We start from the raw sequence: 72089 nt of genomic DNA, 5'->3' as shown, positions 1-72089 counted from the left end.
GTGTGAGTTTGAATGCATTCACATTAGTAAACAACCTATTCTCTTAGTAACTGTCACATAATAGCACCGTCTACACGTCCGCATAATAGTTGTTTATCCACATTATAACCTTGTTATATATATATATATATATATATATATATATATATATATATATATATATATATATATATATATATATATAACATCCCAAAAAGCAGGATATAAATGTTTTTTTTTGTTTTTACATTAATAAATCGTTAATACAGATTGTTTCCATAAAACCAGAGTAACCAATATTTAACAAAACATCATTAAACCAAGGTAATTCATATAATGCGAAAACATGTGGTGTGTGCTCTGCAATCATCCCGAGCTCTTCCATTTGAAAACCGGAGTACCAGAAACATAAACTGAAAATCGTAAGCACAGAGCTTAGCCAGTTCCCCATAATACCATACCACATACAACCACAGATTATCATACACATACATATAGTTGTCATGGGTTCCCCATGGTCTTTACCTGGAATGTCATGGCCTTCCCCCCATGGTCTGACATCCAATTGCCACGGGCTCCCCCCGGGGTCTTCCATGTAAGTATCACAGAGACAACTAGCATACCACGTAACACGTAATGGGCCGACATTGGTACATGCGACCCATGGAGTGAGAATACTCACCTCGTACTGATGAATCATACAGAAACACTCTTGGCTGCTAGCTGGCAGATCCACGAACTATCAATAGCAAAACAATACCAAATTAACAATTGGGTTCTAATCCATAACCATAACTCCATATAGCCCTGTCAAAAATACCTGTTACCCGAATTACCCACCCGATTTTTTCGGGTAACGGGTAAATCGGGTCGGGTAAATCGGGTATCAGGTTAATTTTTTCGGGTAAGTGGGTAACCCGAATTTTTTTTCAGGTTGGGTAAAGGGTAAGTTGTTTGGGTTTCGGGTATACCCGATTACCCGAAATATATATAAGAAATAATGTCCCTTCATGAGTTTATCTAACCCTCCCAATTCCCAAATCCCAATTTCCCTCGTTGAGGCTCGTTCTATTTTCCCCACGTCAAAAACCCCTCGTACCTCGTCTGCTCTTCGTTGGTATTCGTCACCAATGGATGACTATATTGAAGTAGAAGATGAGACGATTGAAGTTGACAACCCAACCAATGATCAAGTTCCACAAGAAAAATAGAAAAAAAAATAAAGAATTCAACCCAAGATCGAAAGTTTGGAAAGAATACTTGATATCTCAAATATTATTGAGTAAAAAATCTAAATGTTCAAAGTTTAGCACGACATACTTATTTCATTACATTTATTTTTAGGTGCCACTAAAAAATTAAAAATCGGGTAATACCCGAATTACCCGAATTTAATTTGGGTAAGGTAACGGATAAATTTTTTTATATGAAAAACACGAATTACCCGACCCGAATTACCCGAAACCCGAAAATTTTACCCGATCAACACCCCTAACTCCATACCTGGGGTAAAAAGACCATTTTACCCCTAACCTAGCCTTGCCCAAATCTAAGACCCAAACTTACAATCTAAAAGGTCCAAAGATCAATAAATCAACTAATGGCCCAATTTTCCAAATTGGGCCCAAACCCTTACATGGGCCTTACCCTAAGGCCCAACCATTCTTTCTAGTCCAATACACTTTGCTTTTCGATAGCCCATTAACCGATAATTATCCAAAGCCCAATTATGGCCAACTTATGGCCTAATTTTCCAAATTGGGTCCACGCCTCTCCAATGGGCCTTATCCTAAAGCCCAATAATTTCCTTAGTCCAAAAGCCTGCTTTCAGATGCCCCACAAAGGCGCACAACAACTAGGTCCAAGAAATGGCCCAAACCGAGGCCAACGATTACGAAGTCCATTCTGATTGAGTACGCAGGGCATACCCAGCTGTAGGATGTGCGTACACGCTTGATGGCTTGTATGTTGCACGTACAGGCTTGTATGTTGCACGTACAGGCTTGTACGCCCAATGTACTCCTCTATTAAGCCCACTTTTGCCATTAATCACTTAATGCCTAGCCTAAAGGTCCAAACCATAGATCTGAGTCCTAAACAATGTCTAAACCCATAAACTTAGTGACTTTGCATGCCCCAAATGAACCCAAACTCAAAATATAACATTCTACTATCATGAAAATGGCCCCAACTCTTGGATGGATGGATTTAAACTCTAAAGGTGCCAACTTTATGGACCTTGAACCTCAGAAACACTAAGAGGGGCGACTCAAAGCTCCTGGAATGCAATCAATACCACTAAATCTCATTCTTAGGACCAAAATGAACCAAAACTCATAAATTGAGATCTAAGACATCAATGATCAAGTTCAAAGCTTTTTACCCCCAACAAGCTAGAACTGAGACACATAAGCAAGATCCATAAGCTCTTCCTTGATTCCCATCCTTGCACCAAGCTCCATCTTTTTAGAAATGGACAAAATACACCAAAAATGGACACCATAAGCTCAAGATGCAACCATGAAGGCTTAATCACGATTTCGAGGGTTTTAGAGGGTGGGAGCTAACTTAGGAAATGAAGAAAGAGGCTAACATTATGCTTATATAGGGTAGAACCCTAAAATTAGGGTTTTTTATTTTCCCCCTCGGACGCCCAGCGTATCACCTCGTATGCCTAGCATACGAGGTCTCGCACCCCGACCCAACCTTGCACCTACGCTATGCATTTCTTCAGCTCCAACTTGCGTAACCCCCTTTGCCTCGGTACGCCATGCGTACCACCTTGGTACACCCCGTGTACTAGGGTTTTCCCCAAACCCTAATTCATGTGAATACCATAATTTTCTCAATATAATTCCGCATCCGACCATCCTTATATCCATGAAAAGGTATCGAGACGCTCAACACTATTATCAATTCATACCCGCCATAAGTTATCCCGAACGAACATCTGCTTTCCATAGAAACCCAAGCTAACAAATTACCAAAATGCCCTTTGATTCCAAAACACAAACCGAATACCCGAACCATCTGAAATACCTTATCTAACCCCCAACTGAGTTCAAAAACCAACTCCTCGAGGATCTAAAGCCTGCTAATACCCAGTCCTTGATCACCAACCCAAAATGGGAACAATTCAAAACAAGATCTTACAACTCTCCCCCACTTGAGTTATGTTTCGTCCTCGAAATCCGTCCTTACCTTTCCCAACACGTCTAACAATATGGACAACACCACCACAACCCGAGAATACTACAGCCATCCCAAGGCAACCGAAACCAACCCTAGCAGAACTTACCAAACCTGAAAAAGGAATGAACCTTAAACCCCTTATAGAAGACCACTTCTATCTTTCCCGAAACTCGAAACCTCAAATTGATCTGAATTCCCGAAAAACCGCCCACACTGAACCACTATCATACCATTTCCTCATGAATACCATACTAAACAAAATTCTCCCAACTCTGATTATCTTGATGCTTCCATTCGAACAAAACCAATAATCATATATAACCGCATAATACTTACACTTGACAGAAGGCTCAAATAATCCTTTTAGTAGAAGATTCCTGCCTGCAATGGTTAAACTCATACGAGAGCTGCGCAACATGGTCCAATCAGCCACTTTGAGATTATTTAATCCAACTACGAGCAACTTAACATACACCCTGAAATACAAGCGACTACTCACACGAAGCTCAGATCACTGAAACCACTCCGACTTGTCTTGCTGCCACCTAGTTGATTCCCAAAAGCAGTCGAGACCGCCCTGGTCCCAACTTGTCTGCCAACTATTTGAATCACTGGACTCCTACCCGATTGCTGAACCAAAAGACACACAAACACACAGTAGCCCCATGAGACTTCCGAGAGCAACCTTATATGGCGATAATACCCCAAACCACATTAACACCAAACCTACTTCTAAAAGAATGCCATGAGACCAACTATAGTCTCATAACATACCCGATCTCCAATGACCTACCTTCTCCTGATTCCAAACACGTTGAGGCCCTCTCGTAGAAAGAACCAACCCAAGACACAACATAACGGCTCAATTTCTATCAGAACTAAACTCATTCATTACCCTTTAACCATGCAATTGATTCCCTTAGCATATAGATACCCCAATTCTTATTCCACTGAAACAAAATCCTATGCAAAACACGTGCGATACCCGACTCTAGTTCTTACCCAAAACCAATTTAATACTCCACTTACAACCCAAGTTTCACAAATCTGCACTTGCATTTCACACCACAACTTTTTGATTCCCGATGAACCCTTACTTGACTGATAAATAATTACCCCCAAACCATTTCTGAGACTACCAGTCTCGCACTTGGTCCAACCACCAGGTTGCCAAGAGTCCAAACAGTCAGGCTACCTAGCCTAAAACTCCTTTGCGTCACACATTGATCCCACACATGATCCCACAGCTCAAGATCTGATACCTTGACCCAACGGTCTCTACCAGGACCCACCTAATCTTTCATAATCACACGGGCCTCGTCCATGGGTCCTACTCATCTAAAGCTATACAGGCCCGATTCTGACCCGGACCCCAACGGTCATCAACCCAAAACAGAGAATACTCCTTGACAACCCTGACCGACATGCCCAAGGCTCGAACTGATTCCCCATCACACTCGACCATTTCTAATAATAGTTTGCCTCAAAGTGGTGATTGTTATGATCCCATTGCAGTCTTACAACACCTCCAACCAACCATGGTTACCACTCATGGTCTTACCATACTGAAACCAACACAGTACCACACATCCTGAGTTGAATCCTACAACCAATCAGGAGTTCGGGTCATACATTCGAATCCCACGACCTAAAATGAATAACAATGGAGATGTCGACCTGTGCTCGGGAGTTTCCTAAACCTCCATCAACACAACCTCAATCTGAACAACCACTTAACTCTCCCCAACTTGGTCTTGACGAAGGTCTCCCACCTTTTAATCCTTATGGATTTCCGATCCATCTTTCTCAAATGGCGTGAACTGTCCCTACGCTAAAAAATACTAGCGTTCCATTGCTAGCCAAATTCATCGATCACCAGATTCTTGAAACCCTGACGGATAACCTTGAAATCTCAATCTACCTAATAATCCAGATCACCTCCCACGATACTATACCAATTCGGTGATCTCTTATGCCGGCGACTAAAACTCTAACCCTTGCCTTGAACTGACAGATCTTATCCCACTTCCAATACCAAAGAATTATTGGATTCTAACTGAATGCAACCCAGATGAATATAAAGCTCCTATAACACTTCTAATGACCAAACAACCCATACAACTAACACTACCATCTTCCCGTCACTGCACCCCTCCTAGAAACAGCAATGCTTGAACCCAAAAGTTCTTCCATAAGCAACTCTGCTCCTACCGAAATAGATACTACAACCACCGAATCTTGATGATTACTATAGAACTAACTCGCCAAATCCTAACCATATACCTTCCACACAATTCCCTTGAACCGATCTTGAACAAACCCAGAATATCAACCCAACACATTAGAACCCGCTACACAAGATACAACCCCCTCGATAGCCCACTAATGATTTATGGCATGCAAAAGATATAAATCAATTCTCGAAGATATACCTGTGGCGATAACAGATCAATAAACTGGAGATAACGCTTACCCAAATCAATATCAAATCCCAAGCAACCTGAAAACTGATAATAACCAAAAAGAACACAAAAGATAACATGCCTACCAAATCACCTGACGGAGTATGGACCTCCCCTGTCTGACACTACAATGACCGAATCTTCTCTACTGGGGCTCCTGCCCTATCCTCACGACTATCAGAGATCCGCAAAATATTCGTAGCAGGAGCACTCACAGCTCCTTCCCTTCTCCTCAGACAGACGACCCTCTTGTGGCCCACTTAGTCATAGAGAAAACATAACGAGCTTGCCCCTGAGGACAATCCCTGTTGACATGATTAATCCTGCTACAAGTACTAGAAATATTCATTAAATATGTAGTTAATTATTCACACATCAAAATACCCCACACTTGGTTTTTGCTTGCCCTTAAGCAAAACTGATTTTATTATCATCATATCTAGACTTTAGCTACCAACATCGTACAAGACCATCCATTTTGATCCTCTCAATTACTCCAAGAACACAATGCATGTATTTGTGTCTATATGTTTCCTAAGAACTTCCCCAATCCTAAATACTCACAATCTTCATAAACACTTGCCCACTTCTTTTGAACAACACTCATTTTATGCATCCCTCCAAATCTATCCCATGAAACTTTCTTAACCTCAAGGTATTTTTGGTTAAACCCCAAGCATATATATGGAAGAATAATGTAGAATATAAAAATACAATAAATAACTTGGAAAATTTCGCCTTATTCTTGAGTCTTCGATAATTTTTGAACTTTTCTTCGCATTTCTTGATCTTCATTGCTTTAGAAACTCTTATTTCTCAAAATTTTGCAATTTTTTTCTTTTTCTATTTTTTTCTTTCTCTATTTTTTTTTCTTTTTTTTCCACTCAAAACTAAAAATCCTAAAAAAACATATGCTTAAAGAAAAGGAACTTAACTTCAACACTTATTGGTTAGAGGTATTAGTCTTAGTTGCAATGACTATATAAGCTCTCCTGGATACATTTTTGGTACACGATGCTAAACATATTGCGGTCCTCAAACTAAGTAAGGTTGTGTGTTCATTCCATGATTTCACTAGGATAGGGAAGCCACAAATACACTATAACATATATTGGATCAAATAAACATTGAAACTCGTATTTGATCATCCCACATAACACTAGCAACCTAGATCTCAACATAACAATTTGTTAACTAGATTTAGTTTTTAGATTATTATTTCAAATCTTTCTAATAAAGTTTTTTAAAATCCTAGTCATTTTTTTTCAACTTTTAATCAGAATGCTTGTTTTCCTAGATTCAACCCCCCACCATACACTTAAATGATGCATTTTCCCCATTGCATGCTTAAGAAATTATAGAACATAAATTAAAAAGGAAGAATTAGAACAAACTCCTCTGGGGTAGTAGTGGCGAGATCACATTTTGAAAGTGTGTGGAAATCTTGGACTTATCGTATTAAGGTTGTAAAGAGTACTTCTGTACCTTCTTCTTGTCAATGTGAATGTGCCGGATCGGATTAAATCAAATAATAATTCTTCAAAAGTGGGATGAACCGCTCCCACGTCATGGGAAAGCACCTCCACGACGTGGTGAAAAGTTGGAAGTCGTAATGGTCGAGCAAAATAGCGTCGTGGTGTAGTCAGATGCAGTCGCGATAAAATAAATTACCATGACATGGGGATGATGGCCACGTCATGGTTCTGTCTCAGATTGTCTTGTAAGATCGAAGTAATGCACCGACTCTTCGTAATGTTAGGACCATTCTCATATTTTCTTTCAATAAATATTCTTCAAAATGTTCTTTTCTTCATCATTTGGAAACCCCACACTTATCTAGAAACATGGTCTTCAATTATGATCTTCAAAAGTTTCACGACTTGTTCATTCGGTAAGCTCTTCACCGCTTCACGTAGGTTGATACGAATGAAAAGAGGAAAAAATTTCATCTTCTCAATTCACTTGTTGATCTTTTGGCTCTGGGATTCTCTTCTTCCAAACACAACTTGGGATGAATTGTAGCAGCTTCATGGGTCATTATTAGCTCAGAATGAACATCTTCTTTGGTGTAGATCACCATGACATTAGGTTGTGACTTTGGGGCTTGATTATTAGGTGGTAATCTCTCAATGACAAGTGTGCTCAATTGTCCAAGTTAAGTCTCTATGTTTTTAATGGAAGATTGATGATACCTCACATTGGCATTCGTAGTATCATATCTCTTTTTAGATGATTCTATAAATCTATGAAATACCGACTCAAAATCCATCTTCTTTTCGGGTGGTGGTTGCTCTTTTTGATAGAAACCTCTATAGGTTTGTCTATACTTCTAATCCTTTTGCTTCTTGTACTCTTCATATGGCAACCACTCCATCTTGGGCTTCCTCCAATATTCATCATATTTGTCACCACTTGAATAGAACACTTGTGCCTTCTTGTTCCCATTTTCATCCAAGTCACAATCTTTAGTCAAATGTGGACCACTACAATTATCATACCCAACTCTTGTTACATGAATGGATTGATCCAATTTTGTCATTCGCCTATCCATAGAATCTAATTTAGCTATGATTTCAGCCAAGTTCTCATTCCATCCATCTCCTTTTCCCTCTTGTCACACCGTCTCGTGGGTTATGGTATTCATGTGAGCGCTTAACAAACTCTTCAAGTAATTCTTTTATAGTTTCTGGATCCTTCTTCGTCATTGACCCTTGTGAGTCAAGAAGTTTTCTAGTAGTTACATTCACTCCATCATAGAAAATGGAAACTTCTTGTTGAACATTAAGGTCATGTTGAGGGAAACTTCTAATCAAGCCCTTATATCTCTCTAAAGCTTTATACAATGACTCCCCAACCTCTTGTTGAAAGTTAACTATCTTCTTTTTGAGCTTTGAAATCTTCGAATGTGGACTAAATTGCTCAATGAAATCATCACGAAGTTTTTCCCATGTGGTAATGGATCCGGGTGAAGAGATTCCAACCAAACCTTGGCTTCACCGGTAAAAGTCACCGGAAGCATCCCTAGTAACATGGATTCTCTTGGCACATTAGGGACATGAAAGTAGGTTGCAGTGTCTTTGACCTCATCAATGTGCTTGAAAGCATCTTCACACTCTTTCCCGACGAAAGGTATATCCTTGAGCATGGATAAAATGTGCCCTTTGAGCTTAAAACTTCTCTTGGCTGGTATCTCAGGTGGAACTAGACCTGTTCCATGTTCTTCACGTATCCTCTTCTTCTAATTGCCCATCATAATTCTCGTAATATCCGTCATCTCATCTTCTATGATCTTTAACTTAGAATCATTTGAACATCCTTTAGTAGAGGATTCTGGCTGGTACCCTACTTCCTTCTTGAGAACCAAATGCAAAACCATATTTTATTTGGGTTTTTGTTTCAGATTCTGAGATAATCTCCAAACCATATTACATATTTCCTTTCACCAATTCAAAACCCCAACCTTTTCTCTTCGTCTCCTTCTTCTTTAGAATCAAGATATGTGGAGATTTGTGGCTTTAGTTATAGATACCGGTTAACTAACAGACAAATAAACATGCATACACACATGTGTTATCAGAAACGTGATGGTGTTGTGACAGTCGTCAGAGAAATAAATATGATGGTGGTTATCGGAGGTACGAAGGAGAAACATAGAACGGGGACGCCTACAATGGATATGGATATCAATGAATGTGGTAGAGAACACTAACCTAGTATGTGACGGTTATGAACTACAACATCTAGAGTGTTAAAGGATGTTCGGAGGTGGATGATGGTGTCGGTGGAGCATTATGAGCAAGAAGGAGTTGGGGTTCTTTTTGATCTGCATCGTACGAAGAGTGTGGGTGTGTGTGTATGTGTGTGTGTGTTAGAGAGAGAGAGAGAGTCTTTGTGTGTGAGCCTATATTTGTAACAACACTTTAAATTAAATACAAAAAAACACTAAAAAATCAGAAGGGTAATTTAGTCTTTTCAATTTTACGAGGGATCTTATAGGCAATGAAAGATACTCAAAAGACCACCGGTCCAAAATTTAAAGAGTTTAAATGTTTTTCCTAAAAAAATATATACTATATGGACTATTTTTGCAGTTTTGTTTGTAAATAATAATAATAATAATAATAATAATAATAATAGCAACAACAACTTACTTTTATTTGTATCTACTACAATATATTATATTTTGTGAAATACAATTTTGTAATATGAATAATTGAGGTAAACTGTTAGAAATATATGACAAAACGTGTGTTGCCATTTACGGCATACAATCATTTTTTTTTTCACTCTTTCAAGATTTGTTGGGCCTTAAACAAGAATATGCTTTCATTTATTTGTATGACATCATACTTTTGTCATAGAAAATTTTCCAAATACAATGTTAACAATAGACGTTACATTTTACCACAAATAGAAAACATGGTCCAAGTCTAAAAAACTCGTAGGGCCTACAAAAACCTTACATAAACGAAAAAGGCAAATAACTAAATAACTTTTTAATAAATATAAGTCAAAATATGAGAATTTTTACAATAACTTGAATAAGTGAGATAAAATGGAATTAATCAAAATAATAATATGGACAATAAAAAAATATTTAATATTAAAAGTAATATTACTAGACATATTGGTAATCCTAGCAATAATATAAAAATATAACAATATCAGTCATTGTTAAGTTTGACAATAAGAAAATATAATATTAATAAAATAATTAAAAATATAAGATATATTCAATATTTTTTTTCAGTTAAATGGTTGACACTGATAATGTTGATAGAAAGGGTTCAGTTAAATGTATTTATATCTAATCTCATGTATAAAGAAAGATCTGTATAGGGATCGTTTAAGACCTGGGACACCACCCTATTTAAATCTTGCCGACAGAATCAATATATTTTTTTTTCTTTACTCTTAAAAGCCACGAAACTTAAAAGCGAAATATGTAATTTAATCCCACGTGATCATGTGGTCACCACTCACGTGACGCTGTCTTAATATCAAATGTTGAGACTACCTTTATTGCTAGCCTTCCCACTTTTGGTCCTTTGGGTAAACGTCGTTCTACAACCAAACCAACTGGATCAAATAGAAAATTTGTGAAATGGTAACGTTGGTCCTTTAAGTTTGAAAAATTGTGCAAGAACAGTTCTTATGTCTAACTCCGCTTGTTAAGTGTCAGGGGCGGACCTAGGGGTGGTCCACGGTGGCACCGGCAACCCCTAAAATTTCCTACCGCAGTGAAAAAAATTTCAAAAATTTTCAAAATTTTCATTTTTTTTACTACCGTGCAACCCCTAAAATAAAATCTTGCGTCCGTCCCTGTTAAGTGTTGTTAAGTGTAAACCTTTGTTACTGAAATGACAATATAGCCCTCTAAATCTTCGAGACTCAATCTCGCAACCAAGGGTGGTGATTATTCATCTCTGTTAAATCAATACCACATCCATGTTCCTCATCAAATCATCTTAACCCCAGTCAAAATTTAACCACTCTATTACCCATCGAAAAACCCTAACCCCTCCGGGAACCTCATCGTCGTTATCGGTGTAGGAAACCTTATCGACAAAAACATGAAGTTTAAAGAAGGTGATAGGGTGAAAATTTTGGGCAAAGAAGCTAGTTTTGAAGAATCTCTCTACATGGCAAATTAACATCATATCCATTATATTGAATACATAGTACATTATTCAGTATTAGACCCTTATCAAGTTGTGTAGTTGATGTGTTCCAATGTAAAATATAATATGGCAGACGATAGTAATGGTTTTCATTTCCTTTGTTGGATTCAATTCCTTAAGTGATTTTCATTCTAAGAAATTTGGTCATTGATGTGGTTGATGTGTTATAATGTAAAATGTAAAATGGTATCAAATGCTTATTGGTCATTAACGTGCTTCATGTGTTTTGATGTAAGTATAGCATGTCATGATGTGCTTCATGTGTTTTAATGTAAGTATAACATGTCATGATGTGCTTCATGTGTTCTAATATAAGTGTAATATAAGTGTTTTTTAATTATTGATAGTTGGCATAAATCAAGATTATGAATGGTTCGAAAATGTTGGTTTTTTGGAATTATTTTGAAAATGATGGTGGTAGTGGCATAAGGATCGAGGAGTCTTTCCCTCCTAACTTACTCAACTCATTGTCACATCAGTTTTCTTTCTTATATCTTTTTTAACCCACAACACATGAAAACTCTATCATTCTCAACTCACTCAACCTACCTGTCACATCACTATATTTTATTTAATTAAATTAGAAAATATAAAATAAAATAAAATATAACAATTTTTCTTTAAAATAAACTTTTGTTAATTTAAAACAAAAAAGAAATTCTAAAATAATATTAAAAATAACATTTAATTAAAAACTCACACTACAAATAAAAAATACACGATAATTAAAAAAACACACTTAAAAAAGATAACATAATTAAAATCCTAAAACGACAATTAAAATTAACTAGTTATCTAGAGTTTGACCGGAAGCACGTTCAATGTGATTAGTAAGATCAGATCAAGCTGGTGGTGGGTTTCAGTATTTTTCACTTCATGTAGTTTTAATGGGTCATCTACTTCGTCATTAGGGGGGGGGGGGGGGTGGGTCGGGCTGATGCACAAAATATATCACATCACCCTCTTCTTTCAGTATCATAGTGTGTAGTATAATATAAGTGTACATTATATCTTTTATTCTCTTCGCCGACATAGCCCATGTAGACATTTTAATATGTCTTAACATCCTTTAAGGACCCCAAAGCACGTTCTACGTCCTTTCTTGTTGATTCTCGTGCCTCCTTCAACCGTTTCTTTTTGTTGGTTACTGGATGAGGATATGCCTTCACAAATACAACCCATGTTATATATATATATATATATATATATATATATATATATATATATATATATATATATATATATATATATACCATTTGGAAGATAGTAATCATGCTTGTAGTGTTCACCATTCAGATAAAATGAACAATCGGGTCATGTTTCATGATATATCTCATCAAACACCAGTGATTAGTAGAGGACATTCAGATCATTGTTCGAAGTTAGGGATCATCTTTATAAGAAATTCTTTGTAAGAACCAAACTTGATATATTTTGCCAAACAAAAGGAACATTTACCTAATTTTGTCAAACTATAGCAAATGAGAAATTCGTTGGACAAAATAACAAATAAAAAAGTAACAAATAATAATGAAAAACAAAATGAGCTGTCGGGCTTTTAGTCTCTTCGGACTTTCACAGTTCACTGTTTCACGTATTCAGATAAGTAGATGACCACTAGTGAGAGAAACAAAGAGAAAGAGAGAGCGTACCAAATCCGGTGGAGAGCAGAGAGAGAGTGAACGGAGGTGGTGGTGTGGTGTGGTGCACAAAGGTCCCCGGTCGGAGGAGGTGAGCCGTGATCGGTCCGGCGAACGGCAGAGAAGATAGGGCGAGCGTACGCAGGTGAGCAGAAGGGGGAGATGAGAGAGAGAGAGAGAGAGAGCAGGGAGGTTGTCGGTATTTCGGCGGATACTTACTTAGATCTGGCATCTGAACCTTTAATTTGGCATCTTTGATAATCTGATAATCGAAATGCAAAACCATTGAATGTTAGAGATGAGTTTGTAATCAAGATAATCCATGGCTCAAAACTAATAATCCTCCATTTGTGCAGATCATGAGGTGAAAGAAACCCCTAAATCATGGACGCAAGACGGAATGTCACCAAACGAGGGTTTATTAGGTACACATTTCTTCTACTTCTGATACTCGTGACCCTTTCTTTTATCGCCATCTTCAACCACACCCAATTCCAAAACATAACTTCATTCTTACGACCACTTTGGGACACACCGCCACCTCCATTTCAGTACATACCCCATTACTACGCAGAAAACGCCTCCATCAACAACCTCTGCAACCTCCATGGATGGACCTTAAGCTCTGAACCACGCAACGTCTTCGATGCTATCCTATTCAGCAACGAACTCGACTTGCTTGAACTCAGATGGCGTGAACTTTACCCTTATGTCACCAAATTCATCATCCTCGAATCAAACATGACCTTCACCGGAATCCCCAAACCTCTCACCTTTGCTTTAAATCGCCACCGTTTTGCTTTCGCTGAAGAAAAAATAATTTACGGTTTCCTCCCCGGAGAAGTCCCACCTTCCGATGTCCATATCGACCCCTTTTTGATCGAGTCACATCACCGGAGCATCATGAACGAGTTAATCCGACGGTCTGGAATCTCCGACGGCGATCTTCTGATTGTATCAGACACCGACGAGATTCCGAGTTCACACACTGTTAATCTTCTCCGGTTGTGCGACGGGTTGCCGTCGGTTTTGCATCTCGAAATGAGAAATTACCTTTACTCGTTTGAGTTTCCAGTTGATTACAATAGCTGGCGGGCCACCGCTCATATATACAGCCGGTGGAGTCGTTACCGCCACTCCCGCCAGACGGATCTGATACTCTCCGACGCCGGATGGCACTGCAGCTTCTGTTTCCGGCACCTGAGTGATTTCGTTACAAAGATGACGGGGTATAGCCACGCGGATCGAGTGAAGAGAAAAGAGTATTTGGATTACTCGAGGATTCAGCGTAAGATTTGTGGTGGAGATGATTTGTATGATATGTTGCCGGAGGAGTTTAGTTTTAAGAAGTTGATCGGAAAAATGGGGTCGGTGCCTCGTTCGTCGTCGGCGGTTCATCTTCCGGGATATTTAATAGAAAACGCCGAGAAGTTTAAGTTTCTTCTTCCCGGTGGTTGTCAGCGTTCACCTGAGTGAGTTTTATTTGTCGTATTTTGAGAAGTAATGAAGCAAATTCAGTTTATTGTTTATAGATCCTTTAAAGATTTGGTAATTTTAAGGAATAACAATGTTAACATTCTGGTAAATTATATACTCTACTTATTACTAAATGTCAAACAAATGATGATATATAAAGTAAGATACCTTCGACCAAATAGACCAATTTCTACTTTCATAAAGTAGTAGATATCTACATCAATTAAGTACGGATATTGAAAAATATGGAAAATGAATAATAAAATCCGAACCGACTTGGATTATTTAGTTTTTTCTTAATTTGGTTAGGTAACCAAATAAGGATCACTTTGTTTGGTTAGGTTTTTGGTCAATTTTCATGTTAGAAAAAATGGGAAGTGATTTTTCCACAGTAACTTTTAATCCATCCACATAAATTTATGTGTATTGCCATTTTTGTCCTTATTTGAATCTATAATATTAACATGCCTAAACTGTTGTAAAATGTAGACTACATTTTTCTTCCTAGACTTATGCCTTCCATTCTTCCATTTAAATCAGGTAAGCTAAATATTCTTTTTCCTCTTGTTTGTCCACCCTCATTTTAACAATTTATAATCTTCTTCTTTAATCATTTTTAATAAACATAGATAAAACTATTACATAACAAAATAATACAATTTCAAATTAATGCATATCGAATTATAAAATTTGAAGCTGTATTTATTTTGTAAAGTGATTGAATATGTAATAATTCCGTCTAATTAATATTTTTATAAAAAAACATTAAAGAAGAAAAACTTAATTATTAAAATTTGGGTGAATCTTTCATTTCATGAAAGGAATTTGAGTACTAAAAATGTTAAATATAAAATGAGAATGATGTAACAAATAATAATATAGAAAAACATGAAATAAATTTAGTTTAGGTGACTTAAATGGCATACCGCATATGAGCATTTAGTACCAAATCTCGATTCCGTATTGATATTGAATTGGAACCGGTACTGAATTTAAACATATGAAACGGTAGTATTTCAAAAACACAAAATTCAACAATCGATACCGATGCTAGTACCGAAAATTGGTAATGTTAGTTTGATTCGGTAATCAGTATTGTTTTTTTCGTTCATTATGATATTCGAAATTCTCAGGTTTGTAATGGTTCAATATCAGTTCCGTTAGATGTTCAATCCTAATCAAATATTCAAACTACCAACATGACATATCAGAGATCTCTTATAGTTGGAGAGCGGGTTGAAGTTGTATTCTTTTATAAATTGATATGCATTAGTTTGAAATTTTAATATTGTTTTAAATAGTTGATTATGTAATAGATTCTCTAAATAATAGGGACGTAACTACTTTGAAGGTAGGTATGTCCTAGGACCTCCCTATTTTGTTTAATATTAGTAATATTAATATAAGATATATATGAAAAAATCGGTGAACTATTTATAGGACCTAACTTGTAATTTTTTGAAAAAATATAAACTAAATACTTCAACCTAAATTTTATGTATTATAATCCACTTAAAATAGTTCACTACCTCAATGAGACCTACCTATTTTGCTTAATATTAGTAATATTAATATAAGATATATATTAATATAAGATATATATGAAAAAATGTTGGATTAGTGTCTAAGTCCATAACTATTTTGGTATGTACTTGACCCGATGGTGCATGGTCCTTTTGGGTTGCCTTCACCAAAGCAACTTGATATGATGAATTATGGAGAGAAAGGATTAAATATGATTTATTAATATATTATGGAAATAATATATTAAAGGAGAAATCATATTGTTTAATTAATATTAGTCAATAATTAATTGGTAATTAGTTTTGTGACTAAAAGAGATTAATTAAACTTAAGGGACTGAAATTGTAATTATAAGATAATTATAATTTGGGCCATGGATTGCCTTTTATTATAAGGTGGACGAATTCTATGGGGGAAGCCCATATGAAATCGTCCAAGGCCTTAAGGAAAGGGCTCCATGGGTTGCTTAGGGCTTAAGCATCCAAATTAGGGTTTCCTTGTTAGATAACCCTAATTGCCTCCTATATAAAGAGATCCCTTATGACCAAAAACATGGCTAAGACTTCTCTAGGGTTTGTACACGTTTTTGGGCAACCTCCATCCTCTTTCATCTTCATCCTCTTGCTTATGGTGTTTGTGAACCATTAGAGGAGTGACACTTGTGACTCTAAGCCTTCCAAAGTCAATACAAGGAGATTTGGGATTGTTATTTCTACATAACAATCAAGGTAACATCTTAAACCTATTCTCATGTTAATATGATTACTTGAATGCTAGAATTAGGGTTTATAGTCTTGGATAACTTGCATGTACAATAGAGAAACCTAGATCCAAGCATTAGGGTTTGTATGAGCACATATGATGTTCTTAGGACCAAAACCCATCAGTGGTATCAGAGCCTAGATTGGTTTCTATTGTATTGATGCTTTGTATGTTGAAAAAATTTGATTTTTGTGCTTCTAGGGTCAGAACTCGTCGAGTTTTTAGATGAACTCGCCGAGTTCATGATGAACTCGACGAGTCCATGTCTGACTCGACGAGTCGGCTAGTCAGTGAGAGGGAAAACCAGGATTTCTTGCTGTTTTTGCTTAAGGATAGTTGCCTTATCATATTAGATCAATATAAATCCAATTTTATGATATATTTGACTATATTCTTGATCTAATTGAAGATATTTATCAATTAATAAAATATTTGTTTCTTTATGTGATAATTGATTAATTATTTTAATTAAATTGGTAAATTGTTTTGCAAGAAATCATTAAATAAATCAAATATGGATAATTATGTGATTAATTGTTAATTTAGATTATTTGATATTTGATCCTTGTGTTATGAAATGTTTCATATTTCCCCCTTTAGGTTTTATAGTTTAAATTTGAACCCAAAAGTTTTGTTGTTTTGAAATTTAAATAGTTGAAACCCTATTGTTTTGAAAAAGGTTTCAAAACTTGTCCTCAAGTTTTGGAATTTAAATTTTGATTAATAGTTTAATTTTGATGTATATTTGAATTCTAAACCCTAATGTTTTGAAATGTTTCAAAACTTGCCCTCAAGTTTTGGAATTTAAAAGTTGATTAAAAGTTTAATTTAGGAATGTTAAATTCTAACACCCTAGTATTGTTTTGAAAAGTTCAAATCATACCCTTATGGTTTTATTAATTAATTAAGGAGTATAATTAAAAGATGTTTAATAAATCCATAAAAGTTTAGGTTTACAATTTAATTGAATTAAAAGTATAATTGTTAAATTTAACCACCTAATATTTTAAAAGTGTAAAATACACCCTATACTATATATAACATTAAAAGTCTAACATTATATATATATATATATATATATATATATATATATATATATATATATATATATATATATATATATATATATAAGTAAAAGTCAGTCTTACCGTTAGTAGGCCTCATTCACGAAGCTGGTCTATAAGGGGTGTTTAAGGAAATTGCCTATAAAATGGCGATTGAATGGGTATCCACTCTTACCCACCGCACTCTTGACTAGTGGATGGTCGTTAGCCGAACGGGTAGGATAGGACGAAACCTTCCATTATAAGTATAATGAATTACTAAAGTAACTAAATGTTTTTAAAATTACACTTTGTGCCCTTGCGAAGACGTTAGTGGAGCGTGTGTGGTTTACCGGCACACTAAATGGTTCTAAGCAAAGGTAGCAAAGGGTGACTCAATGTTTGTCATAGTTCGGTGGAGCGTATGTGGTTTACCGGCACATCGAATAGGTGACTGTAACATGTGAGGGCACCATGTAAGTTTGCATGGTTATTCACACCCGCTTTGTGATCCTCGGCATCCCAGTCACAAACAAGAGGGGCATATCGAGATTTAAACATGCCATTGAAATGTTCAATGAATCTCATAGGATCTAGGAGTTTTCATAGATTTAAAACTTAAAATTTCTTTTTCGTTTTTCATGGTGGAAATTAATGAATCGTCATTCACTTACCTTCAAATGTTCTGCAATTTGGGTTACGGCATCCCTCTCCCGAGTTGTAGAATATTGTGTTGGGTCCTAGCATTAGTATTTCATTTGGGTGATTTACTAAGGACTCAATCAATCAACTAACTTGAATTTGTTTTCTCCCGTTTTGTAGATGTCAAGGTTCGACAACTATGGTCTTCCCAAATCCCGTGGAACAAGCTTTCCACATGAAGATGATATTCCACGATTCGATCGAGGAACAAGAGATCATACTTCACTTCCTCCTCCTCCTCCAATTATTCTCCCTAACCCACAAGTTCGAAGGCTTGAAAAATTCAAGCTCACTCAAGCCCTTTTGGCAAGTAAACATAGAGAAGGAAAGTCGGTGTGTGCACACGTCCTAGGGATGAAGTCACACATTGATAGGTTAAGAATGTTGGGATTCGTCGTCTGTGAGGAAATAGCTGTTGATTGGATTCTTCAGTCACTTTCTAACTCATATAGTGAGTTCGTAAGAGAGTACTATATGATGAAGCGCGACGTGACCCTTATAGATCTCACCTATATGCTTATTGTTGCTGAATCAGCAATGGTTTGACGCAATTGAAAAGCAAAGTTGATTGGTGAATCTGCCTTCAAGACCTCCATGGATATAGACAATGGCAACGAAAGACTTTCTATGATCAAAAGGTTTGATCATAAGAGAAAAGCAATGTCTGAAGTAGTTCCATGTCCTGTTTCAAGAGAGTCAATCTGCTTTTATTGCAAAGAGAAAGGGTATTGGAGACGAAGCTGCCCCATTTACCTAAGAGATCTAAGAGATGGGAGAGTCGAACCGTATGGCTCTAATATAGGTAAAATCCATTAACTAACTCTTTTAAGCTTCTATTCTAGATTCTTAATACATAATGTGATAAGATTGCAATTGATGTTTTGTAGGATCAAAGAAAAGAAAGGAAGCTTAAGGGAAGAAGTGAGCAGAATCTAACCATGGAGGAATGGATTTCGATCGCATTACTTGAAGATTAGATTCTTGAGCTACTACTTAGAGTTAGAATTAGATTGCTAAGAAAGATGTATTAGCATAGTTTTTCGATGAATTGCATTGTAAGGACAAATTTTCCCGCAATAAAATAAATTTTGATTTTATTTAATTATTTATTCTTGCAATGGCATGTATGAAAAATTGATGTTTGAATGTTTCTAATATTAGCAATAATGGATTTGATTCCTATTTATGATGTTTATGGAAAGTCGAGAATTTACCAAATAGGGAGAGTTTCTCATCACCCAAGTTTCAATTGGACAGAAACATGGAATCATGCAACTTGGTTGCACGATGAATGAGAAATTTCATATTTGGAAATTAGACAAATTCATTAACAGAGTGTCAAGTGAAGGACTTGGAGATTGAATACACAAAGTTGCGTGTTGATCAAGTCCACCATAAGAGTAACAAAGATATTTGTCATGATTTACTAAAGGTGTAGTAAATATGATTATACTTACAAGATTAAGTGTAATTCTGAATTGATTGAAAAGGTTTAAATCAATAACAGAACAAATAAGAAGAATCAAGTAGGCAGAAAGATAAAAGTTTCTCCATTCTAGGAAGAAGGGAGAGTAGCTTTTATACTTTATGATAGGTCTTAATGATTAAGAACCATATCTCAATTGATCCTCTAAGTGAGTCTTAGTACAATTGTATGTCTAAGAAGAGGAATCAAGAATTAAAGAAATGGTTAAATCAAGAAGTCAATCATACTTCGTTCCAATAACTAGTCTTAAAGTTAAGATTGTGACATTGAGTGAAAAGTATTAAAAAGGTTTGTAACATTCATCAAATGTGGAAAGTTGTGATGTCTCGGATAAGACAAAGACCAACTAGGACCAATTTATGAAGAGTTTTGATAAAAGCTACACTAACTCTTGAATATTTGTTTGTCAAGAAATGTTTTGACAAGAGAATCTTATATGTCAAGGAGTCAGTGGGAGTCTTAATTGTCTTGAAAGGTTTCAAGAACAAATCAAATAAACCTTATCAATCATCACTAGCACACGAGTTGAGGTTTACAACCTATCGTGTTGACATTATTTTGTTTCTATGCCGTTCCAATTGAGTTAATTATGCATATGAGTTCTATGAATTCTCGTTCGAATGCATAAAAGGCAAGGACCTTGATCAATGAAGAGTACATTGATAGGAAAGGGTGAGCTGCTTAACTACTTGGAAGACGTGGTGGGCAGCTGTGCTACCATAAGGCAATAAATCGAGATTAAGAAAGTTCGATCCATATGAGTAACAAATTCACATGGATAGGAACACATACACCGTTTAAATCTAAGTGTCATAAGATTTCCTCCTTCATGAAAATGATTGTGAGGAAATGTTTTCACTAAGAAAGATTTTAAGAAGATAGTGATTGTAAAATTGCATTCTCGAATTCGATTATGGTTACGGTATCCCTTTCCATGATTTGAATTGTGAGGTTTTGCAATTAGTCTTAATTGTTTAGACACACATATGAACTATCTAAGGCAAAAGTGTATAAGTTTAAGAGGCCTTGATAAAAGATTATCAAAGCATTAAGTATTAGAAACATGGACTTAAGAAATTCAATATGTATTGTCTTTCTGGAAGTTAAGATGTTTATGAATACATGTCGAAGCTAGTGGGAGCATAAGTGTTATGTTTTATAATAATCATCATGATAGTGGGAGCATAAATGTTATGATTGTATGATTATTAAGGCACGTATTGCAAGTTGGCAATATTAATTATAGAAAACAAGAGTTATACCTTGCAAAGTCATAAGGATTGTAAAGTTGTTTTGCTATAATTAAGGGAGAAAATATTATGCTTCATTTCAAATCTAAAGGATTAGGTTGAGAAATGTTAATAAATTTAGTCAAGGGTACATAGTGTGTTCTTAAAATTTCGATTATGATTACGACATTCCTCTTCACAATTCGAATTTTGAGAACATAGCAAATAAAACATTATGCGTCGTGTCCCATACGCTTCGGGTATAGGATCGATTGCAAATGCTTTAATGTTTGAACATTCTAAAATTTTCCAAATGTCTAGCGCATTTAGAGGGAAAAGGGACTAGAATCGGTTTTGACTAAAATAATTAAACAACTATTAAAGGACAATCCAAAGTTCGACGAAGATTGGTCGCTTGTGAGTAGTTGGAAGCATGGTATTGGATGGACCATATCGACATTATTATGAATAGAAAAGATTCTATTAAGAATAAGTTGTCATATGGAAATTATGGAAATGTTTCCATATTGGATGGACCATATCAACATCATTATGAATAGACAAGATTCTATTAAGAATGAGTTGTCATATGGAAAATATGGAAGCGTGTCCATATTGGTAATTGAATATTGAAAATCTATGTCTAGATTAGAAACTTTTATGCAAAAGGATATTCAAGGAATGTACTTTGAGTGAGAGACATCATATCTAAGGAATTGTCTTGTAACAATCTCCGTTTAGAGGACTTTCTAATATCATTGGCAATAGTCTTCGTGACTTTGGTGCAGTGACATTACGAAAGAATCATTGCATAAAGTGTTAGAACCTAGCATATTCTATAAGTAGCAAGAATTTGATATTCTTTCACTTATGAAAAGGGATTAGGAGTTGTGAAATGAGAGTGATTGGAAATGTGTTCAATTTGATCTATTTCACAAAGTAAGAACCATAGGTAAACATTGTGTGCATTTTAGGAGCATGAGACAAGTGGAATAATTCAAGTAAGAAGTTGATTACCCGAAACGACAAATAATGAGTAATCGATATGGTGATAAATAAAATGAGTTTTATTTATACTCAAAGGTTTGAGGCCATACGGGATTAGTATTATTCTTGTGTTTCACATTTGCATGTTTTGACTTCCAGAATAATTGAATTTATTAAGAATAATCGAATTATTCGAACGGGGCACAGTCGTTCATATGTTGGAAGTAGATATTAAAGAAGACTGTCGTGAATTGGTGTGTGGATTGTCTAAAGTGTATTAGACATAAGCAAATGTTTGCTGCAACGTTCATGAGCGCTTATGAATATGATTTGAGCATTGGATTAAACCCACGCTCACTTGGATCACTCCATGAATTGTATCACGAGTGATTGGTGAGACGATAACATCTTATATTCTTGAAACCGAGATGTGTGAGTTGTATCTTGCAAATCGGTTGCACATTGATAATATGTAAACTCACTAGTAACTTGGTGTTATAAAACATATTGTTGTGTGTGATTTGGTGAGTAAGTGCAAGCAAGCATTGAATCAAAGTTTATCCGTTCCTTTTATCCAAAGTAGGATAAAAACGATATCTTTGGGCCCCTCGATGATTTTGTGATGACAAACGTAAATGCTCGGCTGGGCTAGGGCTAATTTGATTTGTTCAATTAGTCAGTCGTCATAAATTGGGAATCGAGATATAGTACAAAGAGAATGATTTGAAATCATATCTTATACGATATCTAGAATGGAGGAATATATGGTCCCTTATCTAAGGACACGCGTATCTGATAGGATCAGAGTTGACAGCGGCTTTGGAAAGTTACGATTGCAGATCAGGATCTGAAGTCATACGCATAATAGTTATTAGACTTATCCAAGTGGGAGACTGTTGGATTAGTGTCTAAGTCCATAACTAATTTGGGTATGTACTTGACCCGATAGTGCATGGTCCTTTTGGGTTGCCTTCACCAAAGCAACTTGATATGATGAATTATGGAGAGAAAGGATTAAATATGATTTATTAATATATTATGGAAATAATATATTAAAGGAGAAATCATATTTTTTAATTAATATTAGTCAATAATTAATTGGTAATTAGTTTTGTGACTAAAAGAGATTAATTAAACTTAAGGGACTGAAATTGTAATTATAAGATAATTACAATTTGGGCCATGGATTGCCTTTTATTATAAGGTGGACGAATTCTATGGGGGAAGCCCATTTGAAATCGTCCAAGGCCTTAAGGAAAGGGCTCCATGGGTTGCTTAAGGCTTAAGCATCCAAATTAGGGTTTCCTTGTTAGATAACCCTAATTGCCTCCTATATAAAGAGATCCCTTATGACCAAAAACGTGGCTAAGACTTCTCTAGGGTTTGTACACGTTTTTGGGCAGCCTCCACCCTCTCTCCTCTTCATCCTCTTGCTTATGGTGTTTGTGAACCATTAGAGGAGTGACACTTGTGACTCTAAGCCTTCCAAAGTCAATACAAGGAGATTTGGGATTGTTATTGCTACATAACAATCAAGGTAACATCTTAAACCTATTCTCATGTTAATATGATTACTTGAATGCTAGAATTAGGGTTTATAGTCTTGGATAACTTGCATGTACAATAGAGAAACCTAGATCCAAGCATTAGGGTTTGTATGGGCACATATGATCTTCTTAGGACCAAAACCCATCAAAAAATTGGTGAACTTTTTTATTAGTGTTATAGGATCTATCATGTAATTTTTGGAAAAAATATAAAATAAATACATCAACCTTAAAGTTCATATATTATAATCCACTACTTGAATCCATTTAAAATTTATTAATTAATCAATAGCACAGTCCATTAAAAAAACCCTTCACGAAATGTGATTATTTATCGACATCTCCTAACGTTTGACGCCTCATAACGTTTTTGTCTGTCTGACACCTCATAACGTTTATGCATGCCCTATCGATAGATTCCACAGTCCGTCATCCGGCCAGGCCACCAACAACCGTTGTCTCTCCACCAGGCACCACCTCTTTTTGCCCATATTTTATATATTTCAATTTTTGAATGATAGTTTAATGTCGTATATTGAAAAAAAGTATTTTAGAAAGTATCGATAATGATATAATTATAAATATATTTCAAGATATAAGAAGACCTAGTGGAGATCAAATGTAAAACTATTATAAATATTGAAGTTATATTTAACTATTTTAAGACATACAACCCGACCAGACACCATTAGTAATTTTTACTCTTTTATTTTTTTATTTTCATTTGCATAAGAAACTACATGATATTTGGTTCTTGATTCACCACTGTTTATAACCTCTTAAAACAAAGATGATGTGTATAAAAAAAGATCAAAGAAACAAAAGAAAATTAAGTATTAAAATAATGATAGATCCTTTAGTTCATAAAAAAAATTAAATATTAAGAAATTTAATTATTATATAGTTGTGGTGTAAAAAAAGGAAAAAAAATAAAATAGTACTCTTCAAGGTCCGGTTGTGGGTAAAAAAAAAAGTAAGAAACATATCTTGTCTTTGTAATATCTAAAAATTTAAATGATGGGCAAAATTGACAATTTATATAAAATTAAGTGGATGAAGAAAAACTGTCGTGGAAAAATCAATTCCTAGAAAAAATACCCGTTATCCTACCCAAACTAAATTCGGGTAATTCAGGTATTACCCGAAATTTATAATTTTTTTTTTAATTTCACATGAAAATAAATTTAATGAAATAAATACGTCGTGTTTTATTAGTCTTGTTTATATAAACAAACAAGACATAAACGAAGTTCCTCAAGCTTTGAACATTGAGATTTTTTAGTCAATAATACCTGCGATATTAAGTAATTTTTTATAAACTTAATCTAATTTAATAAGATGTTAAAAAAAATAAATACTTAAAGATTTTAATTTAAAAGTTTAAAATGTTTAAGATAATTGTAGCCATAAGTTTTGCCATGTTCTGAAATTTCGTCAAAATAATGAGTTTCTTAGTTGCAATAAAACTATAATCTAGAAAACAGTTAAGTTTTAAAAAACATGATGATATAAAACAATTACTTTTGATATTGTTAGTGTTATATTGTCATAATAAATAGATTCATGTTTTACAATAATGATAGTTAGTTTATGCGTGATCAAATATCTGCTATATAGTACAAGTTCTAAAAAAATGAATTTTTAAAATAATTCGGGTAATTTGGGTATATCTGAAACCCAAAAAATGTACCCTTTACCCGAACCGAAAAAAATCGGGTTACCCAATTACCCGAAAAAATTTACCCGATACCCGATTTACCTGATACCCGAAAAAATCGGGCGGGTAATTCGGATATCGGGTATTTTTGACGGGGCTAATTTTTGGGTATGCCAAAGTTCTTTATGTGTGGTTTCTGGTGAGGAATAGTCTAATTAAAATGAAAAGCTAGTTGCTTACTCTTAATCTAGTTCATAAAACATGGTGTTTGTTAATAACTAGTTGATAAACTAGATAAAAGATATTAAATGACATGGAGAGAAATTATTCACTATATAATTATAAGGCGATGAATCTTCTCTATTTGATGGAATATGATGCTTAGTTATATATTAGACACAATTAGGTTTATGGGTAAAATTTCCTTCGACTTTACGGATTTAATGGTCGACATAAAGTGTGATTTTATGAAAAATACATCACGCACGGATGTACTTAGGATCATATGAGAAAAAAACAAGTATGGCGAGATCGTGAAAAACTAGTTTGGAGCAAGGGATTGAAAAAAAAATCAACCATTCTTGTGAGTATAGTTGTTAAACTCGTACAAGTCAAGTCATTTAACACCCCAAAAGAGTTGACTCGTTAGGCTGACTCGATTTTCTTTGACTAGGTCAACATTATCGAGTTACTGTTTGACTCGTCGTGATGAGGCGACTCGTTGGACTTGTGTTTCCTTATATGGACTTGTATTTTTTAAGAATAAAATAAAACTGATAAGTATGCAAAAAAAGTTATGTGAAATAATCATAGGATGATCATTTCACATAGCTTCTTCTGGGAACTAACAAATTTTTTTATTTTTTTTCACATATCCATAATAATTTTCCTACCTAGAAACTCAATCAACCATCTATTTAAGCACAATAATACATAAGATTTTTCACTAAAAATATTCGGTTCCTCTTCACTACTGAAAAAATGTCATATGACTCATCAAAATTCATAATGCAATATTGCAATCTGATGAGGCTTCAAGCTATCATTTAGCTCATGCCACAAAAGATGCATGAAAGTAAAAGGATTATGATCAACCCCAACATAATGGAGTGAAAGAATCGATTCACAAAAAGAACTAAAATTTCCATACAAATTTCCAGACTTCCGGTCCATAAAAAATGATCTGTCTTAGTATATCAGTTTATTTATCATATTTGATTAAATTAATGTCAGGATTTGTCTTGTAAGATATATGTAATTAATGTTATTGTAAATTTTAATGTTATTGTGATGACAATCTATTGCATGTTCTATTTTATAAGATAAACTAAAATGTAAAGATATAAATTTCAAGAATAACAAAAAAAAAAAAAAAACAAATAGTAAAAGTTAATTAACATCTAAAATGGGTTAGCGTTACAATATTTATCTTGATCCCAAAAAATGTTAAACATCCAATGCCGGAAACTAATAGTGGCATCTTTAACTAGTTGTTATAACTGTAAAATAATGTCGGATGCTAGTTTTTCTATAAAATGCTAGTTTTTATATAAACATGAAAACAAGTACTTCAATATCCTAAAGTCCCCCCTTAGTGACACATGTTTAGCCTTAACAACGTGCAACTTATCATCCATTCGCCCCTATAATCCCAGTAGAAAAATTCATCTACAACAATGACTGAATGTGCTTTGGTCTTTGAGCTTGATGAAGTAATTGTCCGACGTATAATTGTTGTATGTAGTTACAGTCCATGTCCTAATACCTAGCTTGCCCAAAAACCAGAAAAAAAATGTTTATCTTAGTCGTTGATAGGAAAATAATCTACAAAACAAATAAAGTAGCACTTCTTAAATATTACTAAAAGAGAAACCTTATGACATCATCTTAAATAATCTGGACCATTAATTGTATTTCAATCTTATTTTTTCCACCCTTAGATCAAATTGCTGACATCATCTTCCCCATATGGAATGTATTTAATTCCAATAAATGTTTTCCAATCATCAATCAATAAATTACATTCATTGAAATGAAATGTATTTAATTCCAATAAAAGCTTTCCATATACTTGAATTGCAAGTTAAATATAAATCAAAATTTTAATTAAAAGATGATAAATTATAGTAAAGAGCAATATACTTTTTTCACTAAGATGGATAGTATTCAAATTTTATTACAATATTATAAATTTATGTGGATTATGACATTTTATTTTATTTTCGTAGGAATTGAGTAAACTAACCACATTTTAGTTTATTTTAAAAAACAAGGTTATAATCCGTGAAAACCACGGTCGATATATTTAAAAATTTTATATAGATAAAAAAAATAATAAATGTAAAAAAACTAAGATATTGTCGATTGTAAGTAATTATGAATTAATTTGTTAAACAAAATAAACATTATAATGTTATTAGGATATGATTTTGTATTTTCAAATTTTGAATTGAATTTGGTTTGTTACAAAAAAAAGGAAATAATAAAAATCATAAAAAAAATGTCACGTGTCAAAGAGACATTCTAAAAAACTGATACGTGTCATTTTTAGGTTTCATTTATTAAAAGAGGTAGATAATACCCACCATTTTCTTGACAAAAAAAAAATAACCCAAGCCTAATGCTATATATATGGGGCCACTCAAAAACTGGAATAAGCATTTCGGAAAGTCAAATTCGGAAGCTTTAGCTACCAGCATTTTGGACATAGATTTTTAAGCTTATCTACCATGGATTCAACAAAACAGTCGAGTTCTACTTGTTAATGTACTTGCATTTTACTTTTGAAACATTTTTATGTATTTTGGAATGTGTAGATCAAGTTCGGAATACGAGGAATCGAATATCTAAATTTTGTATGTTTTTTAGTTTTAGCTATATAAGAACGATATAACTACTTGAAAATGTGTTAGTGCACTTCTTTAAGAGGAAATAAGTGTTTATCTTAAATATTACTAAAAGAGAAACTAGGGATGAGCGTTGGAACCGGACCGGAACCGGTATTACGATAGTATAAGAACCGGTAACCGGACCGCAGGTTCCAATACCGGCTCCGGTCCGGTTCCGGTTTTCCGGTTATTTTTCCAAACAAGAACTGGTTAAAATTTAGGTGAAACTAATGACTTTTTCGGTTAAAAAATAGGTACAACTAGTTTAGATGCAATTCATAATACTTACATGTTGTTAAGTTGGCTTCTAAAAGAACATAATATTCAATAATCAAGTTTCAAAAAAACATAACATTCAAAAATCAAGTTTCAAAAAAACATAGTGGTGTTCAAAAAACAAACTCGTCCCCACATATCAATTTTAATACAATTCAACTAATCAAGTTTAAACCAAAATAATTCTCTCTAACTATCATCTACGTCTCCATTGGTCTTTTTCCCATTGCTTTGTCATTGTGTAAAGCTTCCTCAATCTCTATATAAAACACAAAACAAAAATGTTGTTAGCTTTTACTAAAATGTAAAGGTCGTATAAAAATATAACAATGATTGAAAGTACAAAATACCCATAGCTACTTCATCATCATTTAAAATGTCGTCCACGTTGTCTATTATAGGTTTTCTACTCTTTCTAACCCAATCTTGGGTACACAACAAAGCTTCAACTATCACGTTAGACAAGTTAGCACGATAGTCGGTTAAAACTCTACGACTTGTGTTAAAGGCAGACTCCGATGCTACAGTTGAGATTTGTATCCCCAAAATATCTATTAAAAAATAAATTATTGTTAAATGTAACATCATTAATTATTAAAAGAAATGTGACATATTAAAAAAAAAAGTCAATACCTTTTGCCATTCGAGCAACTATCGGGAATCTTAACCCGTTAAGTTTCCACCAACTTAGGATATCAAAACTTTTGTTGTACGTAACCCGGGGCTCTTTCAAATATATAATTAATTCATTTTCCAATGCATCCGAGTTGTCACCTCCACTATTAAGGAAGTTGCCAAAAAAGTCGTTATCATCATCACAATCAACGACTTGTTGAGAACTTTGTTGTTGAGAAGACCCGCCCATGTCGTATTTTTCCACGTAGGTCTTAAAAAATTTCTCAATCTTCCTCTCGACCTCATAAAGCATTTCATATGCTTTCAATTCTATCTCCGACTTTGATAACTTTTCATTCTTGGAACCAATCATTTCTTTAAAAGTATACAACAATAATTGAGACTTCATTGTAGGATCTAGCAAAATCGCAAAGTAAACATAATCACTCATCTTTGCATAGTCGCCCCAATATTTGTCATATTTGTCCTTCATGTCGAGTATCAAATGAACAAAGTTGACTTTGGTTGACCATTTTTTAAGATGTAGATTCACATCTAAGATTTCCCGGATTAATCGATGGACTAAAGGTTTTGTTGAAGCCGAAACGTTCTCCGTTTTCGTCTTAAACTTTTCAAGGAAATCCACCATCTCTTTTATCGCCTCGAAATCCAAACGATCTATTAATCTTTGTAGATCCTTCTCATACGATTTTTCTATCAAAATCCAAAAATAAAAACCAATTAAATTTTCATATATAAATAAATGAAAAAAATGCTGCATTGATATGTTGTCTTTCCAGGCTTGTATCTAATTCAATATTTAACCAAAATATGATTTGTAAAAGTCTAAACTGAAGTATAAAGACTAAGCTACATGTTGAAAAAAAATCAAGTGATTCCGACTTCATATGAGTGAGTTATGCAATTTTAAAAACCGGGACACAATAATAAAATGTGCTGAAACAGAAAAAATGCTGCATTGATATGTTGTCTTTCCAGGCTTGTATCTAATTCAATATTTAACCAAAATATGATTTGTAAAAGTCTAAACTGAAGTATAAAGACTAAACTACATGTTGAAAAAAAATCAAGTGATTCCGACTTCATATGAGTGAGTTATGCAATTTTAAAAACCGGGACACAATAATAAAATGTGCTGAAACAAAAAAAATGCTGCATTGATATGTTGTCTTTCCAGGCTTGTATCTAATTCAATATTTAACCAAAATATGATTTGTAAAAGTCTAAACTGAAGTATAAAGACTAAGCTACATGTTGAAAAAAAAATCAAGTGATTCCGACTTCATATGAGTGAGTTATGCAATTTTAAAAACCGGAACACAATAATAAAATGTGCTGAAACAAAATAAGAAAAGTAATACCTTTGATGCCAAATTCCACAAAAGCTTCCCATAACTCGTAGGCGGTTTTCAACAACTCGAATGTCGAGTTCCATCGGGTTGGAGAGTCGCCACACAAAAATTTCTTTGTTTCCAACCCCACGTCTTTGATGGCTTTTTTAAACTTCTTAATGTTTTGTGTTGAACCTCTAATATACTTCACCGCCTTTTGTACACATTCCACATGATAGTTATGGTATTTTAACCCAACCTTCACAATAAGGTTTAGGATGTGAGCCATACACCGTATGTGGAAATGTTTTCCACCGTCGTAAATCGTGGGAAACATTTTAACCAAAAATTCGATTGCTATGTCGTTACTCGTGGCATTATCGACGGTCATTGACATAACATTTTTCATACCCCACCCATGTATGCACGCTAGTAACTCTCGTCCAATTTCTTCACCTTTATGTGTATCTATCTGCCTAAAATTGATGACTCTCTTGTGCATGACCCACTCGTCATCAATAAAATGGGTCGTGACAACCATGTAATTGACCTTTTTACAAGAGGATGTCCAAGTGTCGGTTGTCAAGTGTACAACGGTGTTTACATTACTGAAATACTTGAGCAATTTATTCCTCTCATCTAAGTAAAACTTGCCTACGTCTCGGGAAATTTTATGTCTAGAAGGTAAGATCACCCTACCATTAAGCGCGTTAGTATATTCAATAAATGCTTCATTTTCAACATACTTGAATGGTAGTTCACCAACGGTAAAAAGGCCTAGTAATGCTCGTTTGATCCTAGTGTCATCATGTTTCCATGTTTGTACACTAGTCTCACCATTTGGCTCCTTCTTAAAATTCAATTTGGCTTGCTTTTTATCATTTTTTTCTTTGTTGTCCGGGTTTAACTTGCAATTCCTCTAATGTTTGTTCATATTAGAAGTCCGGTTTCGGTCCGTATCGGCTTTAAGTATTGTATGACAATGAATACATTCCACACTCATCATCCTCTACAATCCACACTGGCTCGAACGCTACCCAACAAGGAGCCGTTCCTTTACCATTATTCCTTGCTCTATCTCGTTTGCTAGTAATTGGTTTTGGCACGCCTCCATTCCTTTTTCGTTTCTTAGGACTTGGCTTTGGCATGTCTTCTTTTCCGGATTCGTCACTAATATTATTAATTACCGGTGGTGTCTCACCAATAAAATCATCTTCATAATCCTACATTTGGAAAATGAGTTCAAAAAATATTATATATCATAAAGCAAAATGAGTTCAAAAGATGTTTAATTCAATTTGGATCAGTGACATTATTTTACACCATACTAAGTTCTAAGATTTTATTTGTATATTATTAGAGTTTTCTCAAACATGAATTGAATATTGAGATTGAGCCTTTAGGAGGAAAACAATTAACATAATCAGGAAAGAAACTGGAAAGAAACCTAAAGAATAAGTCTCAACATCCAAGGTAGCATTACATAATTCATTTATTTTATTAAGGCTTAAAAGCACATTTTATGCAACAACATTTTACCTTTTTCACAAATTATTAGACAAAATCTGCAACATTGTAGCCACAAGTCATTCCCATAAATGCTAATCATTGCAACAATGTTTCACTTATTTTACCAATTTATGCAACAATGTTTCATTTTTTTTTATCAATTTATGCAACAATGTTTCAGTACTTTTCCAATTTATGCAACAATTTTTCATTTTATTGTCAATTTATGCAACAATCACACAAAAAGTGAAATGTTGCTGCATAAAATACACATTTAACCTTTTTATTACGACATTATGAATTTAGAAAACTTTTTTCAGGTCCCGAAAAGCTTTCTATTGTCAATTATTGGTGAAGATCGTATTACAAAATTTGTTATTCAAGAAATAGTTACTTCCACTGTGGCTGAAGGGTAATTAAGTAATTTAGTAATGGAGTTGTTTTCAGTAATTTAGTAATGCAGCAAGCCAGCAATAATCGACAAGTGCAATCAGCAAAAAACAGCAACAATGACTTGTTGATTAGTAATTTAGTAATGCAGCAACAATCAATTGGAGATTGCACTTGTTGATTAAAAGATCTTAGCAAAAAACAGTTGGTAGTTCTGTACTTCTGTTTCTAAAGAATAAGTCTCAACTCTCAAATGGGTTGAAGGGTAATTAAGTAATTTAGTAATGGAGTTGTTTTCAGTAATTTAGTAATGCAGCAAGCCATCAATAATCGACAAGTGCAATCAGCAAAAAACAGCAACAATGACTTATTGATTAGTAATTTAGTAATGCAACAACAATCAATTGGAGATTGCACTTGTTGATTAAAAGATCTTAGCAAAAAACAGTTGGTAGTTCTGTACTTCTGTTACATCAAAAAAGCAAGAACGAACCAGTATACAATAAGCAACAATAGCAACAATGACTTACTTGAGTTTCATCTTCTGTATTAATCCAATTACTTGAGTTTGGCTTCTCCATTGTTACACAAAATCGATTTTTGTTTGTCAGGATCGGTTTTTTTTCACAATGTCGACTATTGATCGTGATTTCCTAAGCCCCAAGCAAAACCGATCGTCCCTATTTTCCTCTGTGTGGTGATCGACTTTTTTTTTTTTTTTTTTTTTTTTAACTCTTGGACTTGCCGTTTTGTGTTTAGGTTAATTAAGGAATAGATTAGGATATATGATATATCGATATTGCATCAATTAGATAATATTTTGAAAATAGATTTGCATGGATTCCGACTCTTACACTTCCAAGCCGGTTCCGGTTTTTTAACCGGTTTTTGTTAGAACCGAACCGGTGGTAGAACCGGAACCGGTTTTGCCATAAGTCAAGAACCGATAACCGAACCGCTCTACTAATTTGTGTCCGGTTTCGGTCCGGTTCCGGTTCAAAAGCTCATCCTTAAGAGAAACCTTATGACATCATCTTAATAATCTGGACCATTAATTGTATTTCAATCTTATTTTTTCCACCCTTAGATCAAATTGCTGACATCATCTTTCCCATATGGAATGTATTTAATTCCAATAAATGTTTTCCAATCATCAATCAATAAATTACATTCATTGAAATGGAATGTATTTAATTCCAATAAAAGTTTTCCATATTTTACATCTTGAAATTTCAGTTATGAAGATTTTAATATGGTCAATTTTAAAAAACGTATTACTAACAAATCATTTCTATCAAGGCCTTAATATCAACCATTAATATAAATCCGTTTATATTAGTAAACCATTAATATAATTTTTTTTATTAGGAAATCATTAATACCGAAAAATCATATTCAAATTATCACATACATATACGATTCATCATTGAATCCGCGACTCACATTTATTTTCAATCGTTTCTTTTCTTCAAACATTCTCCTACAACATCGTTAATATTGCTTATAACTTCCATCATCATTCTCTGCTATAAACATTCGCTCTTGTGTGCTAGAAGGTCAGTACCTTTTTTTGCTTTTTATATTTTTTTGATTATTTTTTGTTCCTATATCAAATGTATGTATTCATATATTTTGATTTTTTTTGTCACAAATTACATGAAATCAGTTAACTACTTTTCTGAAACTTTTCAAATAAACATGAAAAGATATTAGGTACCTTTAACAAAACAAAAATTAACTAACTTGGGAACTGACATTAATTACGAAAATGTTACTTTTATATATTAGAGATGATTATGATTTTTTTTTTTAATTTTTATGTCATAAGAATGCGGTTAATTTTTTCATGATTTTAAAATATCATTGAAATTATTATGTTTTTGTATATCATATCAACCTACATTTTTATCTTTGTATAGTAACAATAAAATTTATTCATTTACACAACAAATATAAATATTTCAAATTTTGTAATATTATTATACCTTACAAAATACAACTCCCTCCAAAATAAATTTTCGCCAGTAATTTCATCCATAATTTCAACAAATTTAAATTTGTATTTTCTTTATATAAATTTTTTTTAATGATCCTGATTTTTTTTCTCCAAAAGTATATCAAACATTTACATCTTAGATAATGTTGCCCTATTATAATTATTATTTTCCAAAAGTATATCCGTTTAATGAGGAATTTGATATAATAAAGGAAGTGAATGTTAATTAAAATGAGATATATATTCCATAATTATTACATGAGTTTTTTAAAAAAATTAATATCAAGGTGTAAACATTAAGCCTTTTTAAAGTGAAATTTCAGAATACATACAAACGATGATGTTGTACAATGAAATATAAAATTGAATAGACTGAAAAAAAAACACTATTAAAACAGTCAATCTTGAAAATAACATAGTTATGAAAAATTATAAAGTAAAATAAAAATTATAAGATATTAGGAGATTTGTAAAAAGTACATTTAGTAAAAGCGTTACAGTTATTAGAAAAAATAAGACCGTTAAGATTAGTGAAAATACAATATATAGACTAAATTATCACAATAGTAATGAAGTGTCATTATTTGATATTTCATATAATTGATATATCAAATTACATTGATGATATACTAAAATTATCAAAGTTGCACCAAAACTAATGCAAAGTTCTTGCGAACACTAAATAAATAAGAATAAACATAAAAGCTAGCATTTATATTTATAATAAATTTAAAATAAACCAATCATGATTTAGAAAAGAATCTCCATTGATGATATACTAAAATTAAATCTATATAACATTTAACATTTTATAAATTATATTACATAACTTTATTTGAATAAATGAAATAGTTGTCAATATTTAATGCAATAGAAAAAACGGTATATTGGTTGTCAATATATGTTTAAATTAGGTAACATTATTATGCAATGAACATCTAATTAAAATGCTTATAAATATATAAATATCATAACTATATGAGACGAGGAAAGTCGTTCAACTAATAAAACAAAAAATGATGTCTACAAAGAGATCTTTCAATGATTATATATATTTATCGTTTTCAATGTATTTTCTACACATTTCAATAATACCAATAACCATATATTTTTTTTATAATCAATATACAATATCTATAAACGATTATATGTTTTTTTATGCGTTTCCCGCGTTTAACGCGGGCTATAATCTAGTTTAACTAATAAACCAAAAAAAATTATTAAAATTTAAAAAAATTAAGACATTGTCTTAAAAAACAAGGAGGTGCAATATGAACCGTTGGATCAAAGTTGGATGGTGTAGATTATCTTGTTGGTGATCCATGTGAATAGCTTACAACCATCAAAATTAAGCATGTAAAGTTTACAACTGATAATACAGAATGTACAAATATTAAAGCTTATAGAAACACTCTTGCTCTTGAAAGCTTTCACACACGTCGGCATAACACTCCCGTGCGCCCTAATTTATTATATACCCTAAATTCCTTTCCATTACCGTCATTATCTACCTCAAAACAATAAATACGCCCATTCCTCAACATCACCACGACACACCAAATCTATAACAGTTCGATTACATTTTTTTGTCAATATTCCCATTACTAACTGTTATTCATATTGTGCAACATATGTTATAGATTAATGGAACCATCTTTAAGATACACATACATGTTTCGTTATTATTTGGTTATTCATTTTCTGATTTTTGGTTTTAGATCTATGTGGTATATATGTGGAGCTATTAAAAGATAAACAAATTTATCACATTTTGGATAGATGGAATAAGAAGTATTTATGTTGTGGTTAGTAAATTTTGATCTTGGGGTTGTGATTAATTATTGGATTTTTTAATGTAATTTCATGTGTTGTTTTAGTTTCCATTATACTTTTACACCAATCTGTATGATATTTTTTTTGTTTCTGCTTAGTTCTCTTAATTTGAATTTAAACACCTAGCATCCTTTTGTATGATTATGTAATTGTTTTTACTAAGCTCCATAGTTTGTAGCATTTTTAATTTTTGAAGCTATAGTTTTTCATTATTAATTGAGAGTTATGACATAAAATATTAACAAAAAGATAATAATATTTTTTAATTATTGTTTTTGAGATACTAATGTGTTTATTATAAAACGAATAGTCATGTTATCAGATTTTTATTTTAGATGAGTCAAATCTAACTTCCTAGGGTAAATGTGTATAAGATTACTTTATTGAAAATATGTCAGATTAAATAGTCTTTCCAAAAAAATCTTTTTGATGGGTTTTGTTAAAAATTATAACACGGCCTTTAACTTTCTTTAATATAAAAAACATCAGTAATTGACATTCTTTGGCATCAGTGAGACGTCAAATTTTCTATCAATTCTTTGGTAGTCAAAATTTCTATTTGATTATTTGAGACGTCAAAATTTCTATTGATTATTTGGCATCAGTGAGACGTCAACTTTTCTATTGAATTCTTTGGCATCAGTAAAACCTTAAATTTTCTATTCAATAATCTTTTAAATATATTATCTATTCAATCATCTCATGAAATATTAAATAACTAAGATAACAATTTGAATTAATTTCAGAGGGTCTAGATATTAATTTTAGTTTATTTATTTAAGTTTTAGACCTCATATTTTCATTAACGTCAAATTTGAAATTATGTCTTACTTTTCTATACTAAAGTTGGATGGTAAATCATTTCTTATAATAAACATGGTGATGGGAGGCCACCAAACCCGCCTCACAAGAGTATATATATATATATATATATATATATATATATATATATATATATATATATATATATATATATATATATATATATATATATATATATATATATATATATATATATATATATATTTGGTTCTAAATTAATTAAAAGAAAAAGAAAAGTGCAATTAATTTCTTAAACTTTTTAAACTTTATTTCATCTCTAAAAATCTAAATAGATGATGGGCTTTTAACATGATATTTTTTAATATAAGTTAATCGCTTATTTGTAAGTATTTTATAGATGATAGTTTTTGAACTTTTATGCTAACGCATAAATCCAAAAAACTAGAAATATTATTTGTAGTTGACTTAGAAATATATTAAAAAATATGTTTTCTAAAAAATATATTATAATCTTTATGATGTAGTTTTGTAAATATCATAATTATACGATCAATGTAGAAATATATTAAAAATAGACATTTTCACGTATATCAAAAGTGGTTTTTGTAAACATACGTAATTTGGGTGTTTCTAATGACTATAGTTATAAAAGAAACAATGTAAATGTTTACTTTAAGTTTTTCTTTAAATTTACCTAAGTCATAGATGTTTTTATAAGCTTTTTTCAATATATTTATGAACATATAGAGAATTTTAAAAACTTCTTGGGATCTCTACGGGAATAAGGGATAGACAATAGTAAATTAAAGCGAAGTACAACAATTTTTTTTAAGATCCGGAGAAAAGATAAGAATAGACAAATAATAAAATAAAGAGTAAATTACACGATGGTTCTTGTAGTATGTGTTAGTTTGCACGTTTGGTCTCTAAATTATTTTTTTAACTTGAAAAGTCATTACAATTCGATTTCGTTGCGCCTTTGGTCTCTAACTTAATCCTCCACCGGATAACCATGATGTAAATACATTAGTCTCAAATAACGGACAACTTATATATAATATCTAACAATATTATTGTTATCTTAAAACTAATAAAAGAAATAGTATACAAACTAACATAAGCCAATAACACTTTCATATGATGCATTTCGTTGATGACTTTCATATTAAAACTAAGGAAAAAAGATCATCACTGAAAGCAAATTATTCACCAAATGAAAACATTTGACGCCCGTGGAAAGGAAAACTAATCGCCTCTCGAAAATTAACCAGTGATAGAGAAAACATATATTCAAATTATCGCCAATAGAAAATGAATCGCTGCTCGGAACTGTTCACTATAAAAAGAGTATTCGTCGACGCTGCATCGCGCGGGTACACTACTAGTATATATATATATATATATATATATATATATATATATATATATATATATATATATATATATATATATATATAAGTCAACAGAGCAATCAGTGGATTTCTTTCCACAAGTAAAACGCTGTATATTTCTTTCTACCGGGTGATTGATTCAGGAAAGGAGGTTGATGTTTCGATCAAGGTTCCTCATGGAAACAAAATACCCAAACTAAGTTAACAGAGCAGAGCAGTCAGTGGACTTCTTTCCACAAGTAAAACGCTATATATTTCTTTCGACCAGGTGATTGATGATTGATTCAAGAAAGGAGGTTGATGTTTCGATCAAGGTTCCTCGTGGAAACAAAATACCCAAACACATCACATGTATTTTAGAATTTTTTTCATGCCCTAAATCAATGAAATCTCGAACATAAGTTGCAATCTTGTTAAAAATATTTCCCGTCTTGTCGTAGATATATGTACAAAAATAGGTACCCCATGCGAACATCTTGTATTCGTTTAAAAGAATTTAAAATATTATTTAATGATAAACAATAAATAAATATATTAACAAATTGATGAATCTCGGCCCAACAACCCTTTCAATAAAAATATATTAAATCACACCTTTAACAATATATAAAAAGCTTTGAGTAAAAATATGTTCTTCCACAGGCAAAAGTCGTATGGATGTATTAGACTTTGTCTAAAGTGGGAAGAATCGAACCATTAAAATAGAGTAGAAGCAAATTTATTTATTTATTTTTTATTTTTTTAATTTTATTATCAAGGATATCAATGTATGGGCCAAAACAGAATCCATTGATGGTATGTCCAAATGATAGCTCCTAACCTTACACAGTTACACACTAAACCGTAACCATTTTTGTTCGAATAATCGGCTAGCTTCAAACCCATTAAAAAATATACAAGCCCAAAAAGATTGAAGCCCATGTAGCTACCAAATAAACTCTTGCTATTTATTTGGAAAAACCCAAGTGGATACTTTTAGTTTTAGAATTCATCCGTTGGTGTGCCATTGGCTATGGTATTGATTTTTCCACTTAAAGTTTTTACTCATCCACAGAAAAAATTGTGAATAGACATAAATACCACTAATTTAATTACAAGTAATTATTGAAGAACTAGATACCAAGAACTTAATCCATCCCTGCTGAACTTCCAACTTTCGTACACTTAATTTACTTTTCTTCTTGCGTCCCTCTCATTGCAGATGTACCCCGTAGCTTGTTTCTCAGGTTGCTAAAGGAAGAAGTTCACATATCTATTGCCTCTAATTCCTTGTATTTTCTCAATCCTATTATTAGTTTTCTCTGTATTTTATAGGGTTTTATTCCTAGTGTTTTGCCTTGTATTCTTTGAGTATTCATGTTCAAGATGATTATCCAGTGGAGATTAAAATTGGTGTAACAACAATAACTTATACAATAAAAGACTAAAAGTTATAAGTTTCTTGGAATAAAATTAGGTAAATGTTGATGGTTAATTTCCCTTTGGAAAATCTGCATTGGGGCTATTGGAAAAGTTTAGTCATCATTATTGATTAGATATCAAGGTTTGTCCATATATCTTGATCATGATGAGCATAAATTTAACAAACCAAAGAGAAAAACTTATATTAAAATGTCTGATTACTCAAATATATTAGAAAAGAATATACATAAGAGAGAGCAGAGTGATTATAAGGCATGGAAGAAAGTAAAAGTGAAAGAAGGTGGCAGGCATTGGTGGCTGGGTAATTAAAGGTGAGATCTTTGCGTTGAAAGAGCACTTATTGTTAAATTTAGCGCACCTAATCAAAACAAACATATCACAAGAAACCTTCAATTCTAACAGAAAACCTACAATTCTAATAGAATTTGGGATTATGCTGCTGTTGAGGTCTAAGTGATGGAGATGGAGCATTTTTAGGATTCAACGGAGCCCTCGCTAGAGATAGATTCAAGTTCTTTTGGTCTTTCTTTCTCTTCAGTAAATGATAATTAAATGGAGGGGTATAAATGTCCATACACACTTTTTTCAGTATATGAATAAAAAATCTTAGTGGAAAAATCACAACCCATTGACTATAACCGACACCATCGAGGATACAAGACATCCATAAATCCACATTCTCTATTTGATACCATATCCCATATGCCAAAGGATCTAATCAAAGTACTCCCACCAAATAATAGAATAGCACGAAACAGATTTCGTCTAGAATGTTACTCCCAGCAAATAATAGAATAGCACGAAACAAATAATAGAATAGCACACAAAGTAACAAATAAAAAATTGACCTCATTATTAGAAATCAAGTTATTGAAGATTTGGAATAAATCACGAAATTCGAAACTCCCCGTTATCCAATAAAACCCTAAAATGCCTAATAATAAACCAACATCGCCAACACGGAGTCAAAAGCCTTGTCAAAGTCAACTTTGAATAATAACACCTTTTCTTTATCTTTTTTTGCCCACGAAACAGATTTCGTCTAGAATGTTTCTCCCTTCAACATATGTCGATTTTACTCTATCAATGTTTTTTCCAACAACTGTTTTTAATCTCGTGGCTAGGAGCTTCGTGATGATCTTATAAATACAAGCGATCAAACTGATAGGACGAAAATTGCTCAACTTAAGTGGATCTTTGATTTTTTGGGGCTAGAGTAATGAATGATGAGTTGCATCCTCTATCGAATCTCCCATGGTTTTCGAAGTTCTTAACGCGAGACAATACATCTTCCTAAACCATTCCCCAATATTCTTTTAGGAATTTAAATCTGATTTGATCTCCTCACGTGAAAAAGAAATCTCCAATTTTGAGTTGTCATGTGAGTCAAGCATTTGAACTTATAGTTGATTATCTTGGGACGTGAGGACCACCGTTATTTAAACATGTTTTCAAAAAGTTCAAACGCCTCCTTTTAAATTAGTTTAGCATCGGTGTTCTAGTTTCCATCTATTATAAGACCCTTGATTAGAGATCCATGTTTCAAATCTAAAACAACCATTTTTCCATCTTAACTATTTGTTTAATTCCATCTCTCTGTTCTTGTATTTACATCTCAGTTAGAGCTCTAGATTCAACCAGTGTGTCGATGTCATCTACCCTAGTTTTGAGTTTTTTAAGATCGCCCATTTCTTTAGGATAGTCTAATGCCCTCCACTTCTTGATAAGAATTTCAACTTGGCTAAGAGATACGCATAAGTACCATACCCCTTAAACCTCGTCCATGTGTTTTATCCATTATCTCGAAACTGTCTCTGAGCATCTAATTGTTGAAGAAACGAAAGGCACCCGGGCCAAAGTCTATTACAATGGTGGACAACAAAATAGGGCAGTGATCCAACACTTCACGAGGTAGCATCGTAACAGATATTGATGGAAAGGTGTTCGTGAAGTTTGAACAGACAAGGAATTTGTCCGGCTTACTTAACTTCAAATCATCATGACAAAAGAACGTGTATTTGTGTCCACCCATTCGAAGGTCAACAAGACCAGCCTCCGGTATGAATTGATTAAAACCATTGGCACTAGCATGACAAAATTAGGAATTGAATCGTTCTTTGGTTCGCCTGAAAACATTAAAGTCTCCAAATACAATCCATGTGCCAAAAACTATGTTCTTCATCACCATTAGATCGCCCTAAAGTTTGATTTTTTCTAGATGGTGGTTGAGGCTCATACATATTTTCAAAGATGGTCAGTTCTTGAATTCCATCCCAGTGACCCACATTGATCCAAAACCATCTAGATTTGATTGCTTCAGTGACTTGAAATAACCGAGGATCCCGAATATTTATCAATCCCCCTGATCGACCGCAAGAATTGACCATGTCACTGTCAAACAAGTCCGAATCCCAACAGCCTCTAGTGTCTATGTTCTCTGAATTCTCCGTGTGGGTTTCTTGAATCCCAATGAACGAAGTTTTATGCTGATTCCTTAGTCTTCTCACCTATGCAACCTTATGGTCCTTACAGAGGCCCCTGATATTAATAGATAGCCAATTTATTGAACACATTGGGCTCCACTATTCTCACCCATGACTTCCAATAAAATCGAGTTATCTGCATCAATTTGGAAGCCAAGTTCTTGACCCATTGTTTTTTTTCTCCAATTATAGGGAAGAAGATGTTCATTCGTTGTTCAAGGGTGAATATACATCCCCATCGGTATTTTGGTTTCGATTTAGATCGATTGGTTGAGTTGCAGTGTTAATGATCATTGCGACCGACACGTTGGGAAGGATAATGAGAAGAAAGGGGATTGCTTAGGGCACCGATCTCGTTATCCATCTGAACTAGATCAGGGAATGGGAATCTTTGGTGAGAAAGGAAGGTATCAGAAATTGGATCAACTCTTTTTCTTTTTAACGAAGATCTGCCCACCATATATGTTGGAGTTTCTAACGGGCCCATGAAATTGTTGGAAGGGAATGGGCAGAAATACCCAGACGACACAAGCATGTTTAACAGACCACCACTATTAATAGTCTGGGCTGGGGAAAGGAAGGGCCCACCAATGTTTTCACCGTTATTATCCATAGGGAATGGGTCGTAATCACTGGATTTTTCAGGTTGCGTACCGGCGGAGGCATTATTCCTATCATCGACATTTTTGTCGTTATTGTTTGGTTTGATCTCACCATCTTCTAGCATATCATCTTCTTCCACCATCCATGTATCTGATACGGCCTCATCCTCATCTTCATCGTCGTATTCCTCCTCCTTTTCAGTCAGACAAACTGGAATGGAACCCAATAGTCCTCATTGAACTCAATGGTACCAATTCTAAGCTCTTTTCCATTAATTGTTACCAATATTTCATCATTAATCCTCTTTCTATGATCCGTTAATATACTAATTTTTGCACAATACAAATCAACACGACTGGGTAGTTCTTCAAACGGGCGAATCGTCTTCCCATATTGTAACGTCTATGTATTTAACTTATAATTTATTCCATTTTATAGAGCAACACGACGAGTTGGGAGCCCCAAACTCGTCGAGTAGAGATCATAAGGGTCGTGTATTTTAAGTAACCTACTCGACAAGTTGGGAGGCCTCAACTCGACAAGTAGGCTGGCAGATATGAAACCCTAATTTTCGGTGTTGGCACCCTATTTAAACACCTTAATCCCAAGGTGTTGGCCTCATTTCCAGCCTCCAAGTCCCTAACCCTAGATCTCGAAACCCTAATGCTATTGTGAGAGTTTGTGATCCATTTTGAGTGTTTTTAGTGTGTGCTTGAAGCCATTGGAAGAAGGAAAAGATTAAGGACACAAGAAGGAGTTTATAGATCTAGAATCTTTGCCTCATCCACGACATTTTGCTGGTATAAAGCTTGAACATTGCTTTGTAGTTGTTTAGATCTTATTTTAGGGTTATTTTGATTGGTTTTAGTCCACAAATCATGGTCCTTGGGAGTTGGGTTTACACTTCAGATCTAAGGTCTTGAGGGGTTTTCATGGCATAAAGGTGCCAACTTTATGGCCATGGAAGTCCCATGCAACCTTTAGACCATCATTTTTGTCTTTGGTAACTTCTAATGGCCATGCATGTAGAGAAAGCTGGGACTTTACGTGATCTTATTGTCCCTAGAGTCTAGATCTATGACCTCATGGTTTATCTTGTAGTTTTGGTGGTGTTTGGATTAATTATTTGGCCTTTTGGGTTAGGATTTGAGCTTAATCCATTTAGGAAAGGTATTAATGGGTAAAGTTGGAAACTTTACTCTTCTAGAGGCATTTCCATTCTAGATCTGGAGTTTAGAGTGTAGATCTGAAGAATAAGGGCTTAATGCATTAAGAGGGGTTAAAAGACTGAAGAACTCGACGAGTTGGGTTGAAGTGTCCCGATTCTGTTTAAAAGGAAGAGTTGGATCGCAATTTCACGATTATGTGATTTATGGAAACCCGGCGAGTTGAAGAGTAAACTCGACGAGTTAAGTTAACTCTAGACGGAGAAAGAAGGGACGAGTGTATCCGGGCCATGATCCGATCCATATTTTATCTGCGACCATAAGGTGAATCAATGACCTGATTGAAGCCATTCTAGCCACCATTACTTTCGAAAAAGTCTGTCTTTACTTTACCAGCTTCTCTAAGATATCAATCACTAAACTAAACAAAGTAGCAAAAATCCGGAGCGTTGACTTTACCCTAGACTTGACTCTGACCATGGTTGACCCTAAAGAGTTATGAGTATGAAATGGCAGCTAAGGGATTATTTTGGTTTAGGGATTGAGTAGAGCCGATTTTGGGGCAGAGACGTTTCACCTATCATCCGACATTTGAGGTGATTTTCCTCTTGGTTTGAACGGGTCGAAGGCACCAATTTCGGCATGTGTATAGTTTGTGTTTTGATTAGTAGCTAAGTGTGGGCAGGGCTCGTATCTTACCATTACTTGAGTATATGGATATGGAATGGTAGGTTTTGGTTATACTTGTTGTCTGTGTGATACTTGTTTGTATCTCTTAGTTAGTTGAGTGTGGGCGGGGCCCGAATCTCACTATTAGTTGAGCGTGGGCGGGGCCCGTATCTCCTAGTTAGCTGAGTGTGGGCGGGGCCCATATCTCACTAAGTGTGGGCGGGGCCCGTATATCATAGGGTGGGGCCCATTATCTGAGTGTGGGCGGGGCCGAATCTCCTTGAGTATGGTCGGGGCTCGTATCTCCTAGATGCATGTTATGTGTATGGTATGTGATAGTTTGGGGAAAATTCACTAAGCTTCGTGCTTACAGTTTTCAGTTCTGGTTTCAGGTACTTCTGGTAGCAAATGGAAGAGCTCGGGATGACTGAATTGCACACACCATGATGTTTATCTGGAATGTTTACTCTGATATATTTGACATTTGTTTAGATATGGATATACCGTTTATGATGTTTTGAGATACTATGACTTATGTTCTGATGAGATGACTTTAATAACTATGGTTTATTTATGATTTAAAAATGAAATTTTTGGGATCGTATTTTATGAGTGTTACAAGTTGGTATCAGAGCCTTGGTTTGAGGGATTTGGGCACACTCTCGAGTGTGTCTGAACTCAAACTAAGGAATTAGTATGAAAGTTTTCAAAAGAAAATTATTTTTATATAAAGAAATTTTTTTAAAGAGAAAAGAGTGTGGTGCATGCAATCAGTGGAGCTCAAGTAGGTTTTCCCAAGTTACCCATACACGTTTATTTTATGATATGAATTGTGAATATGTGAATTGCATGCCAGATTAGGGATAAGGATCTAGGAAGGATGCCTTGTATGCCTACTGTCTGAGCTTATTGAACTGCATGCTAGTACTGATTAATTAGTGATATGATGGCCTGATTAGGATATGATTGGTTTTGTTTACTCGATGCCTGAATGCTGCTTGTTATGTGCTTTTAGGAGTTCTAGTTATCTTTAACTAACTAGTAAACGAATACACTAAGTTACATATTATGAGGACTAAATAATTTCAAAAGGTTAGGTTTAGCATTATTTCGCAACTCTCGTTTGAGTCTAACCGTTGTAAGGAGAGACCTCTTATTCGAAGAATTATCTGGTCTTAGTAATATGTAATGGTATTCGTGAGCTACTTAGGGAAAGGTAGCATGGACTTCTTATGTAGCTGATGGCGGAGAGTGGGTCAGAGATTACCCTAGGGTAAGCCTAGGATGAGATTAGCACTAAGAGCAACGATAGTGAAAGGGACTTAGTGGAGTCAAGGCAATTCCCGAGGAAAGTACAGATAGATCTGGAAGGTGGTATGTGCCCGTACTACTGAAAGCAGAGGATCCGTACTCGAGTCAATGAGGATTGAGATAAACCCAGGGAACTTGTAGTGTGTGTGATCCCTCGAGTTATGATGAGTATTATGATGATTGTTATGGTGTATTTTCGGTATGGTGATGCTACGCAATAGACCAGTTGGCAGTTTTGGCACCGACGAGGGATCAGGCTCAGGCTCTGGAGCCGACAGCTCGATGATCAGATGAGGGAGTTCATTTCATCTGAGATCACGCAAAGTATCATGGACCAGACTCCTGTGATCTTCGGTACGATCAAGGAGGGCATTTTGGATGAGAGGCTGGGTGCAGTCCGCACTGAGATGGCGGCCATGATGGGGGAACACACGATGACATTCATGGAGTTTCGAGCTTATGGAGCTCCATACTACCATGGGGCTAGGGACCCCATTGCTAGCAGCAGGTGGTTAGCAGATGTCACAAACACCTTTCGCACCAGCCGTTGTCCCGAGGGTGACAAGGTCCCACTTGCTTCCTGCCTTCTGAAGGACACGACGCGGGATTGGTGGGAGGAGGTTGGACGGGCTATTAGAGATGATGCCACTATTAACGTGATAAATTGTAGTGATTTCTCGACCAGGTTTAGGCCCGAGATCGCACCTGTGATCGAGGTGTAGCAGCTTGCGCAAGAGTTTTAGGATCTCCAACAGACGACTGAGACGATGATTGAGATCACCGCCAAGTTCGGGGAGAGGGCCATTCTTGTACTGCAGTATGTGGCAAACGACGAGATGAAAAAGGCCCGGTACCATGAGATGTTGAGGAGCAATATTCGGCAGTTTGTGAGCCGATCCTGCTGCAAGACATTGGAGGATATGATAGCGATGGCTCGGGAGAGGGAGATTGATTTAGAGATGGAGTGGAAGAGGAAACCAGATGCGGCGTCTGGCGTGGAGGGTTCGGGCAAGAAGCCCAAGGTGGATTCCCGAGGGAAGAGCCAGCAAGGTCGAGGCTGCTATGACAAGTGTGGTAGGACGCACGAGGGGACGTGCATGGCGGGTAGTTCGGGCTGCTTTAAGTGCGGCCGAACTGGTCTTGTCAGCAGGGATTGTACTACTACCACCACCACCACAATATCTGGTCCGATTTGCTTCCAGTGCAATCAAAGGGGCCACAAGAGGTCCCAGTGCCCGAGTTTAGCAGCAGCAAGACAGGTGGCGGTTCCCGCTCCTGCTACATTGAGGATTACCGATGGCCGTCAGGGCCGGACTGAGGTGCCTGTGGCGAAGAGTAGAGCCTTCCAGCTGACCGCAGAGGAGGCACATGCAGCTCCCGATGTTGTGATGGGTATGTATCTTCTCCTTATCTCTTTATTTATGTTGATTGTTGCTTATGGTTATGTGCTTCGTTTTAGGATCGTTCTTAGTGAACGACATATCTGCTCTGGTATTATTCGTTTCGGGGGCTACCTGATCTTTTGTATGGCTCGCGCTTAGCAAGCGATTTGTTGGAGCTCCAGGGGAGTTGGACTACCCCCTTGACGTAGATATTGCGGATAATAGGACCGTTCGGTTCGCGAGGGTTCACTGGGGATGTACATTGCAGTTGTTCAATGAGCAGTATTCTATGGATTTAGTCGCTATTCCCCTGCGAGGGAATAAGGTTATTGTGGGTATGGATTGGTTGAGCCCCAATAGGATAGTGATTGACCGGGAGCAGCAGCTAGTGTGAGTTCGAACCCCAAGTGGGGGAGGCTTGGTGATTCAGGACAAGTTGAGCCCCATATATATATATATATATATATATATATATATATATATATATATATAATTTGAATATTTAATGCACTAGTTTTTTATTTATAAGTCCTAATTTATCGCATCTAAACCACACCTTACAAGCAGTGAACCCGATCGAGTATAGTATAGCTTTGATAAGCAAGGGTGTCGAACACAAGGGGAACGGTAGTGAATTAATTTAAAATATTTGATTATAGGTTACAAAACACACGAAAGGAATAAAGAAATGTTTATTAATTCTCAAACGAATAACTAATAACAATTCTCGATAAACTGACAAGAAGACAATTCTCTTTAGGTACTTTGGTTTAGATAAATTACTTCTTAAATTAATGGCTAACTACTGATACAATGGATAATTATTCATTATTTACCGATTCCTAATATGACTAGTGTCATGGTCATGACTGCTAATCCTTTGATTTCAACACAATTATTAACTCATTGATCAAGTGAACAAACAATCATGCAAATCAGTATTTGGTTCGTATTAAGCAAGATTTGATCTTATTTAACTCTAATAGTCTTAAAAGTTAAATCATGCAGCGAATGGTCATTCAACTCATGCATACAAATTAAAGTTCATTACTTTATTTCCTAACCCTAGGTTTTGGTCAAAACTCTAGTCATAATCACCAATGGTCGTTGGACAACTATGATTCAAACTAACATAGCTAGATGGTCATATAAACTTTATTAATTCAACAATAGGAAACAAAACATCAATCTTTAACACATATGGATCTTCAATCAAATTTGACAAAATAAATTAAATAAGAATAAATAATCCAAATAGCAATTACACCAATAATTTGAAGATTCATTCAGTCATAAGCACAAAGTAAAAGGTTTTAACACCTAAATCAGAAAATAAACACATAATGACATCACAATGGAATGCAAACATGGTCACAATAACAAAACCACATGATTACCGACATGAATCCGCTCTCCAATCCCATAGATCTTCACTCTTGTCAACTTAACGGCCTTCCGGCCACCTTCTAGACCCTCAAAACGGTCAAATATATGTTACTTGTCGACTAAGGATCGATGGTAGTCGGATGCTCTCTTCTGGTTGGCCGATATCCTCTATTTATAGCTTTTAGAACCGACCTACGTATGTTGGGCATAGGTCGAATTACACTGGGCGTAGCTTGAATCCCTTTGCGATTAGAAGTCTGGATATCTGCCCAATAAGTTGGGCGTAAGTAAATCTACGTTGGGCGTAGTCTTTGTATCACAAGTACGCTTAGCGTACGTAGCATTACGTTGGCCAAAATTGCATCCTTCAACATTTTTCTTTCTTTTTGCTTCTAAGCCCGATTTCCGCTCTATTGACAACTAATAGCTGTAAATCATAATTCAAAGCACTATAAGTACCTTTTAGTTCTTAATAAGAATAATAAAGGCTAAAATAATAAGATATAATGTTTAAAAGTACACATATCAATATATATATATATATATATATATATATATTATTTTTATGAATAAGCAAATTTTATAATAAAAGAATATGATATAAATAATGGATGTCTTAGGCTGGTGGGTATTGTGTCACACTTTTCACGGTTCACATCAGCACCACGTCATATTTGCCACACTACTTGCCACACTTGTCATTTTCATGGCGTGGGTTGCCACACTAGCTACCTTTTTTTATATTTGTTTATATTAAAAATAATTAATTTAACTAACTTAATTTAAAACAACAATTTCATTAAAATTAAAAAAAAATACAACAAACACACCCAAAAAAAAACAAACAAAAAAACTTAGAGTTTAAAATAAAAAAACATAAAACTAAAATTACCAAACCTAGATAGACCTAAAGGAGATCTTCATTGAAAAATTTACCTTCCAAATCGTCGATCGATTCTGCGTTAGGATCGATGTGGTCGACATTCCAAATATGGTCCATCGAGTCCCTACGAAGAACATGATACGTCTCAACATCATGAATTATTTGTTGGATTAGGTGTCTAAGTTCATAACTATTTCTGGGATGTACTTGACCCGGTCGGCATGGTCCATTTGGGTTGCATGGCATTACAACACTTGGATAGACTAAATGAGAAAAAGGACACTTAAGGATTATTAATATATTATAAGTTATAATATATTAATAATATTATTCAATTAGTATTGATCAAAGAATTAATTTGGAATTAGTTAAGTGATAAAAAAGAGACTAATTAAATATATGGGGTTGATTGTGTAAATAACCTATTGTTATATAGTGGGCTAATGATCCATGGTTTGTATGGATTGGGCTAAAACCCATAAGATGCTCCATGGATAATCCATGGAGGTTACAAACCCATGGATTATGGAATATGAAAAGCCTTGACAATTAGGGTTTACATGGTGTAACCCTACTTGTGCCACAACTATATAAAGACCCCTAGTCTAGCGAAATCGGCACTACTTGTACAAGATAGAGGGCTAGCCGATTTTGAGGTGTAAGTGAACTTCTCTCAAGTCTATTCCAAGAGTTGTAGTGGTGTGTGAGACATTTGAGGCATCACACTTGAGGTGCTAGGCTCACAAGGTTCTCAAGGAATCCAAACTACAAAAGGTATGTTCTTTTCTAGCATTTATGTTTAAAAGTTCCCCATGGTATGCTAGATAGGTTAAAACCTTGGAAAATCAATTTTGCATGTATCATAGTAAAACATAGATCCAAGGTTTCTAGGGTTGCATGTACACCTTAGGAGTGTTAGAATGCTCAAAACGCTTCAGTGGTATCAGAGCCAAGGCTTGTTTATTTGATACTTGATGCTACATGTTTTTCCAAAAGTTGAAATTCTGCATTTTTTGCATCTGATTGCTCACCACGACATGGCAGTCTTTACCACGGCGTGGTGATGCGCCTGTATGCAAAATTTCGTGGTTTTGCTTGGTATTGGATGAGGATCATTACCCTAAACTGTTTTTTGAACCTTAAAACCTGTTTTTTGATGTGGTAATGATTATGCTAATCCAATTTCAAAAGTTATTATCAAAATTTCAAGTTTTATATGGCTTATTTATGATTCTTGAAAATTGTTGATTTGCATGTTCATGAACTTATGAGTTTAGAAGATCATAGGAATTATTTGTAACTTGCTTGTTAGTTCAATTCTTGATCATTATGTGTTTTAATGGAATCCATAATTTGTCCTCAAGTTATAGATTACCAAAAGTCACTCTTTTAAAGTCCATTATGAAACACATAGGTTACATAAAATGAAAAGTCTTTCATTTTAATAAACCATTAACTCATAAGTTATGAAAGATGAAAAGTTTTAAAAGTTACAAAACTTGCCCTCAAGTTTTGGAACATGTAAAGTCACTCTAAAAACTTTAGTTCCAATCCCTAGAATTTTAAAAGTTAAAATTCAACCCTTATACTTTATAATATTATAAGTTAATAATATATATATATATATATATATATATATATATATATATATATGTATGTATATATATATATATATATATATATATATATATATATATATGTAGGTTCAAATGTTTTTCACATCTATCGTGTGCTAGAATTCACCAATAGGAATTTATTATTAATTATATGTATATTAAATGTGATCCATACTTATAACTCATTTTTTTGGAAACTAATTAAATTCGTCATTAATGTTAACAATAATATTCTTTCATAATGAATTAATATCTAGAAGAATGAGAGTGTATTCCAGCAGTATGAGAGTATATTCTAGTAGAATATAATCTCGTTCTTCATATTCTATGCAACTTTATTGTAGTTTAAGCAAGTGAGTTCTGAAACAAAATACGAACTCATATATAAACACCTAGATGCGAATTCATTCTGAAAGAATGTTATTGCTGAGATTAATGACAGATTTAATTAGTTTCCATAAAAAGAAAATTATAATTATGGATATCATTTAATATACATATAATTATGGAAATCATTTAATATCTATATTTATTTAATTAAATAATTATTTAATTTACTAAATTCCTATTGGTGCATTCTAGCACACAATAAATGCAAGAAACAAAATAACCTAGCCCTATATATATATATATATATATATATATATATATATATATATATATATATATATATATATATAAGAACAATTCGTTTTACCGTTAGTAGGCCTCTTTCACGAAGTCGTTCTATAAGGGGGTATAAGGTTGTTGCCTATAAAATGGAAGCTTAATGGGTGTCCACTCTCACCCACCGCTTCCTTGACCGATGGGGGGTCGTTAGCCTTACGGGTAAGACAAGGACTTTAAATTCTCATTAAAATTATGATGAATGTAAAGTAACTAAATGTTTTTATAAATTCCCAATCTTAGTTACTTTAGGAAAATGTGAATTTGGTGCTAACCCATGAAATTACACTTTACACTTTGCTTAAGTCGGTTAGTGGAGCACGTGTGGTTAACCGGCACACTAGCTTGATTTCACAAGGTTGGCAAAGGGTAACTTAATGTTTATCATAGTATCGGTGAAGCGTGTGTGGTTAACCGACACATCGATTGGGGGGTAAACATTAAGGGTACCAAGTAATTTGCATGGTTACTTCACACCTTGTTTTGTGATCCTCGGCATCCCAGTCACAAAACCTGAAAGGCACACTCGAGATTGAAACATGCCATTGAAACATTCAATGAATCTCAAAAGAATCTAGGAGTTTCAAAACCAATTAAAACCTAATAATTTATTTCGTTTTTCATGGTGGAAATTGGTGAATCTTCATTCACCTACCTTCAAATATTTTATAGCTTGGATTACGACATCCCTTTTCTGAGTTATAAAATATTGTGTTGGGTCATTGCCTTAATATTTCATATTGGGTGTTATATTAAGGACTTAAATTAACTAACTTGAATATCTCCAATTGTAGATGTCTGGTTTAGACAACTATGATCTTCCCAAATCTCATGGAAATCATACTTCTCTACCTCCACTTCCTCCATTTATTCTACCTGACCTACAAGCTCGAAGACTGGAAAAATTCAAGGTCACTCAAGCCCTACTAGCAATGAAACATAAAGATGGAAGACATGTGTGCACTCATTTCTTAGGAATGAAGTCACACATTGACAGGTTGAGAATGTTGGGTGTCGTTGTCCCAAGGAAGTTGCCAATTGACTGGATTCTTCAGTTACTTCCTGAGTCATATAGTGAGATCATTAAGAACTATTATGTGTCAGATCACGACATGACCCTAATAGATCTATCTTATTTGCTTGTTGATGTTGAGTCAGAAACGATGTGGCGCAATGGTCAAGCAAATATGGGTGGAAGATCTATTTCTCAAACTTCCATGGACATTGACAATGGTAACATTGGAAGTCCAGAAAAGCTTTCTCTTCCCAATGGAAAGGGATCGGCCTTGGTCAACCCGGTTGACCAAAAGGTAAAGGGAAAAGCTAAGTCTGTGATAGTCCCGTGTACCATTCCCAAAGAGTCTATATGTTTTCATTACTACTAGAAAAACAGCCTTTTACGACGCTCATTGCGCGTCGTAAAAGGCTCAGACGACGCGCAAATGCGCGTCAAGGAAGGCCCTGTCATAAAGAGAGACGACGCGCATTTACGACGCTCATTTACGACGCGCATTTACGACACGCATTGCGTATCAAGGAAGGCCCTGTCATAAAGGAAGATGACACGCATTCGCATGTCGTAACCTTACGACGCGCGTGTTAATGACACGCAATGCGTATCAAGAAAGCCCCCGTCAAGAAAGGTCATGTCGTAAATGAAGACGACACACATTTTTGCGTATCGTAATTTTAAAAGTTAAAAAAAATATTATTTATAGATTTTCTAATTTTCAAATTAGATTTTCATTTAACTTCTCATATTATAAAATAAAATACCATATACAAAAAATATAATCCATTGCATAAAATTTAATGTCATACAAATAATCGATCCTTAGAAAGATAAAACATATCAATAGAAGTTGTTTTCTGCCTATACATGATTATCACATACTAAATAAAAAGCTTTATTTCATATTCATACATATGATTACATTATTCATTAAACAAATATATACTTACATCTTCGCCTAAAATGTTATTACATGATGCAAGTTGGCCACTTCATTGATGGACCACCAAGAGGAAGACCAACAACTGCCCTAAATTTTTCCAAGATGTGCCCTTACTCATGTCCTGTAACTTTAAACATTTAATAAAGTCAAATATCTCCTAAAATAAAATTGCACAAGAAACCAAGACTGAAATTGGAAGAAGTACATTATAAGTTTGTTTTACCAAAGAGTGGCATGAATGATCGGGTGCTACAAGTTTGTCCAAGCTGCCAAACAAAGACTGCATGTGTAATATTAGTTATACACTTGTCTTCTTAGTTTCATTCACTTGTCTCTTTAAGTGAATGAAACAATATATCTGCAAGAAATGACAGGCTTGAAGAAATGTATAATATTAGTTATACTCATGGTAAAATGTCATAGAATGTAATTGGAGTTCCACAAAATTACATCTATGTATAAGTGGAGTTTGTATCTAAAATGCACATGTTGCTTTCAAATGTAACACAAAACCAAAATAAATAAATAAAGTATTACCTGGACTAGTGTATAAGTGGAGTTAGTATCTTCTTTAGCAACAAAGGAATAAACATCTATGCTATTTTTTGCAACTCTACCACTGCTACTAAAGTCCCAATTAACAACTTGAAGCATGAAATGGAGTGCAGTTGTACAAACTCTTGCTTCTGAGACAGAAGCATCAGAATTTTTAGTTTCAGTAGTAACACTTTGTGCAGCCCCCAGTGCCCAACAATAAAAATTATGTGGAATTAATAGAGAAAAAGAAGAAAATATGAGAAATTGGTTAGCAAAAAGATAATTTTTCTAGGGTCCAATCATGTACAACTTTCAAAATCCTTTACATTTGAGTTTCTTTTGTCCTTTATACACTTGTATGAACTTCATACAAGTGGGATATATAATCATTTTAGTGCAATGCCATGCAGTTCATCTGCTTTATATACTCAAAGCAGAAAACCTCATTCAAAAAAAAAAAAAACCTAGGGGGTGTTTCTTTTTTACTTAATGAGCTTAATTGGTTAAGCACTTAAACTAGACAGATGACTTATTAGGTAAAGCAAAAAAATCTATTTGTCTTTTGGAATGTAAGGGTAAAATGGTCATTTACTCTTGGAACTTACGGTTTATTTGGTTTGGAAACAGACATCATGTATACAATACTTTATCTAGAGAGACATCATTACCCATACAGGACATATTGAGAAAAGAAAATAAACAGCTCCTGAAAATATGTTGTTATAGGAAATGGTTGAGATGATGATAAACAAAATGAAAAACCTTAAGATAATCAATAACATGATGGAGAAAATTCAGACACCTGCAACATTATTTTTTAGCATGAGAACTTTGTATAAATGAAAATTGGTACTCAATAACATGATGAAACATATACCAGTGACTCAAGGAAACTGAGTCCAATGAACTGCACTTCTAGTCCATGGTTCCCAGCAATAGCCATATTTTTCTCAAGCCAACAAATTACAATTAATTTCAGGCACAAAAAAAATGAAGTTTCCAGCTATGAATTAAAAATTATAATAATTAGTTTTAACAAGGATGAATTTACTTCAGGGACTTACCTTAGAGAAAAATCCATCCTTTTCTGCAGCAGTTAGTTCCAACCTACACTAGGGCCAGACAATCTGAAACAGTTAGCAATATTCTTTATTTTTTTAATGGCTAGTTAAGTTACAGATTGTCAACATCAAATAATTAACAGGAAGATATGTTGATGTTGTCTTATAAGCGAACCAAGTTTGTATGTTGATGGTGTAGTTTGAATTGACATGAGTGACCAATAGTATAAGGTCTAGACACCTGAGATGTTCTAAGGATGCTGTTTAGTTTTTGTAAATTATGGTAAAAGCAACCGCTAACAGGTAATAAGCCTGAAAACAAAATAAAAAAGAAGAAAGAAAAAAAAGTTAGCACAAACAGTAGTCCTAGAAACAGAAGCAGAAGGAGAAGTATGGGGAAAGGGTAAAATTCACAAACCTATAAACAGTTCACTAATACACTGAGACCAAAGCAATCCTTCTAGGCTCTAGACCTATAAATATTTGGATAAAAAATTTAGTCAAACTGATGCACTGAAATGCAAATAGAATGGAAACAAAATAAACACAATATTAACCTGCAAGGCTGGAAGCTGCTTTCATAGCCCTCTGTTTTTCTTTATCGTTGTGTACACCCAATTTCACAACTACTTTCTGCAATTGGATACAAAGTAACCAACAAACAAATGTTAATCTCAATAATGAAAATAATGACGCTAAAAAGCATAAGTTTGATAACGGTTTTGAAGCATAGTAGTAGGATTTCTTCTGTGTATGCTCTTTATCTGTAATCACAAGGTTCAGAAGCAATTTTATTTTATTTTTCCTATTTTTGACTACAATTTTTGTACCATAGGTATGATATCAAGATAGAAACAATTTTTTCGTGGAATATCCCTTCAAATGTTGGAATGGTAAATTTAAAAAACCAATTAACAAAACTATTATTTGCTGGAATGGTATATGTAAAGAATCAAATTTTGTAAGTATTTAATTAACATGCTCTTTTTATTAAAAAAATAAAAAAAATCAATTAACAAAAAAGTAAACCATATTTACAAAAAAAAAAGACGGATTGTAATCCCATTCTAAAACTTGATGGTGTGAAAAAACAGGACACCGATAACAAACATAACCACGAACGTTTTGAAAAACTGACTGTTGGCAAATTCCCTAACAGATTTCAACCCCCACAAAAACAAGCCCTAATAATTCTGTTTATTCCTTAATAGAAACACTCAATGCAAAAAAATTTAAATATATGATGGTAAAAGAACTTACTGAAAGGATATAAGCCTTAAAGCGTAAACGAAAATTGCACAACCTTCCTAGAATCAGTAAAAACCACTATAGTAGAAGGCAAAGTAGGAGAACACAAGGGGGGGGGGGGGGGGGGGGGGGGGGGGTAGGAAACAAGGAAAGGGAGAAAAATGGAAATGTGAATTGTTTAATGTTAACTGTGAATTCTGCAAATTAAAAGGTTGAGAGCATGAACTAAGAAGTGGAGAGCAGTCATGAGACCTGTACGCAGAGGTAAGGCTGCCATAAGATCATATACAAGTCTGTGAATCATGTTGGAGAGTAAATCGGTAAATGTACTTCTATCTTCACGTTCGTTGTCCCAAAATTCTGAGCAATTGACTCCTACTTTTGTCGTTTGCACCAGATCACCTTTATGTACCCTAGGAACGAGCACAACTCCAATATAACTCTCAGCTTCTAATGAACTCACATATCCTCTGTGTAAGGAAAATGAAATGACATTTTATGGTGAAGTCAAATGATGTTCATTATAAAATAAAGAGGTGGGGAGAGGAGATAACCTAAAGCAGAATCTGCAATTGCAAAACATGAGGATCTAGCTCCCCAAATTCCGTTCCTTTGTAGCATTGCATCATTGTGCAGTCGTTGAAATAAGAGAAAATAAAGATACCTAAGAGAAAAAATGGAAGCCCTAATTATCAGAATTAACCAGACATCCAGAAGAAACAAAACACAATGAAAAGGAAGAAGAAAGGTTCTTGTTCGTTTATTGGTTCCAGATAGGATGGGGACTTTAATTTTTTTAGGAGAACCGACGATAGAGGGTTGAATAGGGCCATAGGAGCCATTGTTACAACCTATCAATTTCATTCATGAATTATTATAGGAATAATACAAGAGGCGAGTGTCGATTGCAATTTCAAATGAAGTATTAAAAGATGTTAGACCAAAAACCTAATAGAAGTCGTCGGAGCCAGAACCAACAGAACTACCACTGAAGGTATTATTGACACGAACAGGGACGGGATATAATATGCGAAATAGGTTCACCTCGAGGTCCTCCTCTACCTGATTTGATTCGAGAGGCATGTATTCAACAAGGATTTTTGGGGAATTCGTAGATCCTCAATCCGATTGTACCGGAAGAATAAAGTATAGCGGCGACATCGGATTGAGAAACGGAGGGAGACAGAGCGGCATGATGGTGGCGATGGCGCCAATGGATGTAATGGCGAGAAATGCTAGAAGGAAGAAGATGGGTTTTAGGTTAGAGAGAGAGAAAGGAAGACGAAGACCCTAGGCTTGTTTCATGTTGATTGGAAGTTTCTTGCTGATTAGAAGCGGAGGGGGGGTTAATTCTTCACATAGGCGGGGTTTTAATTTTTGGGGATTTCATTTCCCGCTCAAAACGCGTGTTTCATTAAAAAAAATATAAAGCGACACACTTACATGACACACACTTTATAATAGGCGCCCTCCGTATTTCTTTTTTTTTCTTTTCTAACACTAATTTCAAGGCACGCACAAAAAGCGTGTCTTCTATCCTTCAAATTTTATAAGAGATGACATTACTTTTTGGATGTATGCTTTTGCGTATCGTAAATCACCGCGTGTCATTGTTTGCGCGTCATTAAAGGCTGTTTTTCTAGTAGTGATTGTCAAGAGAAGGGGCATTGGTTGCGAAACTACCCTAACTACCTGAAAGATCTAAGAGAAAAGGAAAAATCAAAAAGGTTTGACTCTGCTTCAGGTAAGTCCACTATTTAACTCTGTTAAGTTCCTTATTGATGATTCTTAATACAAAATGTGACTCGGTTACATTTTTGGTGTTTGGCAGGATCAAACAAAGGGAAGGAAACTTAAAGAAAGACTATGATGAATCTGATCGCGAAGATGGATTTCAATCGCATGGTTCGAAGATCGGATTCTTGAGATACTACTTAGTAGTTATGATAGATTGCTAGAAAATATGTAATACCATAGTTTTAATTTAAAGTTGCATTGTAAGGAAAAGTTTTTTCCGCATTTATAAATAAATAAAATTTTGTTTTATTTTATTATATCTTCTTGCAATGGCATTTTATGAAAAATTTATGTTTGTATGGTTCTAACAATAATGGAAATGTGAATTTGATTCTTTCATTTGTGGTAGTGTCTAAATTTACCAAATAAAGAAGATTCTCATCAACCAAGTTGCAATTGGACCGAAACTTGGAATCATGCAAGTTGTATAGTATGATGAATGAGAATTTTCATCTTTGGAAAATTAAGACTAATTCCTTGTTTACATGTATATGTGAGTCAAGTGAAGGACTAAGGGATCCAATACACATTCTTGTGCACTAGTCAATGTCCACCACAAATGATCGATAAGACTATTCGTCATGATTTACTAAAGTTGAGTAAATATGGTTATACTTACCAGTTTAAGTATAATTTTGAAACGTTGGAAAAGTTTCGATGTATTGTAGGACGAATGAGAGGAATCAAATTAGGCAGAAAGATAAAAGTTTCTTAAATCTGAAAAGATGGGAGAGTACTTTAGTATCATGTTTTGTGATCATCTTAATGATTAAGAAACCATATCACAATTGGTCCTCTAAGGACATCTTAGTGCATTCTTATGGCTAAGAAGAGGAATCATGAATTGTTGAAGTGGTTAAATCAAGAAGAATGAGTCATACTTCGTTCCAAAACAAGTCTTAGAGTCATACTCCAAGATTGTAACTTGAGTGACATATCTTAAAGAAAGGTTTATAACACTTGTCAAATGTAAGAGTAAAATGTGTCCTACTCTTGTATATTTGAAATTGGTAAGCTGTGATGTTTTGGATAAAACAAAGACCAACTAAGACCAATTGTGTGAAGTGTTTGTCTTGATAAAGAATCCACATTATCTCTTGAATATTTGGTAAGTGAGTCTTATATGTCAAGAGGACAGTGGGAGTCTTAAAGATCTTGGAAAAGCTTCCATATCTAATCAAAAAGAAAAACATATAGTTTATCACTAGCACACGACTTGAGGTTTATAACCTATCGTGTTGACATATTCCTATTTCTGTGCCCATTCCAGTTAAAGTTGGCTTTGCATATGAGTTTTGAGAGTTCTCAATTGGTTGCATAACAACTTGGAAGCAATGGCAGGCCCTTGTGCTGCCAGATGGAAAGAAGTTAAGATTGCACAAGTTCAATCCATAAGAGTTTGGATTTGTCACTAACCTTGTCTTTTTTATTATGGTTTTGACAAATTCACATGGATAGGAACACTTACACCATAAAATCTTATGTGTCATAAGTTTTCTCTCCGATTCATGAAAATGATGGTGATGAAACACTTTCACTAAGTAGATTTTAAGTAGATAGCAGTTGTTATATTTGCATTCTCAAAGTCGTTAGTGGAGTGTGTGTGGTTAACCGACACACTAACATGGACTTGTGAGAAATGGCAAAGGTCTAAACACTTGAGACTATGATTACGACATCCCTTTTTCATAGTTATGAAATTGTTTAGACACACATGTGTGCTATCTAAGGAAAGGTGTATGATTTTGATAAAGTTTTATCAAAGCATCTCGTATCAGAAATCTAAACTTTGGTAAGAAGATCAATAAAGTATTGATTTCTAGAAGTCCAGCTGATTTCTGAGTACATGTCAAAGCTAGTGGGAACATAAGTGTCATGCTAATAATCATCATGCAAGTGGGATCATGATAATTATAATAAGTGTTGCAAGTTAGCAATGTTAATTATAGAAAACGAAAGGTTTCAATTGGGAAAAAGTTATTTTGCTATAATTAAGGGAAAGGAAATTATACTTCATTTCAATTCTAAAAGCTTAGATTGAGGTTTTAATCATCTTTAGTCAAGGATATATATATATATATATATATATATATATATATATATATATATATATATATATATATGAATTTTATGAAGGAATGGATCAACATAAGGAAATTCTATATATGGGTCCATTATTTGCGTTCTAAAATTCGATTATGATTACGGTATCCCTTTTCATAATCTGAATTATGAGAACTTGGCAAATAGAAATAGAAATATTATAGCAAAAGAGTGGTCTAGTATCATGTATTTATGAATCATGTCCCATATGCTTCGGATATAGGATCGATTGCATGTGCTATAATATTCATTTGTTCTAAATTTTTCCGAATGCCGAGAGCATTAAGAGGGAAAAGGCATTAGAACTAGATATGACTAATTTGATTAAGCAATTTTCGAGGAGAATCTAAGGTTTACCAAAGATTGGTTGCTCATGAACAATTGAAAGTATAGTGTTAATTTTGGAAGGACCATATTGACATATTCTGAAAAGAGGCAACTCTGGTTAGGAGTAATAGTCAAAAGGGGAATATGGAAAATATTCCCATAGGTGGAAGTTATTCATTAAATCTGTGTAGGATTAGGAAACTTAATGCAAGAAGAATGTTCAAAGCAATGAACTTTGAATATGAGACTTCGTTTCCATGGAGTTGATTTACATTGGAATACTCTGTAATGTCTGTTGATAAGTCTTTGTGACTTTGTGCATAATCATTACAAGAGGACTAATGCATATAAGTTTAGAATCTAACAAATGTAGGTAAATGGCAGGAATTTGGAATTCTTGCATTTGCGGTAAGGATTTGGGAGTGTGAAATGAGTCTCATTGGAGTTATGTTCAGTTGATCTATTTGACAGAGTAAAGATCATAGACAAACTTAGTGTGCCTACTTGGTGTATGGCATAACTAATGTTTGGAAAAACATAGTGTGCATACTTGGTGTATGGCATGACTAGTGTTTAGAAAAAAACCATAGTGTACATGCTTGGAGCATGGGGCAACTATTGTTTTTATTCAAGTATAAAGTTGATAGTTTGAAACAGTATGCAATGAATAATGTGTAATCAATATGGTGATAAACAAAAGATGTTCTATTTATATTTATAAGTTCTGAGACCGTATTTGATTTGATTATTCTTGTGTTTCACTTTGAATGTTTTGACTTCCGGAATAACTAGGTCATTTTTCCCGAATGACTAAGTTCTTCAAACCATCCACAATCGGTCATATGTTGGAAGTAAATATGAATCAAGACTGTCATGAAGCTGGATTGTAGATGTCCAAGGTATGGAACATAGCACGAGTTGCTACAATATTCATGAGTGCTCATAAGTTCTGAGTATTGGATTCAACCCACGCTCATTGGTATCACTTCATGGAATTTATCTCGAGTGATCGTGAGACGGTAATATCATATAAGTCTTCAAACCTAGAGATATGACTTGTTGCCTATGAGTTGGTTATAAATTGATTGTACGAAAACGCATTGGTAACTCGATGTTATAAAACGTGCCTTTGTGTATGATTCAACAAGTAGCAGAACAAGCATATGAGTCGAAGTTTATCGGTTCCTTCTTAGATTAGAAGCGATATCTGGGCCCCTTGATGATTTTGTGTTGATGCATGTACCTGGCCTGGTCAGAACTAAGTTGATGTGTTCAATTAAGTTCTATGTTAAACAAATCGGAAATCGGGAAACAAACTGCTGGACAATTAGTAAGACATTGTTCCATGTATTTGTCCAGCTGATATCTAGAACAAAGTATTATATGATCACTTATGCTAAATGGCGTATGATTATCATCTCTGTTTCGCGAGACCTTGAAAGAGCTACGATTGCTAATCGGTTCCTGAAGTTATTCTTGCAGATATAGTTATTAGACTTATCCAAGGGGGAGAATGGTGGATTAGGTGTCTAAGTGTATAACTATTTCAGAGATGTACTTGACCCGGTCGGCATGGTCCATTTGGGTTGCATGGCATTGCAACACTTGGATAGACTAAATGAGAGAAAGGACACTTAAGGATTATTAATATATTATAAGTTCGAGTATATTAATAATATTAATTAATTAGTATTGATCAAAGAATTAATTTGGAATTAGTTAAGTGATCAAAAAGAGACTAATTAAATATATAGGGTTGATTGTGTAAATGATCTATTCTTATATAGTGGGCTAATGATCCATGGTTTGTATGGATTGGGTTAAAATTCATAAAAGTGCTCCATGGATAATCCATGGAGGTTACAAACCCATGGATCATGGAATATGAAAAGCCATGACAATTAGGGTTTACATGGTGTAACCCTACTTGTGCCACAACTATATAAAGACCGCTAGTCTAGTAAAATCGGCGCTACTTGTACAAGATAGAGGGCTAGCCGATTTTGAGGTGTAAGTGAACTTCTCTCAAGTCTATTCCAAGAGTTGTAGTGTTGTGTGAGACATTTGAGGCATCACACTTAAGGTGCTAGGCTCACAAGGTTCTCAAGGAATCTAAACTACAAAAGGTATGTTCTTCATCTAGCATTTATGTTTAAAAGTTCCCCATGGTATGCTAGATAGGTTAAGAACCTTGGAAAATCAATTTTGCATGTATCATAGTAAAACATAGATCCAAGGTTTCTGGGGTTGCATGTACAGCTTAGGAGTGTTAGAATGCTCAAAACCCTTCATTATTGCCCTCCTTTCTAGGTACTTCGCGCTTCAAACCTCAAAAGCTTGTGTAGGTGGAATGATCTTGTTTTCATTATACTCACATATTGCATTTCCTTCATCTTCAAGAGTCATATTATGCAATATGATATAAGTATACATCACCTTACTCATTTTCTTATCCTCCAAATAATTTGCATGATATTTAACAATAAGTCAATGTTTTTTCAAAGCCCCAAATGTTCATTCAACATCCTTTCTCGCTTTATCTTGAGCTCTCTTAAACTTCAACCTTTTACGATCATTTGGACAAGACAATGACTTCACAAAACAAGCATACTCCGGATTGATCCCGTCGACAATATAGTACTCGTTAATGTATGGTCTTCCAGATACTTAAAAGGTAGAGTCTGGTGCAATCCCATTATACGTGTCATCAAATAACGAATACATGTTAAGAACATTAATGTCATTGAGGGAGACAACAGAGCCAAAGAATGCATGCCATATCCATAAATCATATGAGGCCACCGCTTCAAGTATCACGGTTTGATAACCATGATCACCTCAAGTTTATTACCCTTTATAGGCATTCGGACAACAACCCCATGCCTAGTGGAGCAATCTAGGCCTTCCCAACATTCCAGGAAATTCGTGCACACTTGAATGATAAGAATACATGTAACATCCCAAAACTACAGATAAAATTGTGTTTCTAATTTCATTCAAATCGCACGACACAAATAGCAAGATAGTCAAAAGAGTATCATAGTAACATGTTATCGGAGTACAAATTCCCAAAATCTCTAAATGCATAAATCATAGGGTGATGTGGTGTGATCAGGTCGGGCCCTTACCCTTTGAACTGGAAGTACGTGAAACATAAACTAAAAACTGTAAACATAAAGCTTAGTGAGTTCCCTCAAAAGACCACATACTAAACAAACATACTGCCAAGCATATTTGGGTGCTTGCCTACCCCTTCGGTCTATGTCAATAGGATACTATTAAGCATATTTGGGTGCTTTCCTACCCCTTCGGTCTATTTCAATCGGATACTATCAAGCATATCTGGGTGCTTGCAATCCCCTTCGGTCTATTTCAACCAGATACCTAGTCTATTTCACCCCATACTACTACCACATAATATCATAACAGAAATCACAGAGTCATCAACCAAATACAGGCATAACTGACAATTGTCACAAAGACAGTCATCACACTACATCATAAACTAGTGGGTCGGCATTGGTGCCTTTGACCCATGGATATTATGAAGGAAGACTCACCTCAAACTGTAGGTATCAAATCGCACTCAACAGATGGCTCGCGAAATCATTTCCCTATCGAGAAACAGAAACCCCCAATTAGAAATTAGGCCACATTCTAACCCGAAAGTACAAAACCCTAATTCTTAACATAAGGAAAAAAGGCTCCTTTACCCTTGCCTCAAGGGGCCTCCCTCCCCTAATTCCCAAAAGCATAAAAAGCCCAACTACAAGGCCTCTACGGCCCAAAAACGACCTACTACAATCAGGTGGGCCGGATGCCCAACTTAAACAAGTCCAAAGCCCAACACTAACCGAGCCTAAAAATAATCTAATCCCACAGACTGCGTATGCACATCGTACACGGCTCTTACGCCCATCGTACACTGATGACCATTCAGAGTCGGGACACTGACCCAATATACACAATGTATTGGCCAATCAACCCAAACTTATTCCCATATCTTAATCCATTCAGCCTTTACGTCCAAAACTTAGATCCAAGCTCAAAATAACGTCTTACGCCATAAAGTTGAAAAGTTTATGCTTTTGCATGCATAGATGGGGCTCAAACCATGAATTAAGTCCATTAACTCATTTGGATGGTTATTAACACTTGCATTGTTGAGTCTTAACCACCAAGATCTGATTTTTATGACTCAAAGCACTTCCAAGAGTCCAAAAGGATAGATCAAATGGCTTGGAGTTGCTCATACTCCAAGAAACCAAGCTATGGCACCAAAAGATGTCATATTCTACCCTAAACCAAGATCTAAGCTTGTAATGATCAAGATTCAATCTTTATACCTTCAATAGGCTAGAAATGGTGCACAACCTCTGGATCTATGAGCTCTTTCTTCTCTTTTGCTTCTTCCCAAACCTCCTTCTTCTTACAAACCACCAAAGAACACCAAAAATACTCAAGGTAAGCTCAAATATGCACTCAAGAAGGCTAAGGTTCGAGATTAACACTAAAAGGGCAATGGTGGCTGAGAGGGTAACGGAATTGGGGGACATAAGTTCCATAAATATGGTGCAGACCCTAAAAATTAGGGTTTGCACCTAACTTGAGTACACCCAACGTACGCATGGGTACGCCCAACATATGACGGGAATCACCCGATGATGCGCATACAAGGAGTACACCATCCTTACCAAATGTACGCCCAAAATACTCACGAGTCCTCCACCACCTTTTTACTTGAATTAAAAATAGAATGAATCATTAACTTCATGCGTGTCAACTCGGTTGCTATAAATCTCCCCTACTTGAATCAGACTTCGTCATCGAAGTCTGCTGCTGGAAATAACTTCGGGTAATGCTCCCTCATCTCGTCCTCTTGGCTCCCACGTCCACTTAGAACCCTTGCGATGCTTCCACGACACCTTAACCAACTCAACTAACTTGTCCCTCAAGGTCTTCTTCTTCCTATCGAGGATCGCTACATGTCTCTCAATGTAGTTCAGGTGTCGTCCACCTGAATGTCCTCCAATGGGACCACTGCGGAATCATCATCCAAACATTTCCACAACTACGAGACATGAAAAGTAATATGAATAAGATTGAGTTCCTCCGAAAGATCCAACTGATATGCTACCCTGCCCACCTGGGCTATAACCCTGAAAGGATCGATATACCTGGGTCCCAGCTTGCCCTTCTTCTTGAATCGAATGACACCTTTCCAAGGTGACACCTTCAGGAGAACCATATCCCCAACTTGAAACTCTAGTTCCAATCGGTGCATGTCAGCATAGCTTTTCTGCCAATTCTGAGTTGTCTGAAGTCTAATTCGAACCTGTTGAATCAACTTGGTAATCTTAAGTACCACCTCGGTACTGCCCATGACTTGCTGACCGACCTCACCCCAACATGTCAGGGTCTTGCATTTCCTCCCATAGAGCATCTCGAAAGGAGATCGATCGATGCCGGCATGATAGTTATTGTTATACAAAAGTTTCGCTAACGGAAGATATGTATCCCAGTTACCGCCAAAATCCAGAACACATGCCCGCAACATATCCTTCAATGTGTGGATGGTCTGATCGCTCTAACCATCCGTCTGTAGGAGAAAGTTTATGTTGAAATGAAGATGTGTCTCGAACTCGTCATGGAACCTCTTCAAAAATCTGGAAGTAAACTGGACGTCCCTGTCAGAAACCACAAAAACTGGCACCCCATCTCATGCTACGACCTCCCTGATGTATACCTTAGCCAAATTCTCCGCATAGATACTCTCCTGAATTAGGATAGAATGGGCGCTTTTGGTCAATCGATCCATGATGACCTAAATCAAATCCACTCTATGCGTATTCCAAGGCAACTTTATAATGAAGTCCATGGTAATCTCCTCCTGTTTCCAAACGGGAATATCTAACTGCTGCATCTTGTTGTGAGGTTGCTGATGCTCGGCCTTGACTCTCCTGCAAGTAAAGCACCTCTCCGCATACCAAGCTATATCCCGCTTCATGCAGGGCCACTAATAATCAGAACAAAGATCTCTATACGTTTTTGTTGCCCCTCCGATGAAGAGTCAATAACCCTTGACTATGATAATCAAAGGAATCCACCAGACCCAATATGTGCTCACTCTTCCGGTGCTCTTCCTCCATAGCCTCAATCTGCGCCTATCAATTCTGCTCCATAAGCGGAGTAATCACTGTCATCCTCAGACAAACATCCCTGATTGGAGTCGCGACCACCTTGCGTCTAAGAGCATCGAACACCATATTGGCCTTCCCCATATGATAAAGGATCTCACAATCATAACCTTCACCATATCCAACCACTTACGCTGCCTCATATTCACATTCGCCTGATCCATCCAGTACTTCAGGCTCTTGTAATCCGTGTAAATAGTACAAGAGAACCATTAGAGTTAATGTAACCAAATCTTAAGGGAGAAAACATGGCCCCTAGCTCTAAATCATGTGTCAGATAGTTTGCCTCATGAGATTTCCGTTGCCTCGAAGCTTAAGCAAGAACAAGAACCTTCTACATCAACACCGCGCCCAATCCCGGGATAAACACGTCACAATAAACCCGAAAATCCTCAACACCTCTAGCAGGTCAGAATCGATGCCTTGTACAATCTCTGTCTCAGGATCTCAAATGTTGCCTGCTGCTCAGGTCCCCAGCGAGAAGTGGCAGTCTTCTTCATCATTCTGGTAAAGGGAACCGCTATCTTGGAGAAATCCTGAATAAATCTCTGGTAATATCCTTTCAACCTAAGGAAACTCCAAATCTCAGATGGAGACCTCGAAACCTCCCACCTCATCATGACCTCCATTTGGCCGAATCGACCAAAATACCATTTTAGTTGACAAGGTGCCCTAGAAACTGCACCTCGCACAACTAGATCTTACACTTTGAGAACTTCACATACAGTCTTTCCCTCCTCAAGGTCTCCAACACCTCTTGCAAGTGCTCCTCATTTTGCTCCTAGGTCTTGGAATAGACCAGGATGTCATCGATGAATACAATCACATACCGATCCAACATTGGTCGACACACGCGCTTCATGAGGCCCATGAACGCAAATGGAGCATTGGTGAGTCTGAAGGGCATCACCACAAACTCATAATGACCATAACGAGTCCAGAAGGCCATTGTTAAGACCGCTGTCGTACACGATTTTAAACAAATAAAATATAAAATAAACTGCTCTATTGCACTAACAGGTAGTACGGGTAAGCAGGGTCGGATCCTCAGGGACACATCCTAACGTTTATACTTCTTTGCGCAAGGTATGAACTAATTCTTGATAAATGCCATAACATAAAAAAGGGGAAAAATTTTATTCTGAAAACTAAACAATAGAAATTGAAAATGACAAGAAAATGACTAAATGTAAAGTGATGAAAATTCAAATAAGAGAAAGCAATTCCAGTTTCGCGGTGACTCTCCTAATCATATAATTAACCTTCAACACAATATTTGACTATGCACTTGTTTAAACTGGTACTAAGTTTTATTAACAAGCTCTAATGACCTTTATTACAAAAATCATTTAATCAAAATAAGTTCTTTGAATTAAACCTAACTTTTAACTAAATTAATCAAACAAGCTCTTGATCAACAAAGAAAAGTTGCATCAGACAGAGTGTAATTTCCCAGTAAAGTTCAATACCGATAAAGATTCTTTCTAAACGTTAATAAGCAAATCATCCTAGAGCTATTATTACCGCACAGAAAACGTTTCAGTACGCTATTTTTTTATTATCGAGGTTGGGGTCTCGAATCACGGTGTTTGGATCCCCTGGTTATGATAGCTGATTCTACACTTCCAATAACATTCAGATTGCTTCAGATTTTTCTCATTTATAATTCTTAATATCCCACTTCATGGAGCTATCGTATGTAAAGAGTGTCATCATCTAGTACATTTTTTTAAAAAAAATTTCTTGCAAATGCAAAATGCAACAAAATGAAATATTTTAGAAAAAACTAGGAAGGAATAAAATGACAAATAAAAGAAATATAAATGAAAAATCTTTTTGGATTTTTTTAACTTTTAATTTTTTTTGTATTGTTTTTTTATTAATAAAAAGACAAAATAAAAACTTTTTTACAAAAAGGATAGTAAATCCCCTCCCCAAGCTTAAAATTAAGCATTGTCCTCAATGCTTAAGGAGGAGTGAAAGACGACTACTCAGAAGCGGGTGCATAGCGAAGGAAGAAATCATCGCGGAAAGTGTCGAAATCATCACGCAAACCTAAGAGCTCGTCATGATAACCGGTAACCTGAGTGCTATATAGCTGATTATCGAGGTGGAGACCAGTCATAGTCTGCTGAAGAGAAGCAATATCCTGACGGAGGTCAAGATAATGCTAGTAAGTGAAGGGGGAGTTGGGGTCAAGGTGAGATGGCAGAGTGGGTGGTGGTTGATCCTGAAAGTCAGTCTGCATGGGATCAGGTTGGCTAAAGGAAACATGTGTGGGGTCTGCATAGTCTGGGTGTTGAGTAGACGAAGATGGTCGGTCAGATTGTGGATGTCTGACCTGCTGTGCCCTGCGTGGGCGAGGAGGTGGTGGGATGTTCGACGGGAGAACCCACATAGTATCGCTAATGGGGTCTGCTAGGGCGATGAAATCAGGGCCAGTGACCTTGAATTATATGGAGCGACCCCGCATCCAAACATACCCACCTGGGGCAGTACAAAGCATGTGCATAGCCCGAAGGGTCTGCAGGGTCAAACGGGAGGACTCAGCCTGAAAGAAAGTGTATGCGGGAGGGAATTGCTCCACGAGGGAGTGGGCAATAACACTAATCAGACCACCACATCGAATGGCACCGCCGGTGCGAAGGCCGATAACTCTGTGAAACCATTTGGTGATAATATCACCAAAATGCGGGCAGTGTAAACCGGTGACCATGCACCACAAAATGAAAAGATCGGCTTTGCCAGCTTTGGTAGTCTCAAGCTATGCATAAATGATATTGCATATAATTTTCAATGCAATTTTAAGAACAGGGTGTACGATGCTAGTCTGGACGGATGCAGCCGAATCATAATTCTCCAAACCAGTGATGGAGTACTAGAACTCACAGACGTCAAAAGCGAGAGTGGGCTGGGATAAACTATTGACAGTGGTATGAAAGATAGTACATAATTGGTCTACGTGAAGAGTGTGAGGGGTGCTAAAAATGCGAAAAGCGAAATTTCCCTCATGGTTCACCTCGCTCAGGGTAGCTAAAAACTCTCGGGTCAGTAAGGGACAAGTGGCAAAGTTCGCAAATAATAGGCGCTCCCAGCCAATATTGGCAAAAAGAGCGTGAACACCATCATAAATATGGAGTTCCTGTTGGATTAGTGTCTAAGTCCATAACTATTTTGGTATGTACTTGACCCGATGGTGCATGGTCCTTTTGGGTTGCCTTCACCAAAGCAACTTGATTGGAGAAATAAATAAAGAGAGAGAGGTTATTATGATTTATTAATATGTTATAAGAATAATATATTAAAGGAGAAATCATATTTGTTTAATTAATATTGGTCAATAATTAATTAAGAATTAATTTTGTGATCAAGTGTAATTAATTAAACTAGAGGGGCTGAATTGTAATTATGTGATAGTTACAAAATAAGGTAAGGATTATCTTATATATATGGTGAACGAATTTGAGGTGTAAATCCATAAGAATTCGAGTATGATAAGGATTCAAGGATTATCTTATTGGTTGCTTGGTGGATAAGCAACTAGATAAGGATAATGACTGAAACCCTATCTCTACACCTATATAAACACCCCTAGGGTCATGAATTCGTGAAAACCTTCCCAAGAGGTCCTAAGGACGAATTCTAACCTCCCTCCTCTCTCTTTATACCTTCTCCACTTGCTTATGGTGTTTGTAAGCCATTAGAGGAGTGACACTTGTGACTCTCAACTTTCCAAGGTCAATTCAAGGAGGAATTAGATTGTTATTGCTATATAACAATCAAGGTATGTTCTTAAACTCATTTACATGTGTATTCTGATTTCCATATGCTAGAATTAGGGTTTATAGCCTTGGATTTAAAGCATGTACAATAGAGAAACCTAGATCCGAGCTTTAGGGTTTGTATGAGCACATAGGATGTCTTATGACCAAAACCCATCAGTGGTATCAGAGCCATGATTGGTTTCTATTGTATTGATGCTTGATGTAACTGAAAATCGTGTTTTGGCCTCACTGTTCGACCTGACTCGGCGAGTCACTCTTGGACTCGGCGAGTCAGCCTTACTCGGCGAGTTCCAGAGGGTGACTCGGCGAGTCGGTGCGTCAGACAGTGCTTATCTCGGGATTTCTTGCTGTTTTTGCATTGGGATAATTACCTTATCATGTTAGATTATTATTAATCCGATTATATGATATATTTGACTATAATTTTGATCTAATTGAAGATATTTATCAATTAATAAGATAATTGTTTCCTTATAAGATAATTGATTAATTATTTTGAGTAAATTGATAAATTATTTTGTAAGAAATCATCAAATATGGATAATTATGTGATTAAATGTTAATTTGAATTATTTGTTATTTGATCCTTGTTGTTGTGAAAAGTTTCATATTTGGCCCTTTAGGTTTTATAGTTTAAATTTGAACCCCAAAAGTTTTGTTGTTTTGAAATTTAAATAGTTGAAACCCTAATGTTTTGAAAAAAGGTTTCAAAACTTGCCCTCAAGTTTTGGAATTTAAATTTTGATTAAATAGTTTAATTTTGATGCATATTTAAATTCTAAACCCTAATGTGTTGAAATGTTTCAAAACTTGCCCTCAAGTTTTGGAATTTAAAAGTTGATTAAAAGTTTAATTAGGAATGTTAAATTCTAAAACTCTAAGAAGTTTTGAAAAAGTTCAAATCACACCATTATGGTTTTATTAATTAATTAAGGTGTATAATTAAAAGAGATTTAATAAATCCATAAAAGTTTAGGTTTACAATTTAAGTGAATTAAAAGTATAATTGTTAAATTGAACCACCTAAGATTTTAAAAGTGTAAAATACACCCTATACTATATATATAACATTAAAAGTCTAACATTAAATAT

General features: G+C 34.9%; 1 protein-coding gene, 1 long non-coding RNA gene and 1 other non-coding gene across 7 annotated transcripts; 2 read left to right on the top strand and 1 right to left on the bottom strand.

The window, feature by feature from the left end:
- The first annotated feature begins 8417 nt into the window (after positions 1 to 8417).
- Positions 8418 to 8524, top strand: LOC145071569 (small nucleolar RNA R71). The gene has a single exon (XR_013690575.1). It is a non-coding gene; the product is annotated as a small nucleolar RNA R71 (small nucleolar RNA).
- Positions 8525 to 12885: 4361 nt separating this feature from the next.
- On the top strand, positions 12886 to 14540 carry LOC145065479 (beta-1,4-N-acetylglucosaminyltransferase family protein). 2 transcript variants are annotated; one of them, XM_079012467.1, is made up of 2 exons: positions 12886 to 13245; positions 13311 to 14540. In XM_079012467.1, the coding sequence occupies exon 2, from the start codon at positions 13339 to 13341 to the stop codon at positions 14428 to 14430; it is 1092 nt and encodes a 363-aa protein (XP_078868593.1). In that variant the 5' UTR covers positions 12886 to 13245; positions 13311 to 13338; the 3' UTR covers positions 14431 to 14540. The 2 variants fall into 2 exon arrangements, with proteins under 2 accessions (XP_078868593.1, XP_078868592.1); XM_079012466.1 differs by having other exon boundaries at positions 12887 to 13099.
- Positions 14541 to 53767: 39227 nt separating this feature from the next.
- Positions 53768 to 58122, bottom strand: LOC145070693 (uncharacterized). 4 transcript variants are annotated; one of them, XR_013690044.1, is made up of 7 exons: positions 57343 to 58122; positions 57041 to 57258; positions 56098 to 56173; positions 55959 to 56013; positions 54480 to 55852; positions 54166 to 54317; positions 53768 to 54069 (listed from the first exon to the last, which is right to left on the bottom strand). It is a non-coding gene; the product is annotated as an uncharacterized LOC145070693 (long non-coding RNA). The 4 variants fall into 4 exon arrangements; XR_013690042.1 differs by having other exon boundaries at positions 54166 to 55852; positions 57343 to 57452; positions 57737 to 58122; XR_013690043.1 differs by having other exon boundaries at positions 54166 to 55852; positions 57343 to 57452; positions 57851 to 58122.
- Between the last annotated feature and the right edge of the window lie 13967 nt (positions 58123 to 72089).

This window comes from Lactuca serriola, chromosome 8, assembly GCF_051521515.1.
Source record: "Lactuca serriola cultivar US96UC23 chromosome 8, Lser_US96UC23_V15, whole genome shotgun sequence".
Lineage (NCBI taxonomy): Eukaryota > Viridiplantae > Streptophyta > Magnoliopsida > Asterales > Asteraceae > Lactuca > Lactuca serriola.
Note: the sequence above shows the minus strand (reverse complement) of the source record. Positions and strands in the feature narration are given on the sequence as shown.

What these genes read in the sequence shown, in the direction of transcription:
- LOC145065479 (XM_079012467.1), top strand. Translation starts at nt 13,339, where the DNA reads ATGGACGCAAGACGGAATGTCACCAAACGAGGGTTTATTAGGTACACA.